Source organism: Lutra lutra, chromosome 1 (assembly GCF_902655055.1).
Source record: "Lutra lutra chromosome 1, mLutLut1.2, whole genome shotgun sequence".
NCBI lineage: Eukaryota > Metazoa > Chordata > Mammalia > Carnivora > Mustelidae > Lutra > Lutra lutra.
The window spans coordinates 218,587,149-218,648,096 of record NC_062278.1 but is presented as its reverse complement, the minus strand read 5'-3'; the positions used below and the strand labels follow the sequence as shown (position 1 = coordinate 218,648,096).

Sequence of the window (60,948 nt, the reverse complement as noted above, 5' to 3'; positions counted from 1 at the left end):
CTTGGAGCCAGAGGTTCCTGGATTCAAATCTTGACTCCAAGTAACCTTGGACAAGTCCTAGCCCCTCTCCGTGCCTCAGTTTCCTTTTTGACTTTATTATTATTATTTTTTGTAAAATAGGTGGGGGTCAGAATCCTTACTTGATGATGTTGATGTGATGTGATGAAATTAAATTTTATTGGCAATGTGTCTAACACAGCACCTGGTCCATGATGGCTGTGATGGTTATTTGTGTGGGGTGTGCTGGGAGACCTTTGAGTGGGCTTTGCTTCATTATAGACAAGTGATGGTAGTTTATTTATAGTTGGGGGCAATGAAAGGCGGTTGAGAGGTGGGTGCTGGTGAGGAAAGAAAAGCAGGAATGGAGGGAAGGAGAGTGATTGGAGAGAGAGAGAGAACACAGTGACACATCAGCCAGACCAACTTTTCTTCACCATGGTGGAAAGAAAAAATTAGGGGTTTGCCGTGCTGTCCTCATTCAGCAGCAATTCAGCAAAAAGTGCTGTCTTGCTCTGGTGGCATTGAGCAATTCTGACTCCACCTCTCCCTTCTTCCCACACGTTCTGTTTACTGAAAATCTCAAGACCATAGAAGAGGTTCCCTCTTCGAATGAGAGAAACACAGCACCATGGGGGGCTCCAGCTTGCTCCTCTTCTGGGGTAAGTGTGGGGCTGAATGGTGATGGGAGGGTTGAGGGAAGCCTGCACTGGATGTATACTGTAGGGAAAAGGGAAGGCCATGGGGTGTTCAGCCAGAGACCCCAATTCTAGGTTGGACACTGCCAACACCTTCACCGGGGGGACCTTGACAAAAATCACAGAGCACAGGGAATTCCCTTTGTCAGGGCAGACTTTCTTTATAGTCATTGATTTGACATGTATTTCCTGAGCAGCTACTATGTGCCCGGTCCCATTGTAGGCATGGAGGGGAGAGCAGTGATAAACAAGCGATTCTTGCTTTGCTGACACCCTCATGGGAGGGACAGGCAGAAAAGAAGCCACTGGCCATAACAGTAACCACCCACCTAGCAACATTTTAAGTTCCTCAAATAACTTCACAAAACACCTCCAAATACTGGGTGACTAGTAGCCCCATTTTATAAAGGAGGAAACTGAGGCAAAAGAGGTTAGACGACTTGCCCAAGACTACTTAGCTCACAAGGGGTAGAGCCGGAAATCTGGCTCCAGAGTCATATGCTTTATTGCTCCTTACTAGGCTATGCTGTCCCAAATAATAACTACACAAAAACATTTCAGGCAGTGGGAGTGCCACAAAAGAAGAGAGTAACTGGGAGTTATGTTGAAGGGGGAAGTCAGGGAAGACCTCTTGGAGGGGGTGACATTTGTGCTGAGGCCTGAGCCATGAGATGGAGACTTCCTGTCTGTTCTCTTATTTCCCTTTCTTCAGACATAAGTTTGTACTGGTCTTATTTATGGACTATGTTGTGGTTTTCTTCGTGTCTTTCAAGTTTTGGTCACTGTCCAAATCTATGAATGAGAGAGATGAGCACTGGGTGTTAAACACAACTAATGAATCACTGACCCACTACATCAAAAATTAACGATGTACTATATGTTGGCTAACTGAACATAATAATAAAAAAATCTATGAATGAGGGACAATGTTTTGAACAACAAATGTGGGCTTCCTTAGCTGTGGTCCAGTGCATCTATTTCTGAAGGAGAAAACATGGGTGCAAAGAGATTAAATAAGTCTTCCAAGGCCATGCAGTCAATAATTAGCAAAGCCAGATTTTTAAATCCAAGCGTTTGGGCTCCAGAGTTGGTATGCTTAAAAACAGTGCTCTGTTCCTTCTACAATGATGAAGTAGGGATGCCTGGGTGGCTCATTCGGTGGTGCATCTGCCTTTGGCTCAAGTCATGATCCCAGGGTTTTGGGATCGAGTCCCGCATTGGGCTCCTGCTTGGCAGAGAGTCTGCTTCTCCCTCTGCCTGCCGCTCCCCCCACCTGTGCTCTTTTCCTTATTCGTTCTCTCTCTGATAAATAAGTACATAAAACTTTAAAAAAAAATCTAAAATGATGAAGGAGCAAAACAATTTTGGTGATAATGAATGGGAATGTAAGGAGTTTCGGTCTGTGGGACTTGTGGACCGGCAGGCAACCTTAGAAGGAGCAGGTAACTCGTGGACCACAAATGCAGGAATGCCGAGTTGTTGCTTTGTGGTGTTAGCATTTTTATTAGCTACTAGTGCCCCTTATTCTGCCCTGGAGTTAATCATCAGAGTAGTGATGACGACACTGAGGGTAGGGATGGTGGGGGTGGGTACGAGAAGATGGGGAGGTGGAGGTCAGGTGGTGGGAGTGGTGGAGGTGGGGGTGGTCATGGGGGCAGTGCGGGTGGTGATGAGGTTGAAGGTGGGGGTGGTGGTCAAGGGAAGGGTGGGGTGGGGGCAAAGATGGGTGTGGTGGGGGTAAGGGTCACAGAGGTGGTAATAGCAAAGAAGAGCTAAATGCTGGTAGGCTGCACTGCCTCTTGGACACTTTTTTTCATCTCTCCCTAAGAACCAAGTTTTGCCTTCTTGAGGAAGATGTCATTTCTCTTGAGAATACATGTTTTAGTGTCTGTTTTTGAAAATCAGCTGGAACTCTTTTTTGTAAAAGAAAATTAAGATAATACAAACAAAATGAAAAACATGAAGTGCAGAAACACAGGAATGGCTGCTGTATTATGTGACATACTGTATGTCTGTCACTCTGTTGGACCTCTATGTGACATGCTGTATGTCTGTCACTCTGTTGGACCTCTATGTGACATGCTGTATGTCTGTCACTCTGTTGGACCTCTATGTGACATGCTGTATGTCTGTCACTCTGTTGGACCTCTATGTGACATGCTGTATGTCTGTCACTCTGTTGGACCTCTATGTGACATGCTGTATGTCTGTCACTCTGTTGGACCTCTATGTGACATGCTGTATGTCTGTCACTCTGTTGGACCTCTATGTGACATGCTGTATGTCTGTCACTCTGTTGGGCCTCTATGTGACATGCTGTATGTCTGTCACTCTGTTGGACCTCTATGTGACATGCTGTATGTCTGTCACTCTGTTGGACCTCTATGTGACATGCTGTATGTCTGTCACTCTGTTGGACCTCTATGTGACATGCTGTATGTCTGTCACTCTGTTGGACCTCTATGTGACATGCTGTATGTCTGTCACTCTGTTGGACCTCTATGTGACATGCTGTATGTCTGTCACTCTGTTGGACCTCTATGTGACATGCTGTATGTCTGTCACTCTGTTGGACCTCTATGTGACATGCTGTATGTCTGTCACTCTGTTGGACCTCTATGTGACATGCTGTATGTCTGTCACTCTGTTGGACCTCTATGTGACATGCTGTATGTCTGTCACTCTGTTGGACCTCTATGTGACATGCTGTATGTCTGTCACTCTGTTGGACCTCTATGTGACATGCTGTATGTCTGTCACTCTGTTGGACCTCTATGTGACATGCTGTATGTCTGTCACTCTGTTGGACCTCTATGTGACATGCTGTATGTCTGTCACTCTGTTGGGTCTCTATGTGACATGCTGTATGTCTGTCACTCTGTTGGGTCTCTATGTGACATGCTGTATGTCTGTCACTCTGTTGGGTCTCTATGTGACATGCTGTATGTCTGTCACTCTGTTGGGTCTCTATGTGACATGCTGTATGTCTGTCACTCTGTTGGGTCTCTATGTGACATACTGTATGTCTGTCACTCTGTTGGATCTCTCATCTACGTTCATCAAACCTACTTATATGAGGCCATTCCAGGAGCACTGTTTTCAGCTTGAGCACATTGCTTCTTGATGGCTCACGGTGTTTTTCTTTTCTTTCCCCATAGGGTATTGTGGTCTATTCTTCTGGGTCGTTTTCCCATTGGAATCAATGGCAGTTGGTAAGTTGGTCAAAGAAAATCCATATATTCAATGTGCGGGAAGATGCTTTTTGGGGAGGAGACCCTTCTGTCCCAGGAGGCTGAACTGCAGCTGAACACTTGTTGGGAGATACTTAGTGACAGAGCAAGGGATAAGTAACACCCAGGTCTCCTGGTTCCTCCTCCACGCACTTACCTTTGTGCCTTGGATTCACTGTGTGACCTCGGATGAGTCACACGAAACCTCTCTTGATGGTCACTCTCCTCAACCGTGAAATAGTTAACACAGATTCCCATCCCAGGGACATTGTGAAGCTTCAGTTGAAAGAGGTAACTTTGGTAACTACTTGGTACATGTTATAAGAGCATCATAAATGGTACTGGGAATGGGGATGGAATTTACTCAAACTACAACTCAATGTGGAAAAAACTGCATTTAAAAAACGTATTAATTGTTCTCATCTTCTACATAAGCTGCTGCTGGATGGAGAGGAAAAGCACTGCCAGTTCTTTGTGTTCTCAGTGTCTCCATTTCCTGGCTCACCCTTATTTGGGAAATTCAGTCTGTGTTGTGCAAAGAGTTAATCTTTCAAATTTCTTACGCTACTCTTGGTCCGCCCAAGATGGTGGCTGTGTGTTGTTGTAGGGGCAACTTATGGGATCTTATGGCTGTCAAGGGTGGACTGTGGGTAGGATGTTTTGTCCACTGGTAGAGCATGGCCCCACCTTGCTTGTCTGGTAGTCCTCTCAGAAGCTCTTTACCCCCCAGGGGTCCTTGCAGGAGCTTCTACTTTCCACGTTCAGGCTATAGGAACCCAGAAGATGTTTTTTTGACCTCCTACTAGCTACCTCCTTCTGTGGATTCTAATCCTTGGCTCTCATACCCTGTTGGATGTGACAGCAGCAGAAAGCAAACTTCTCTTTTAGACTGGGAAACTCTACTTGGTTTTTGCTGGGAGAAGTCAGCCCCTAGCCTTGATACCCCAATTCATCCATTCCTTCCAAAAGTTTCTGAGGTGATGTGGTGGAGGAGTAGGGCTTCTGGTGGGTCCCTCTCATCTCTCTTTATTAGCTTCCCACAATTTTTCTCTTCCCTTGTAAAAGGTATTTATTTCCCTTACACCATGGCTTAATGAAAACTCTACTTTCTAGTCCTTCAAGCCTGGCTACCCCAAAATCTTTTTATTGAGATATGACTGACATATAACATTGTGTAAGTTTAAGGTGTCTATGTGTTGATATGATACACATGTTGGGGTCCGTTATCAAAGGAGAGAGACTGATACAAAGCAAAGATCAAGCAAAGCTTTATTTCATGCCAGTATCGAGAATCAAACTGACTGGTTGGGGCCGTCTCTTACGGAGAGAGCGATGACCCCCAGCCTCACAGACTAGCTTTTACAGAGCAAAGGCCATGTGGTTGAGCCTGGCCACATACAGGTGGCCAATGAGATTGTTAACACACAGAGAAAGTTGCATAGTCATGTTAGGTCACACACGAGTGGCCAATTGAATTACAATTTACCTTATAGTAGCTGTTTGAACTAGCCTATCACTCTGGTCAGAATTGGCGCCCAAGTTTGACGCCCAAAAGGCGGGGTTTTCATTCTTTGGTGGTTAGGGTGATAGTATGTGTGCTTTACTGATTGGATGTCTCCACCTGGCCTGACTCATCCTTGCATTCTGGGCTCTGTTATCTCCATCTGACCTGACTCGTCCTTATATTTGGGCTCTGTTATCAGGGACTGGTTGACCATATTTACTGGTTTCCCAGATTTGCTTTTAAGTAAGTTCCTCGGGTGGGGGGGCAGGGTCAGTTTAAGTTTTACTGCACGAACAACAAAATGGCTGTTTAACCGAGATGGAGTCACTCTGGCTAAGTAGGCCCTTACACACACATATATTGAGAAAGATTATCACCATAGTGTTCACTAACATCTTCATCACCTTAAATAACTGCCATCTTTTTTTTCCTGGAATAAGGATATATAAGAACTACTTGTAGCAACTTCCAAGTACATAATGAGGTATTGTTCACCAGAGTAATTATGCTATACACTAGATCCCCAAACTTGTTCATCTTACAAGGCTTTGCTTTCAAGGCTACTGTTTTGCTGGGAACCCAAACATCCAGTTTGGTAATTAAAACTTGAATGTTACTGTTTCGCTTTCATGTGTGTCTACTGCTAAGACGTCCTAAAATCTCCTGAATGAGAGTAAATCCTTCAGCAGAATGTGTTGGGGAAGGGAGTTCACACCCATGTAAGTGGAAAAGAAAATCCTATCACTCTATTTCCAAAAAGATCACCTTGATAAAAAAAAATATCAATATTATCATTGATTCCAGAAAGTGAGGAAGTCATCGTATGACTCTCCACAGCTCTGGGACCCAGCTGGGGCCTGACACTATGCAGACAAGTTAGGTAGATAAATAAATAAATAAATAAATAAATAAATAAAAGAATCTGTGCCTCACATAGAGTGTGAGAGATGTTATAGTCAAGGCACATACTCGAAATTTGTAAGTGGAAATTCCAAAGACTTAACATTTGAGAAAACTGAGCACTATTGGGATTAAAAATGGAATTGGGATGTTAACTTTGTGATAGTTCACCAAAGTACGTACTTAAAATATTTGTGCTTGTCTCTCTATACCATACTTTATAAAATACTATGAAAATGCATATACACTTTGATACAGCAATTCCTAATCCAGAAATTTATTCCAAAGAGATGTTTGTATAAAGTACAGACATACCTCACCATACACTCAAGGATGTGTTCGTTATACTATTCTGGTAACAACTTGGAATAAACAATGTTTGTTTACATGACAGGACTGGTTGGATAAAACATTGTGTTTGTTAGAGTAACCCTAGCTACTGTAACAAACCCAAAACTGTCCATGGCTTACTAAAAATAAATTTAATTTTTGTTTGGTTTAGAGTCCAATGCAAATATTTCTGGCCAGTCAGTGGTTTTCCTCCAAATGCTAATTTGGAGACCCAGACACCTTCTGTCTTGTGGCTCAGCCATGCTAGGGTGTCAGAGTCTTCTGCAGACTGTGGCAGGAGGGAAAAGAAACAGTGGAGAAGGCATACCCACTTTCTAAAAACAGAGGTCTGGCAGTGAGGCATGTGGTATTTGCTTGGGGTCATAGGACCATACCTGGACACAAGGTGAGCTGGGAAATGCAGTCCAGGGTGGGTAAGCTGCCTGCTACTGACAGTTCCATACCGTGGAACTTTGGCTTCCAAGCCAGTCCCTGGCACAGTTAATGCCCATGGGCATTGTGGAAACTACATAGCTGTTCAAAAGCATGAGTTGGGTCTGTATGCACTGACTTGGAAAGTTGCCCCAAACATATCCTTCCCTTAACTTTTTATTATAGAAATACTTAAACATTCAAAAGTAGGGGAAACAGTACAACAGACTTCCATGTACCCATCACCCAGCTTCCACGCTTGACAAATTTTGCTGCTCTTGGTTTGCAAGACCTACTCTGAAGTGAAAAAACAAGAGGACAACAGAGTAGTCCTTTCCAGGTTGATGGAGCTGCTCTGAATCTGTAATAGCCACTAGCCACAAGTGGTTACTGAGCGCTTGAAATAAAGCCAATAGGACCAAATAATGGGATGTTTCATTTTATTTAATTTCATAGATTTATTTATTTTTTAAAGATTTTTTTTGTCCTTCTAGGTTACTCTTGGAGGTTTTTTTTTGTAATAATTATTATGTTATGTTAGTCACCATACAGTACATCACTAGTTTTTGATGTAGTGTTCTAGGATTCATTATTTACGTATAACACCCAGTACTCATTACAACACGTGCCCTCCTTAATTTCAGAAAGTGAGAGAGAGCATGTGTGTGTACTCTTGAGCAGGGGGGAGGGGCAGAGAGAGTGGGAGAAGCAGACTGCCTGGTACCAGGACCCTGAGATCATGACCTGAGCTGAAGGTAGATGCTTAACCAACTGAGCCACTGAGGCGCCCCAGTCTTCAGAGATTTAAAAGCAAACAGCTGTATATGATTAGTAGCTACTGTTTTGGAGAGCACAGTAGATTGTATATTGCATGATCTCACTTGTGTCAAGAAAATTGTGTGAATTTATAAATTTATTCATATTTAATAATACACTTGCATGACTGAGTCTATGAATAGGATTTAGCCTGGAGGGGATTCACTCTAAGCTTTCGACAGTGGTTGCCTCTGGGTGTAAAGATGGAGGACTGAGAGATCTTCACTTTGAATTTTATATACTTCTGCATTGTTTGTTTGAATTTTTTTTTACAAGCAATTATTACCTTTAAAAAAAAAAAAGACACAAACCAAAAAAAAAAAAAAATGCACCAAAATAAGAATGACCATCTGCTTTTGGTCATTTTCTGTAGAAGCAGAGCTGACAGGATTGTTGTGTACGTAATTCATCAAGGGAGGACTCTCAGGAAACACTTGCAGGAGGGTGAGGGGAGCAGGATAGGGAGGAGAGAGAAACTAGCCTCCCAGAAGGTGTTTTAGGAGAGTTTTAGCCACAACCTGGTCTCACAAGGAGCCCTGCAGTGTGCAATGCATCTCAGAGGTTCACCTGCTCAGGGGGAAAGCAGAGACTATGCTGTAACTCACCTGTACCTGTTCCACCAGTGTTTGCCTGGGGGATCGGCATGCCATCCCAGTAAAGCAGATGGGGGGTGGTGGGTACCAAGAATGGCCGCTCTCCCACCCCTTCTTACGGGGCAAGGACTCATGAACTGGTGTAGGATGAATCCCCAGGAGGAGACTGGGTTTTCCCCTTCGCATACCCGCTCCTGCTTTCGTAACTTGCTGCTGTAATCACTGATACTCGGGGAAATACGGAGACTGGCTGGCTCACGGCCACATTCAAAGGGATCCGATGGCTTCTCCTTGCTCTGCTGTGGGCTGGTGGCAGCTGCGGAGCACGTGTTCTGGGAACAGGCCTCCCAGACTGAAGGCAATTAGACCTTGGATGAGCACCTTCAGCGCTCGGTGTTGTCATCTGATTAATGGGTGTTGCAATGACCCTCCCCCTGACCTAATGGGTTAGTTGTGAGGATTTGACTCCATGTGCTATAGTTAAGAGATGGGCGCTGGAGTCATAGTTCCTGGGTTCAAATCTTGGTTCCAGTCCTCACATATTTCAGTAAATTCCCTAAAACTTCAATTTCTACAAAAATGAGAGTCAGACAGGTTAATTAATCCAACTGGTAGTGCTTCAAATGGTACCCGGAACATAGCAGGTGCACAACTGTGTCAATGCTCCCTCTTCTCAGAGAAACCGAAATTATCTGGTTCATACTGGCTGGGCCAAAGCCATAGTGAGTGGGCACAGTCAGGACAGTGACCAGGACCCCCAGAAGCCCTGCCAGCCTTCACCCATTCTACTTTAACTTCTCTTGCATTCTGACTGGTGGTGTGACCTGGGGGAATCTATGGAAACACTCTTGGACCTCTGTTTTCATATCTGTAAAATGGAGTTGTGGGAGGCTGCAATAAGGCTTGAGACGAGGACTAAATCAGGCCCTGACTTGTGTCTCCTTTAAAGTCCAAATAACCTAACAAAAGGTTTAGGACGGGAAAAGTTGAGTAGCACTGAGAAAGGGTCTGTGCTATGTGTTGTGCGCTTGCCTACGTGACTTCCCACACACTTGCTAAACAAATGAGAACAATTCAGTTGGGGTCATAAGTTCGTGGCTGGTCCTTGATGCCCTAGTACAGCCCATAAATTACTTTCAGGTTTGCTGTATCAATACAGAACATTTGTACTGGCATCAGCCATTTGGCATCACGAGGTCTGCTTATGGTTAATTGTGAAACTTATTATGGGAACTCGTGGTTGTTTAACTAGACAAAGATGTATTGCTTCTCCTATGGTAATATCACTATATATATGGCCTTAATGCTTTGAATAAACTTAGCACTGTTGGACATCCTCCTCAGTGCTTCTCCTGCCCCCATCTCTCTGCTTCTTGAGTTCTTTTCTTCATCCTCTTACCCTCACGTTCCTGGTCGATTTGTCGTGCCGGCTGCGACATGGAGTCCTTGTGTTTACCTTGAGGTAGGGTGACCAACTGTCCTGGCTTGTCTCTTACCAGAAGGGGACTTCCTGGGACTCTAGACTTCCAGTGCTAACACCAGGGAAGTCCTGGGAAAACTGGGGTTACTAGGTCCACCCATCTGGAAGCACTATTATAGGGCCCTGCAGACAAAGCACAGAAGGAGCCTGGAGCTTGGAGGCACCAGTGAAACGGAAGCTCTAGTTCTAACTTCAAAAGTCCTTTTGCCCCTTGGAGTCTCTTTATGCTTGGGTCAATTAGGTGATCATTCATTAAATTGTTTGGCTCATAGCTGAGGAGCATGTGTCTGTCTCAGGGGGATTGTTAAAGGGGTTTCCTGGCTTCTTGCCCTTGCAGTGGCCACCAGAGGGCACCAGGGAGCACCCAAGTCAAGTTCCACCTCCTCTGCCCACAACCCTCCAGGTATCCCACCACCCTCAGCTCAAAGCCCAAATCCTCCTGGAGACCTCTAAGGCCTGCTCCATCCCCTCCATGTCCTGCCCTCCTCCCTCTCTTTGCCTTGCTCTCTTTGTTCTGACCACACACCCCTCCTTGCTGTTCCTCTAATACCTCAGGCCCAGTCCTGCCCCAGGGCCTTTGCATGAACTATGTCCTCTGCTTGGGATGCTCTTGCCCTACATATACACTTGGCTCTCTCCCTCATCTTCTTTATGTTTCAGCTCATGAGTCATCTCAGTGACTACCCTATTTTTGACATTGTATCCCTTACCCTCAACTCTCCAGGTTATTAGCTCTGTAAAGATGGGGAATTTTGTGTGTCTTGAATCTGCAGTGCCTAGAATAGTGTCTAATGTATAGAAGGTATTTGTATTTATCAGAGTTATCCAGAGAAGCAGAACCAATAGGATGGATACATATAGATAAAAAAATTTGTCATAAGGAATTGGTTCATGCAATTTGGGAGGCTGGCAAGTCCTAAAATCTTTGCAGTGACATGCAAAGTTCTCGAGACCAGAAAGAATTTGGGGAACTGAGCAAAGGTGAGCATGGCTGGTGGGACAAGGTAGGAGATGAGCTGAGAGGTTGGTTGGTGCCAAGTCACACAGACCTGGGTTGAGATTCTGGTTTGGGGTGGGTTTGAGTTGTGAGCTATTGAGCCAGAGGAAGAGGGTGATGGGAAGCTCAGATGAAAGGCAGGAAGTTTGCAAAGAACAGCATTGCCTCTACAGATGAAAGAGGAAACTGTTAATGAGAAGAGATACAACTGAGATGTCCTGCAGGGAAAGGAAACAAGGCATGTTGTAAGAAGTTTTTGCAGCATTTTATGAAGTGCTTTCTTACTCTATCAGTCAACACTGGCCTTACCATTCACTCCTCTTTCTTTCACATCCCACACCCAGTCCATTGGCAAATACTGTTAACATCACCTTCGGAAGAAACCCCAAATCTTGTGTCTTCCACAGCTCCCAGCGGGATTGCAGCCACCATCCTGGCTTACCTGGTTGGGAGCAGGTGCCTCCTGCCTGGTCATTCTGCCCCTCTACAGTTCATCTACCAGCCAGGGGCCACAGGACCCTGTTAAAACCTCAGTCCAGCTCTGTCCTGTCTGTGCTCAGACACCTCATGGCTCCCAACACTCTCTGTAGAAAGCCGAGGCGTGCCAGCCCTCTAGCAGATCTAACATGATTTGTCTGTGTCCAGGCCTCCCATTTCCCCCTTCCCACTGTGTTCTAGCCACACTGACCTCCTTGTAATGCCACCAAACCTCTTGGCATGGTCTTGCCCCTTCATGCTGTTTCCTCTGCTCTAGGTACCTTCATGGCTCATTCACCTCCCTCTGGTCTTTGTTCTAATGTTAGCATCTCAGCAAGGTCTTCATTATTGAGCACCGACTGTGTACTGGGCACTATTGTATGCACTCAGCGCACAGCAGTGAATGACAGATACAAATCCTTGCCTTCCAGGAGCTCAAAGTCCATCAGGACAACAGACTTAATCAATCACAGAAGTTGTTTTGTTTTGTTTTTTAACAAAGAATTGTTTTAGAAATTATCTGAAAATTAACTTCACTTTCAGCCAGATTTACCTCTTCCTGGAGAGCAGTAGTAAAAATCACTCACTCCAATGAGTGGAGATGCCACTCACCGGCTGTGTGTCCTTGGACAAGTTATTTAACCTCCCTGAGCTTCAGTTGTCCACATCTGTGTAATGGGAATTGTATGAGTATACTAAGGCTGCTCTAGCCAATTAACAAACTTGGTAGTGTCACACAACAAAAACATTACCTTGTGGGTCTGGAGATCAGAGGTCCAAAGTAGGTCCCATTGGGCTAAAATCAATGTGTCCGCAGGGCTGCGTTCTTTTCTAGAGGTTCTGCAGGATAATCTTTTTGCCTTTTCCAGCCTCTAGAGGCCTCCTGGATTCTTTGCCTTGTGTCCCTCCTCCTCCACTTTCAAAGCTGGCAATGACTGGCCAGGTCTTTCTTACATTGTGTCACTTTTCCTCTGCTGGCTTCACCTTCTGTTTATAAGGACCTTTGTGATTACATTGGCCCCATCTGGTTAATCCAGAATAATCTCTTCATCTTGGGATCAGCTGATTGCCGATCTTTTTAAATTTTTTTTTAATTTTTTAAATTTCTTTTCAGTGTTCCAGAATTCATTGTTTATGCACCACACCCAGTGTTCCATGCAATATGTGCCCTCCTCAGTATCCACCACCAAGCTTACCCATCCCCACCCCCCAAAAAAACCCCCTCAGTTTGTTTCTCAGAGTCCACAGTCTCTCATGGTTCGTCTCCCCCTCTGGTTTCCCCCAACTCCCTTCTCCTCTCCATCTCCCCTTGTCCTCCATGTTATTTGTTATGCTCCACAAATAAGTGAAACCATATGATAATTGACTCTCTCTGCTTGACTTATTTCACTCAGCATAATCTCTTCCAGTCCCGTCCATGTTGCTACAAAAGTTGGGTATTCATCCTTTCTGATGGAGGCATAATACTCCATAGTGTATATGGACCACATCTTCCTTAACCATTTGTCCATTGAAGGTCATCTTGGTTCTTTCCGCAGTTTGGCAACTGTGGCCATTGCTGCTGTGGACATTGGGGTACAAATGGCCAGTTCATTGCCAATCTTAATTCCATCTGAAACCTTAGTGTTCCCTTGCCACGTACCATAGCATATTCATAGGTTCCGGGGATTAGGATGTGGTCGTCTACCAAGGGGCATTATTCTGATGACCACAGGAATGATAATATCAAATAAGTCTCTTCCCAGGCACCTAGAAGCCTGCCTCCACCTCTGGCTTTGTCTTTCTGGAGCTCACAGTGTGGCGGGGGAAATGATCATTAAAAAGCTAATCGTGGGGCGCCTGGGTGGCTCAGTGGGTTAAAGCCTCTGCCTTCAGCTCAGGTCATGATCTCAGGGTCCTGGGATCGAGCCCTGCATCAGACTCTCTGCTCTGTGGGGAGCCTGCTTCCTCTTCTCTCTTTCTGCCTGCCTCTCTGCCTACTTGTGATCTCTGTCTGTCAAATAAACAAAACAATAATAAAAAAAAGCTAATTGTATAAATAATAGGGCAACTGTAATTATGGTAGGTGTCATAGAGAAGGAGCTCAGGAAACCTTGGGAGCGTCAAGGGAGGCTTTTTGGAGAAAATGACAGTTAAGCAAGACCTAAGGAATGAATAGGAATGGGTCAGGCAAAGCAGAGGTCAAGGGAATAGCATATGCCAGGGCCCTGAGGTGGGAAGTCTGGAAATGGAACTACCATGAGATGAGAGGCTTAAAGATGTGGTTGGGTCTCGTCACTGGGGCCTCATGGGTCCTGTTAAGTGGTTTGGGTTTTAATTCTGAGTGTGACACTGTAGGCAGTACAGTGTAGGAGCACTGTAGGCAGGGGTGGGGGTAGATGATCAAATTTGTATTCAGAGATGACTACTATGTGGAGAAAAGATTGGAGGGGACAATGGAGGATTTAAGGATGTAGAATCCAGAGGAAGGTCTATGGGGATGGAGAAAAGCAAGTAGATGCCAAATGCTACTTGGACAGAGAACCAACAGGGCTTGGGGACCCATTGGATCTGAGGGTGAAGACTTAACAGGTAAACAGAGGTACAGAGAAGTGGAATCACTGGTCCCAGAGCTGGACTGGCTAGGATGTCATTTTGACTATTTCCACAGAAACAAAACAACTTGGAAATTTATTTCTTAGAAGTTCATCCTTTTTCTCCTCGTACATCTTCAACTTGTAGATGGAACAGGGTGACGGGGCTGCCCAGATCATCCCAGCTCCCAGGTGTCTCCAGGCTTGTTGCCTCTCCATTCCTCAGCACTGCGGTTTCCCAAACCATCATCCCCATGGTGAAGGATAGATCAGCCCTCTCTGTCCATGTTCCAGCCCAGGGAGAAGGGAATGAACGAACAGTATGCTTATCATTTCTTCATGTGCCCATTGGGCAGAACTTAGCTACGTGGTCATGTCTAGCTGCAGGAGATTCTGGGAATGCAGTTTTTGACTGGATGGTCATGTTACTAAAAGGAAGCTGGGGAGATGGGTCTGGGGGAATAGCTGCTCTTCTCTGTGTGGAGGTTTGCTGCTGGAGCTTTAACCCAGGTCTTCCGTGCTCCAAAGGCTGAAATGTTGAGTCTCAGACTCTTGTGTCTAGAGTTATGATGCTCATGATGTGGTCCTGGGACCACCATCCTCAGCATCATTCTGGGGCTTGGGAGACATGCAGAATGTCAGGCCCCTTCCTAGACCTGTAGACTCAGCATCTGCTTTTCCCAGATCTGGGACCCAGGTGAGGCAGATGCCGTGGATCTGAGGACCATGCTTGGATGAACAAATGTCCGTGTCAGTGCATCCCACACTTTCCTGGGTGCCCAGGTCACCCAAGGGTCTTGTTAAAATGCAGATTCTGGTTTATCAGTTCTGGGGTGGGGCCTGAGAAGTTGCGTCTCCCTCAAACTCCCAGGCCGTGCTGATGCTCCCCCTTGACAGCACTGAGCAGTTTCCCAGGGCTGTTGTAACCAGTTGCCAACCAACCAGGGGGCTTAGAAGAACAGAAATCTATTTTCTCACTGCTCTGGGGGCCAGAAGTCTGAATTCAAGGTGTCTGCTGGGCTATGCTTTCTCTGACGGCTCCAAGGGAGAGTTGGTTCTGGTGTGGCCGGCAATCCTTGGTTCTTTGGTTTGGAAGCACATCATTCCAGCCTCTGCCTCTGTCGCCCACGTGGGGGTCTCCCTGAGCCTGTCTCTGTGCCTCTTCTCCTCTTCTTATAAGGATGTCAATCATATCAGATTAAGGGACATCCTACTCCAGAAGGATCTCATCCTTGCTGAGGTCTTAACTACATTTACAAAGACCCTACTTCCAAATAAAGTTGCATTCTCAGGGGCCAGGGTTTAGGGCATCAGCATATTTTGGGGGGGGGCACAGTTCAGCCCAGAATAGTCCTCTTCATGCTCTCATGCTGCCTCCCCTTGAAGCCCACCCTGGGGCTCTAACCTGACCTCTTCCTTCTGTACTGTCCAGATGTGAATGAGTGTCTGGATACCACCACGTGCCCAGCCTACGCAACCTGCACCAACACTTTGGATAGTTACTACTGCACTTGCAAACGAGGCTTTCTGTCCAGCAACGGACTGACACAGTTCAGGGACCCAGGAGTGACATGCAAAGGTAAGTATGCACCCCCTCAAAACCCACCAGCATGTTACAGGGAAATCAGGTGGAAGCTGGCTGGGTAGTGGATGTGGATGTAGGTACTTTTTCCCAAATATTTTTTTCTCCCCCTCTCCCTCCCTTAACCTTTTTTTCTTCTCAAATTTTTAAAATTTAAATTCAATTATCCAACACACAGTCCATCATTGTCTTCTTTCTTTTTCTATAATGACAATGATTCCTGCTCACTCAACGTTCCAACAATTCAGAGCTAGCTTTAGGATGAAAATGAAAGTAAAAACCGTGTTGTTTGTCAATATCCAGAAATAACTGCTGATTTCCTTTTAGGTAACCTCCTTTTGGTTGTCTCTCCATGCAGAAAACAAGACTTTCTAACATTCACTGAGTGCCGGGTCACCTGTGAAGGGTTTTCTATACATTTTTACATTAAACTGAGTTCAGGCATCTCTACCATGATGATCTCTACCATACAGAGGAGGAAACTGCTTGGGGCATTGGAATGACTCATTCACGGTCGTGCGGTTGAACTGACCTCCTGACCCACATCTTTCCGACTTTAACAGCAGTTTCTGAATCACATCACCTAGTCGTGGGGTGTTGGGGAAACATATTTACCCTCTGTAAGCCTCAATGTTTCCATCTGTAGAATGAGTGTATAAGACTACCCACCTCAAAAGATAGTTGGGAAAAATAAATGCAGTCATGTGTATGCAGTGTGCTAGGCACAGTACAAGAGGTACTACTGATGTAAGTAGCATAATTTGAAATAATCCCCAGAATGAGCAAAGTTCTTTGTTTGCATTTTTATGCTTAGATCCCAGTTTTCCCCTTGATAGTCAAGATCTGACTGTGCCTCTGAATAAGACCAGGGGTTGGCAAACTCTTTTGTGCAAGGGGCCAAAGACTAAATGTTTTGGAGGTTGCAAGCAGAATGATCTCTCTCATGACTAGTTAATACTCCAGTTGTAGTGAGAAAGCAGCCATAGGCGATACACGAATGAATGGGTGTGGTTTTGTTCCAACAAAACTTTATTTATACAAACAGGTGGTAGACTGATTTGACCCCTGAGCTGTACTTTGCTGGGCTCTGAAAAAGAAAATTCATTTCTATTATTTTAGTACCCAGAGTGTTCCCAAATCTTTCTTTACCTTTGGGTTACAGTTTGTGGGTTATTTGGTAAGCTTCAATAGTCCTGATGGGCCCTGGTTTCAAAATTTGGGTCGAAACCAACATTCCCCATCTAGAAAATTATGACTACTGCAGCAAGGATTTCATCTCCTTTACATCTTTGATCCTCCTATGGGGCCTGATATCTTGTGAGTATCCAATAGATACTTGTTGAATGAAGGAACATGTTACCTCCTTCTTTATGTCAACTACAGATTTAATCAGCCTTAATTGGTTGTTTCTAATGTTTTACTGCATTAGATAAAGGCGTGATGAACATTCCTGTGGTCTGATCTTGATGTACAGGGGCAGCTCCAGATTTCTGTCTAGGAAGGGCACAATTTCTGGGAGGGGCTGTAAGAGACTTGCCTTGAAGCTGTATTTGCATGACAAGTATATAGCAAGGGTTTAGGATGACTTGGCAGATCAGGGCTGAAGGAAACTTGTGCTGGACCACACCATGGTACCACAACTGGACAATTTTATGGGTCCTCAAATGAGTAAATTGTTCTATGTGGCTTTGCAAATTATTCTTTTTTTAAAAAAAGACATTTATTTATTTATTTATTTATTTATTTGTCAGAGAGAGAGAGAGAGAGAATACACACAAGCAGGGGGCATGGCAACCAGACACAGAAATAGGCTCCCTGCTGAGCAGAGATCCCAATGTGGGACTCAATCCCAAGACTCTGGGATCATGACCTGAGCCAAAGGCAGCCAATTACTGACTGAGCCACCCAGGTGTCCTAAATTGTTATTTTACAGTCTACTGCTGGGTAGCAGAACACCTGCAAATTTTGTACATGAAAATAAGGGCAACCATTTATTCTGTTCATGAATGTCTCTGTCATCTGGGTTGAGTTTGGTGAGTGTGGCTTGTCTCTGTTCCATGCAGTGTCAGTTCAGTTGGCTCCAGTAGGGGCTAGAGGGTCCACTTTAAAGAGAGCACACTCACACGGCTGGTAGCTGGTGCTGGCCTCCAGCTGGCTGCTGCACCAGGGCTGTGGGCTGAGGGTCTTGGGTCTTCACCATGTGAGCTGCTTTTTTCATGGCTGCTTGGGCTTCCTCACAGTATGGTGGTCAAGTTCCAAGAGAACAAGGAGGGAATGCATGGTGTCTTTATGACTTAGAATCACCACCCTCACGGTCACAGCATGCTTAGATCCAAGGGGAGGGAATAGAGACCCTACTGCTTTCCAGAAGGAATACAAATTCACATAGAATGAAGTGCATATGGCATGGAAGACCTCATTTCTGCCATCTTTGAAAACACAATCTGCTACACAAGATGAGGCAAATTTGTAACTCCAACTCTTTCTGTGTCCAGATATAGATGAATGTTCTCAAAGCTCCTCAAGATGTGGTCCCCACTCAGTCTGCAGAAACCTTCTGGGGAGGTACAAGTGCAGCTGTATCCCTGGTTTCTCTTCTCCCACTGGAAATGACTGGATCCCAGGAAATCCAGATAATTTCTCCTGCAGAGGTAATGCTCTTGGGCATGACTTTTTGGTGAACAGTGATCACTTGAGTTGGATACATGTGTCCCTCACATTAGACACACCATCTTCGGTCTGCCCACTCTCCTCTACTGCTCCTCAGACATCAACGAGTGCCTCTCCAGTGGCATCTGCCCAGAGCATGCAGAGTGTGTCAACTCCTTGGGAAGCTATGAATGCAGCTGCCAGAGTGGATTCCTCTCTCACAACTCTGCCTGTGAAGGTATAGAGAATCTGCTGTACCCTAGACGCCCTCCTCCCCACACCTCCATATTAAATCAGTCATCATATCTTGGGGAATTTACCTGTTAAATATGTCTCAAATCTCTCCATTCTTCCCATCCTCGGTCTGGGTTTCCCTGCTATTTTACCAGCCTCCTCACTGGGCTTTCCCTTCCTCCAGTCTTGACCATCAAATCCATTCTCCAAACTGTAGCCAGAATGTTCTCACGAGATGCAAGGGCTCCATCTTCCTGAGTGTTGTGCAGTACTACTGTTCTCCATGCTCATTTGGAGGGAGAGTGACCCCATCAAGCAAGGCATGGAGTGATCAAGCCCTTATCACATCCCCTTGGCTTGGACTGAGAGATATTTGAAGTCCTCTCTGATTTTTCTGATCCACTTGTAGCAGTTAGCTAAGCTGAGTAACAAATCAGTCTGAAAGCCAGTGGCTAGAAACTAACACCATCTATTTGGCTTTCTATTTTGTGCATTGGAAGTTTAGGTTGGGCTCTGCCTGTCAGTTCCTTGGGTCTCTGTTGGGCTTCTTATGTATCTGTGGTCAGCTGAGGGTCAGCTTTGCTCATCTCAGCTGGGCTGCCTAGCATGCCAGGGGGATGATCTGGGATGTTTCATCTTTCTTCTACTTTGTCTCTCATTCTTGTTAGGTGAGTCTAGAGCTTGTTCATATGGAGGAAGCAAGGATCCCAAAGAATGAGCAGAAGCAAAGAACTTCTCTAGCAGTCTACATATGGAACTGACACCAAATCACTTCTGCCACATTCTTTTGGCCAGCAGAAGTCATACACCAGCTAGATTCAAGGAGTAGGGACACAAGCTCCACAGCTTAAAGAGGAGTGGCAAAAAGTCACATTGATTGGCACCATGGTGTAGGCAGTGGGAGAGTAAAGAAGGAAGGATGGCCATGTCTATGGTCATTACTCTTTGGAGCTATTTACCACTCTCCTCTTACATACATTGGGCCAGAATTAATTCTCACGGCCATGCCTAACTGCAAGGGAGATGAGGGGGAAGGGGAGAACATGCACGGCAAGTCTGTTTTCTGACTCCTGTTCTTATTTCTTTATCCATTTTGACTTGGGTTTTCATTTCCACTGATCAGATGTGGATGAATGTGCTGATCCCGGAATTTGCCCAGAGCATGCGACTTGCCACAACAGTCCTGGAAGCTACTCTTGTGTCTGCAACCTAGGGTTTGAATCTAGCAGTGGCAACAGGAACATCCAGGGCCCAGGAGAGACATGTGAAGGTAGGTGGGAGAGATCTGTTGGGGAACAAGATCCAAGTCCGTTGGCCAAGACAGCCCTGGTAGGGGAAGGGTCTGAATGAGTCTGGGCTGAGCTCAAAGCCCTCCCCTGCTAAGCTGAAGCCAATAATCACTCTTTCCTTCCTTCCTTCATTCATTCACTCCTTCACTCATCAGCAAATACTTCATGAGCACCTTCTGTATGCTGGGCACTATTCTAGGGATGGCGGATACAGCAGTAACTAACAGAGGCAAAATTATTTGCTCTCCTGGAACTCATCATCCAGCATTCAGGGAGATAGATAGCAATAGAAATCATGAACAGAGTGTGCCAGGAATAGTTGAAGGAGATAAAGATAAAGAAGGCAGGAATGTGGACAGGGAGTGCTGAGGATGGGGGTCTCCATCGAATAGGGTGGTAAGGAAAGGCTATGTTGAGAAGCTGATATTTGAGAAAAGATGTGAAGGGTGTGAGGGAGTGAGATATTGGGTATCTGGGGAAGGGTGTTCCAGGAGGAGGAAACAGCAGGTATGGAGGCCGGGAGTCAGAATCCCGGCCAAGGTGTTGTGCTTTTCCACTCACGTGCTCACTGTCTTCCCAATAACCTGATGGTGTCAGTATATTTTATACACATTGTACAGATGAGGAAACTGAACCTCCGTTGTGCTGGAACAGTCTCCCGCAGTCAGATAGGAAGCAGGGGAGTCCGGATCCGAATGCCGTCGAGTGTGACTGCACACCCTGTGCTCTAACCATCATGCTATTTGGCCTTCATGTGAGGCTGCCACCTCCAGCAACCCAGGGTGGGGGCTTGTCTAGGGCCGGCATCCACGTAACCCCCAAATTCCCAGACTCTGACTCAAGACAGCCTGGGAAGCGGTCCTCTAACAATTCCAGAACCAGACAGAGCCTGATTTTTAAATCCTGGGTGTGCCTTTCACAGGCTGTGCGATAACTGTGAAGCATCAGTTTCCTTATCTGGAAAACGGAAATAATGTTGGTGCGCACCTCTCGGGGGCTGCTGGCAGCATTCCTTGAGCAGGTGCATGTAGGATCTCCCTCAGCACCTGTCACAAAAGTCTCAACATGTCACCAGCTAATTTTTTATTTTAGTTAGCAAATACTTAGCTCAGATTTGCTATCCTCTGGGCTCTTTTCTGAGGCTTTCGCAGACATCACCTTATTTAATGCTCCAAACAACCCAGTGGGGTGAGTATTGTCCCTGTGCCCAACTGACAGGTGATGGTGCTGAGATGCACAGAGGCGAATTATCTTGTCCACGCATTAGTCAGCTCTGGGCCACCGGAACAAAATGCCGCAGATGGGGCAGGTTCAACAACTAGATTTATTTTGTCTCTCTTCTGGAGGCTGGAAGTCTGAGATCATGGTCAGTCAGAGAGGGCTTTCTTCCTGGCTTCTGGATGACCACCTTCATGCTGCATCCTCACTGAGCTCTGGTGTCTCTTCCTCTTCTTTGAAGGGCATCGATCCTATCTTAAGATCTCCTCTTAACCTCATCATCTTGCAAAGGCCCCATGTCCAAACACCACAGAGTGTTAGGGCTTTCACATATGAATCCGGTGTGTAGCGTGGTGAATCATTCAGTGCACAGCTCCCAGTAACACACAGACTGTAGGGACAGAGCCAGGCTGGGAGCCCAGGCTGTCTGCGCCCTCCAACCCCACTCAGACACCTCTTAATCATTGTTATTGATAACATAGTGATTCCTTGGAAAGGAATTGAGATTTATGAAAGAAAGAGTGAGGCCAGTGAGTTCCAGGCTGAGGGAGCAGAGAATAAGCCTTCACGAACCTACAGGTAACCAGTGAATCGGGATCAGGAATTACCAGGGGATTAGACATGAAAGATAAGCTCGGTGAGCTTCTGTGGGACCAGACTCTTGGGGTCTCCTGTGTTCTGATGAGGAGTTTGGATTTTTATGCCGTGCCACAGAGAGCCTCATCAGGAGTTCTGTGTGAGTCACAGACCTGCCTCTTTGCCGTTCCTTTCAGCAGAGTTTAGGAGGGTGCGAGAAGAGCCCAGGAGCTTCACTGGCTCCGGTCTGGGTGGGGTTGTGCTCTGCCAGGCCCTAGGCATCCTTCATCCTTTTGACTTAGACTGGTTTCCTGCCTAGATGTGGACGAATGTGCCAGGAACTCAACTCTTTGCGGCCTGGATTCCATCTGTGTCAACACCCTGGGAAAATACAATTGCTCCTGCCTGCCTGGGTTCTTTTCACCTGCTGTTTGGACCCCTGAGAATTCAGAGGATTTCAGATGTGTAGGTAATGCTCGAAGGTGTGTCAGGCGCTTTCCACCCATGGCAAACCACCCTGAAAAGTAGGGCTTACAAACAAGGCTCTGTGCTTGCTCGTGATTCTGTGGGCTGACCGAATGCTTTTTCTGGGTCACTAGGATGGCTGCCAGGTCCAAAACGGGCTCACTTACGTGGCTCGTAGTTGGTGCTGGTGTCTGGCTGGGAGCTCAGCTGAGCCCCTCAGTTTCCCTCGTGGGCCCATCCTCGTGGATTCTTGGGCTTCCTCAGAGCATGGCAGCTAGTTTCCAGGAAGGGAAGCTGCAAGGGGAAGGAAGCAGAAACTGGGATCTTGTAAGACCTGGGCTTGGAAGTCCCAGAACATTGCTTCTGCCACATTCTCCCAGCCAATGTCCCGGGGCAAGGCTAGATGCCAACGAAGGGGAAATTAACTCCCCATCTTGCTGGGGGAACAAGATCTGCACACAGGAAACGGAGGCACTGATGGCGGCCGTCTCTGGAGGATCTACTCTACTAAGGAACATGTCTTATGTTCTTTGAGCTTCCCCCCCTTCTCACGGCAAATACGTGCTTCTTTTCATTAAAAAGGTTCTTTTCATTCACTGATCTTCAACAGCTGCTGATGTTGCTGGAGGGAGAACAGCAGAGAGGCAAATCTGAGAGGGACCGTAGAGAGAAACTGGTACAGCATTCCAGGCTGCTAGGCATCTTCTCAGGACCCCTTGACACTCAGACTATCACCGCTCTTAATTGTTTTACCTACTCAGTAGTTTTCACTTTGCATGAAGGAAGGGTTCCCTAGCCAAAACAGTTTCGCAAACCACACAGCTAGTCCAGCTCCATATGCAAGATGTAAATTCTACTTGTGCTATTTGTTAAGGGCTATTTCTGATGATGATGATGATGTTCAGTTAGCCAACATGTAGTTTTTGATGTAGTGTTCAACGATTCATTAGTTGCACAGGGAGTTGCTGTGGGCACTATTTCCTTTTTTAAAAAAGATTTTATTTATTTGAGAGAGAGAGAGTACAAATGGAGGGGAAAGGTAGAGGGAGAAGCAGGCTCCCTCCTAAGCCTGGAGCTGGATGCAGGGCTCGATACCAAGACCCTGGGATCATGACCTGAGCTGAAGGCAGACACTTAACCAACTGAGCCACCCAGGTGCCCCCCATATGTGCTATTTCTGTTGAGTGTTCCACCTAGCAGACACTTAAATGTGTCTGTCAATGGGGAGCTCCCTATTAAAAGAAAGGCACTCTTTGGTTAGAGATACTTTCTGTGACATCAAGAGGAAAACCACTTCCCTGTACCTTCCAACTGTGGGTCATTCTCCTGTCCTTTGAGATCTCCAAATGAGTCTACATTCATATCATAAGGACTTCTCCCAATGCTCCATGGTAATGGCCGGTATAACACACCGTGTGCTTGCACAGGCCGCTAATGGATGTTGCCTGTTTATTCCTCCTGTTTTGTGAATTGACAGAGGAATATGAAAACTGTTGTCTTTACCTCCCTCCTGCTTATTTTTTCCCAGGACATTCTATTCCATATATCCCTTATGGCTCAGAAACCCCCAGAGGGAGAGGTAACCCCATAGTGCCACAGTGACCTGGCATTACCCTATATGGGCAGGCCAGGATTCCTCAATTCTGGTGCTACTGACATTTTGGGCTAGATAGTTCTTTGTGGTGGGAGGCGGTCCTGGGAAGTACAGGATGTTTGGCAGTATCTGCGGCTTCTACCTACCACATCACCCTCTACCCCTAGCCCAGTCACGACAACCAAAGATATCTCCAGACAATGCCCAATGTCCCCTGGCAGGGGGTAGAGGGGACACACTGCCCTCAGCGGAGAATCACCAGCTTAACACTAACAGAAATTTCTTACTCTCATTACTATCCAATGTAGACATACCTGGCCAGTGGTCAGCCTTTCTCCACACCATTTTCTTGCACCTGTTGGTTCTCATATCGCTTATAGCTTTGGAATCCCTGTTTCAGCCAGTGGTGGGAAAGAGAGAAAGCACACCCGCTTTGCAAACACCTTGGCCCAAAAGTGACAAATGTCATATCTGCTCCTATTCTGAACATGAAAACTGGTCACATGGCCCCACCTAGACGCAGAGGGTTCTGGGAAATGTAGTCCCTGCTTGGGCTACCATTTTTTAGGGATAACTCTATGCATTGGAAGCATGACTTTTGTAGGATTGCTATCCAACTCTGCCTCATGCCCATTCTCTACACTATAGATGTTGATGAGTGCCTCCATATGTGCCCTTCCAACGCAACGTGCACCAACACCCCTGGGAGCTACTTTTGCACCTGCTCTCCTGGCTTTGCACCAAGTAATGGACAGCCGAGCTTCACAGAACAAGGAGTCCATTGTAGAGGTGAGAAGAGGGTTTGCTGTACATCCCTGGAAAGAAGTATCTCCTGGTTCTTCTGGGTTGTTTGATATTCTCAAGTTCTTTGCAGATATTGATGAATGCTCCCAAGATCCATCACCATGTGGCCCCAATTCTGTCTGCACCAATGCCTTGGGCTCCTACAGCTGTAGCTGCATTGGAGGCTTTCAACGCAATCCTGAAGGCTCCTTGAACTTCAGCTGCAAAAGTAATCATCTCTTTGTGTCTCTTGGCAATGGAATCTGTCTTGGTTTGGTTGTGAAATCCTCAAGCTACTCAAACTCTGGATCTTCCTCTTACCTTTACCTCATCTACAATTCTCTCTTTTCCAAGGTATTCATTCACTCATTGATTAATTTACTCATTCAATAAATTATTCTTGGAACATCTATTAGTCAAACAGGCCCCTGCACTAGTCATTGATGATTCAGTCCTGGATGTGATGGGCATGATATTTGTCTTCATGTAATTTATAGTCTAGGGAAGGAAGTAGAGAGATCACACATTATTATTTAATAAGAACAATGAGTGTGACTCCCCCAAAAATCATAGTATGATTCAGAGTGAGTAATGAGATTTTATATACTCTGGGCAAGTGACATTTAAGTTGAAGTTTGATGGAAGGGTAGGAATTATCTAGATGAAAAGTGGAGAGCTCAGTGTGACGGGTTATGGCATGTGCAAAGGCCCTGAGGCTAACACAGAGTCAGGACCAGGGGAAATGGCATTAGGTGCACCTGAGGACGTGGGCAGAGGTCAGATCCTGCAGGAACTGGTGAGCCACATGAGGAATTTCGGAGATTTTTTTTTCCTCCTGAAAACGATAGGGAAGTGAATGGTTTAAATTTTTTGAAATTGTGGATGACTTGATACATTAAAAATAGAGGTAGCTTACCTGGAGGCAATGAAGTATAATAATAAAAGGAATACATTCAGGGTCCTCGCCAACATGAGAGCTAGTATATCATCAGTGCCATTGTGTTTTCTATATGCTCCTTCCCCATTAGATCTCCCTTAGTCCTCCCAGAGGGGACTATTTGGAAATTTGTGTTTATAATTCCCCTACTTTAAAAAAAATGCCTCCCATGTATGCATCCCTAAACAATATGTCCCTTAGTTTTGTTTGCTTTGGAGTATTATAAAAATGGCCTCATGCGCTGGGTGGTCTTTGCCAACCTGCTCTTTCTACTCAGTCTCCTGCTTCTCAGAGTCCCTGATGTTTCAATGTGTGGCTGTCATATAATCTGGTAATGGATGGATTTGAAGCAGGAGATCATGAAATCAGACTTGACTTTTAATCATAGCTTGCTGTGGTTGAGTTTTAACTTGGTTGCTTTTGTTTTCTTCCTAGGGACTCCCTTCAAGTGTAAAGAAGATGTGATACCCAACAATAAACAAGTCCAGCTCTGCCAAGTGGGAGCAGCAGTGGAGCCTGAATATGTAAGTATTTTTAAGGTTTCTAGCTCTTGAGTTTCCTAGAAGAACTTCTAGAAGTTCCTAGAAGGTCCCTAGAAGCCACTCAGGTGGGATGTTGTTTCGCAGTTTTAACAAAGGCCAGAATAATGGTGACCTAAGTTGTATAACAGTTTATTTCTCTCCTTGTAAACAATCTGAGGGTCAGCTGTGGAGAGTTGGTGGGATGGCTCCTTAAATGCTCTGCCATCATCAACACAAGCCTCCCACTCTGTGGCCCAAGATGGCTGCTCCAGCCCCTGCCATCATGTCTGCATTTCAGCTGGTGGGCAGCAGGGAGGGCAAAGTGAAAGGCATAGTTCTTCTCTTTAAGAGTATAACCCAGTATCACTTCTGTTTATATCTGGCTTTAAGGAAAGCTGAGAAGGGAGGATATTTGCCTATCTAAAACTTGAGAGTTCTTTCACTAAAAGAAGAAAGGATGTTGGAGTCTCATTACCCGTGAGGGTGCTGGTTCTGTGTCTGTATGATGTGGGAGGGGTGATGCACAGCCCCTGGGCCAGGCAAAGAGGAATTTGGATGTCCTAATTCTCCAATGAAGTTGTTCCAGAAACTTGAGCTTCCACGAGCATCTTTAGGAATTGATGTCACAATTTTCAAGATGAGCTTATAAATTAGCTTGGGAATTCCCATGCACTTGGGACCATTGCTGTTGTTTTTTGAAAAGAGTGTGGTGAGATACACCTAAAACGTCACCATTCCAACACTTTATTTTTTATTTAAAAAGTTTTTTAAGTGTTCATCTAGCCAGCATAGAGTACATCATAAATTTTGTTGCAGTGCAATTAATATACTACAATGGTGTGCAATCATCACTTCTAGCCCTCAAACATTTTCATCCCCTCAAAGGAAACTGTATCCCCAACAACATTGTCCTCCAGTGCCCCCTGGAGGAACTGGCCCCTGGTAGACACTGATATGCTCTCTGTGTCCATCCATTGGTCTATTCTGCATATTTCATACAAATGTAATCATACAGTACGTGGTTTTTGGTGTGTGCATGCTTCTCTCACTGAGTATGATGTTTCCAAGGCTCATCCACATTATAGCAGGTGTCAATGCTTTATTCCTCTTTGTGGCTGAATCATAATCGATTTGGACCACTGGATTTTTTTTTCATACATTCCCCCATCTTTGACCACCCCCCCAAGTAGTTTTGCTGTTTCTTTGCATTTGTTTCTTTTATTCATTGAAGAGAAAGCTTCCGTGGCTCCAGTTCTGCTCAAATGGTGAGTTTCTGTTTTCCTGAGAATTCTAGAGCCTCCTGACACCTTAGGAGTTTAGGACCACCCTTATGGTGGACTGGGTGGCCAGTGGGTGCTTCACATGCTGGGGCATCGACTGGTCAGTGCTCACTCATGCTCTTCCTCTGGGGCACAGGGTTCCTTCTGCACATTAATGAATGCCACCTTCAGTGTTCTGGACGATGCCTGCGAAAACAGGACAGCTGAGGTCTCTCTGAAGGTAACAAGAAAGTCTTCGTAATCGGGTTTGAGCTTCAGACAACTTGGGGGACACATGGGGTACAGAAAGTCCTCTTTATAATTAATGGGCCAAGTTATCCTGTAATTTATTACAGTTATAAGGTTTTAAAATGTAGCATGCAGTCAGGTTGCCCTTCTCTGTCCAGTTTTATGAGTTTTATTACGTAAATAGATCTGTGTAATCACCACCGCCATCAGAATATGGAGCAGTTCCTTTTCCTTCCCAAACTCTCCCTGGGGCTTCCCGCCCTTTTTTTTTTTTTTAAGATTTTATTTTTATTTATTTGACAGAGAGAGAGACACAGTGAGAGAGGGAACACACGCAGGGGGAGTGGGAGAGGGAGAAGCAGGTTTCCTGCTGAGCAGGAAGCCCGATGTGATACGGGGCTTGATCCTAGGACCCTGGGATCATGACCCGAGCAGGAGACAGACGCTTAGCGACTGAGTCACCCAGGCACCCCAGGGGCTTCCCCTTTATTGTCAGATCCTCCCTCCACCACCAGCCCCAGTAAATTTTCATCATTAGAGTCTTGTCTTTTCAAGAATAGTATATAAATAGAATCATACGAGATGTGGCCCCTTCCTTCCTTCCTCTTTCTTTCTTTCTTTCTTTCTTTCTTTCTTTCTTTCTTTCTTTCTTTCTTTCTTTCTTTCTCGCTCTCTGCCTCCCTCTTTCTTTCTTTCTTTTAGGGATTTTTATTTATTTATTTGGGGAGGGAGAGAGAAAGAGAGAGAGAGAAAGAGCATGAGCAGGGGAGAGAGGCAGAAGGAGAGGAAGAAGCAGAGGGAGAAGGAGAAGCAGTCTCCCTGCTGAGCAGGGAGGCCCAGGTGGGGCTTGATTCCAGGCCCCTGGATCATGACCTGAGCTGAAGGCAGGCGTCTCACTTTCTGAACCACCCAGGCGCCCCAGGATGTGGCTTCTATCACTCAGCATAATGCCTTTGAGATTCATCAAGGTTGTGATCAATAGTTCCAATTCTATTTTTTTTCCAATTCTTATTTTTGTATAACTGTTAGTGACATCGTCTACAGTCACAGCATTGTATAACCACCATCTCCATCCCCGCAAAAGGAAACTTGTACCCCCAAAGCAGCTGGTCCTCATCCCTCCCTCCCCCAGCCCCTGGCAACCACCAGTGTGGTTTCTGACTTGGTAGACGTACTTGTTCTGGGTATGTTGTAAAAAAGGAGTCCTACAAGATGTGGTCTTTTGTGTCTGGCTTCTTACTCTGAGGGTAACATTTTTTTTTTTTTTTGAGGGTAACATTTTCAAGGTTCACGCCCAGTGAAACACACATGGGTGCTTCATTCCTTTTTATGGCCGAGTACTAGCCTGCTTTATGGAGGTACCACGGTTTAGCCATTCATCTGGGAAGGACATCTGAGCTGTTTCCACGAGACCAACATCTTCTCCTTCCCCTGACCCCACCTCAGCTTTGGGCAATAATGAGGAGAGCTGCTGTAAACATTCACACACAGTTTGCATGTCTGTGTGTCTGTCCGGTGGGGACAGTGTGTGTCCCTGATTTTTCATTTCTCCAGGGTAAATACCTAGAGATGGGATTACAATGGTAGGTTTTAAAACCTAGTTTTTCTTAAGACTTCAAGTTGGACTCAAAGCTGTTGTTAGCTTATCAATAAATTTGGTTGGTTTTGTACCAAAATCAGAATAGTACTTGCATTTGTAATTTGATTTTAAATTTTTAATTTTAAATAATAACAAACTATTTAAATTAATTACTAATAAATTATTGATGTATTGGCAAAACATATTTATTCATCAAGTGTACATTCACTCATAGGGTTTTCAGATTAAATTTCCATAGATGAATCATTTTTTACAAATTTAATTAGGTTCCCTCCATTTTATTTATTTTTTAAAGATCTTACTTATTTATTTGACAGAGAGAGATCACAAGAAGGCAGAGAGGCAGGCAGAGGGAGAGGGGGAAGCAAGCTCCCCGCTGAGCAGAGAGCCCGATGTGGGGCTCTATCTCAGAACCCTAGGATCATGACCTGAGTTGAAGGCAGAGGCTTTAACCCACTGAGCCACCCAGGCGCCCCTGTTCCCTTCATTTTATACTATGCTTATGAATATTCTTATTTCCCTCCAAATTTCAAATACCTAATGAGGAAGATTTACTAACCTAGAAGGCAAAGTCATATGCTTTCAAGGGATTCATATATCCAATGTATCAAATACATAAATACATAAATCAAATGTATAAATGTACTAATTCAGATGTTTTAAATGTTCAAAACCATTTATCAACAGCTGTGTTCTCTTGCAGTGTTCATATTGAATACACATTTATCACACATCTAATCCCTTTGGGCAGTGAAATCCCGTGATCAATCAGTTAGCTTCTCTAACGTGTTGAATTGTTTCAAACCCTTTCAAAACCATTTTCTGGGGACACCTGGGTGACTCAGTGGATTAAGCCTCTACCTTCAGTTCAGGTCATGATCTCAGGGTCCTGGGATTGAGTTCCCCTTCGGGATCTCTGCTTGACAGGGAGCCTACTTTCTTTTCTCTGTCTCTCTGCCTGTCTCTCTGCCTGCTTGTGATCTCTGTCTGTCAAATAAATAAATAAAATCTTAAAAAAAAGAAGTTTTCCAGATTATGCCAAAGATCACAAAACTTTCTAAAGTGAACACAAGAGTATTAACCCCGTGGAGTCTAAGTTTGCCTACTGATTTTTTTTTTTTTACCTCCCCAAGGAAATAAAACAGTGTTCCCAGTTTAGAATAGATCTCACATTTCAAAGGGAGTTTAATGAGGTTTCCTCAGCCATAGAATTGAGGACCGCATTTTTTTTTAAACGGATTCAAAGCCCACAAAAACTTTTTATTTATAAGATTTTAAAAAATATTTTTATTAACATACAATGTATTATTAGCCCCAGGGGTACAGGTCTGTGAATCGCCAGGTTTACACACTTCACAGCGCTCACGATAGCACATACCCTCCCCAGGGTCCATTGAGGACCACATTTTTTCAGGATGATTCTACCTGAGATTTTTCTCTGCGTTGGTGGGGAGGATCCTTACGCTCATGCCTTGCAATTGGGATATGGTTACAGAACTCAGTGCGTCCTGTTTCTCCAGAAGGAACAACTTTCAAGTTGTACCGTCATCCAGGTTTTACTGAAATTCTTTTCATGTTTTTAAAAAAAGATTTATTTATTAATTTTAGAGATTGTGTGTGAGAGAGAGAGAGCTGGAGGAGGGCCAGGGGAGACAGACAGAATCTCAAGCAGACTCCCTACTGAGTGTGGAGCCCAATGCAGGGGTGGACCCCATGACCCTGAGGTCATGAACTGAGCCGTATCAAGAGTTGGATCCTTAACCGACAGAGCCACCCAGATGCCCCTCTTTTCATGTTTCTACTGCCCAGTTTGGATAAATAGAAATTGGTATTCCTACCAGGATTTCCGTTAATTTCCTTCCCCATCTGTCTGGAGTCAATTAATTTCTTCTTCGTATTTATTAAGTCGAGAGTCCTTTTTTTTTTTTTTTTAATTTTTTTATTTTTTCAGCATAACAGTATTCATTATTTTTGCACCACACCCAGTGCTCCATGCAATCCGTGCCCTCTACAATACCCACCACCTGGTGCCCCCAACCTCCCACCCCCCACCCCTTCAAAATTCTCAGATCGTTTTTCAGAGTCCATAGTCTCTCATGGTTCACCTCCCCTTCCAATTTCCCTCAACTCCCTTCTCCTCTCCATCTCCCCTTGTCCTCCATGCTATTTGTTATGCTCCAGAGAGTCCTTTTCATACTTTTGTTTTGTTGGGGTCAGAGTCACATTGTAGAAGTCAACTTACTGACAATCAGTAAATGGAATCGTATCAACATTAATATTAATATTGTTATTGCTATTCTTTCCTTTATTCCTCCATAGACATAATCGATGGAGGAACATTGATCATAGACATAATCGATGGAGGAACATCCAATGGTTAACATTTGGATGTGTATCTTTCCATACCCTTCCACTCTGTGAGTGCCCCCCCAACACACACACACTGAAGCCATTCAGTGAACACCTACTAGAAGGATTTAGCCTCTGATACCAGCCTGCCAAGGTTCAAGTCTTAGTTCTGCCACCTCCTAGATGTGTGTCCTGTCTCCCCATCCAAAAATGGACACAATAGTCTCCACTTCACAGATATCTTCCTAAAATGAACATACATAAGACACAATACCTGGGTTATAGTAAGTATTGATTACTTTTTATGTCTATGTGCCAGAAACAGTAATATCATAAGTACAACCATTTTAATGAAAGTACTTGTTTTCTCAGTGAAATGAGATACTATATACATTATATATATATATAATTTTTATGTATATATGTATGTATATACATGTATTTCAGTGTATGTATATATGTATATATATACAATCTATTTCAGTGTGTATATATATAGATACACATTGTATATATACAATGTGTGTATGTGTGTGTGTGTGTGTATATATATATATATATATATACAATTTTTAAGCATTTCTGGAAGGATTAATTCCAGGAAGAGAAATCGCTGGGTCAGAGCTATGTGCACGCGATGTTATTCCAGGCACTCATTTAAAGGCTACACCAGGGCACCCAGGTGGCTCAGTCAATTGAGCATCTGCCTTCAGCTCAGGTCATGATCCCGGGGTCCTGGGATCAAGTCCCATGTTGGGCTCCCTGCTCAGTGGGGAGACTTTTTCTCCCTCTTTTCCTGCTGCTCCCCCTGCTTGTGTTCACTCTCTAGCTGTCTCTCTCCCTGTCAAATAAATAAATAAAATCTTTAAAAAAAATAAAGGCTACACCACTTTGCATCCCAGGGAGGCCTTTGGGATCAGGAAAAAGAAGCTGAGTAGATGCCTTTTTAATTCTTCATTGGTCTAGACTGTCACACACTCTCTTGAGGAGAGAGAGAGAAGGGAAAGAGAGAGGCCAGAGAGAGAGGGAAAGAGGGAGAAGGAGGAAGAGAGAAAGGAAGGAGAGAGTGGAAGGGAGAGAGAGGGAGGGGGAGGGAGAGGGAACAGCTGCTGTTCCAGGGGTCTGGGAAGAGGGAGAGCGTGCACAGCATGCAAACACCTTTCCTTGCAGAATACAGCTGAGAGCCTTGCCTCTGTGCTCAAGCAAACATCCACATGGTCCAACTTCACCAAAGAAGAGACCTCTGCTCTGGCCACTGTGGTCCTGGAGAGTGTGAAAAGCAGCATGCTGGCAGCTTTCCTGAACCCCTCGGCCAATGTCAGTCAGACTGTTCGGACTGAACACTTAGGTAACAGGGCAAGGTTACACCTGGGCACTGGCTTGAAGCAGGGCTCTGGGCGATGTGATCCTCCACCACTTTCCTATATCCCATTTCTCCAGTGGTTTCAAACCTCTGAAGTCACAGAAGTCACAGAGCCAGTCCAAGGATATGAACAACATCTCCCATTTACGGAATGGCTGACATTGAGTTCAGAGTGTGGCCAGATAGGGTTTGGAGTGTGTTCTCTGTTTGACAACCGTGCTGAGTCCCACAGTAAATGCAGCCAGTATATGAGATGGGGAAAGTGCTATAAAGAAAAATACAGCCAGGCTAAGTTGGCTTGAGAGGGTCAGGCGTGGGAGGGACGAGCTGTGTTCGTATTTGGTGAGTTCAAGGAACAGTGGAGAGGCCAGCGTGGCCAAAGTGAAGTAGAGAATCATAGAGCCTGCAGGAGAAGGGGTCAGAAACGGAGGGGAGAGGTGGATTTCGCAGACGAATGTGGGGACTCAGGATTTCATCTGAAGGAAGATTGGGGGCGGGGCACAGAATTGGAGAGTCTGAGAACAGGCATGGCATGATCTGGCTTATATTTTAAAAAGAAAACCTCCGGTTCCTTTACCTATTTTGTTTTCATGAAGACTCCTGTAGTTATGGTCGTGCCGCAGGTGAGGGACCTGCGGCTCAGAGGGTAATTTAAGTCACTGTTCCGTTTGGCACAGCTGGTGAGTGACAGAGCCCTGGTCCGGTCTGCTGGGTTTGCCCCATCCCCTTCCTCTTCCCTTTGGCTTTAGAAAACTTGTCTAAATGCAGAGTAGCTAGAGGGTCGTGACCATTGCTTTCCATCACTGTTGACTTCAACCCCATCTTTCCCTGATGCACCCCTCTGGGGCAAGAGCTCACTCTCACAGCTCCCGCTGGGATTCTTAGTTGTCTGGGGCTCCCATCCTCCTGTCGCTCATCAAGGGCTCAAGATTGTCCAAGTGATGAACTGGCCTTTCTATTCATTGTTTACAATGAGGTATATATAACTTCTTTGGACAGAAATCAAATCCAGGACTCCCTTTCTGAGTGACCTCAGGCAAAGTCTCCCTATCTCCTTTTATCTCCTTTTAAAGATTTTTACTTACTTATTTGTCAGAGAAAGAGGCAGGGGGAGAGAGAGGGAGCACACGCACAAGCAGAGGGAACAGCAGGCCGAGGAAGAAGCAGGCTCCCCACTGAGCAGGGAGCCCAATGCTGGGTTTGATTCCAGGATGCTGGGATCATGACCTGAGCTGAAGGCAGACGCTTCACCGCAATTTCCTTTCACTTCATGTTCCTTTCACTTCGATTTCCTTTTAGAAATTGAAAGCAAAATTATCAAGGAAGGATGCACTGAAGAGAACATGACCTTTCACTTGAAAGCCAAAGGGGACAAGATGGAGATTGCATGTTCCACCATAGAAGAGTCTGACTCCGCAGGTACTGACTTGAACTGAGAATCAAGGAGGGTGGGTGTGGTGTAGTCAATCGGCAGACATCCATCAGTCAACTGGCAGGTGCCCAGACTGGTGAAGGGCTCAGTGAGGTGAGGGCCCTGTCCTCAGGGAGTTTTCCATCAGCTGGGGAAGTCAGATGTTAAATAAATGGATCCCCTCACAATTATGGGGCACCAAGACCTTCACTGTCCAGTTAAGCAGCCACTGGCCCCTTTTGCCAGCGAGCACTTGAAATGTGGCCAGTCTGTGAGTGTAAAACTACACACCAGATTCCAAAGGCTTGGTACAAAAAAAAATGAAGGATAGAAAAATCTCATTCATATTTTTTATATTGCTTATATGTTGAAATGATAATTGTTTGCATGTATTGAGTTAATACATCGTTAAAATCAATTTTTACTTGTTTTTGGCTTTTCTAAAAATTGTAGCTACTAGAAAACTTTAAATTACCTGGGCGATTCATGTTGTATAGCTGGTGGAGAGCGCTGGTCTATAGCAGGGATTGGCAAACTTGTCCTGTAGAGGGTGGGTTGGTAGATATTTTAGGCATTGAGGGCAATACAGTCCCTCACGGTGCAAAGGTGTTCATGCATGGATGGGCGTGGCCATGTTGTAGCCACATTTTTATTTATACAAGAGAGGCAATGGCCAGATTAGCTGGTGGACTGCTGTTGGCCACTTCCCCACCCATTTGCAGTCTGGAGGGCTCAGGGAGCAGGCCTGGGACATCCCTGAAGATCACCAACATTGACGGGGGAAGCCTACCTAAAAGGGGGAGCCAGAATAACCTTGAAAGTAGGAGGCAAACTTATTTCCACTGCTCAGTTTGACTGTCTCTTAAAAATACAAATTTAAATTTATTTTTAAATGTAGCCAACATTTCTCCAGGTGGGAGCAGCTCGGGATTTTTTTTTTAATGGTTTCCATGAGGGTCACCAATCTTGAAGTCCACTGGTTGTACTGGGGTTGCCATCCTCAGAGAGGGTGAGTGGGGTACAGAGTGCATGGGATATTAAAGTGTGTGTGTGTGTGTGTGTTTGTGTGTGTGTGTGTGTGTTGGGTCATCTATAATCACTACTGAGCAAATGATTTTTTTTTTTTTTTGCCTTTGGGGGAATCACAGGCCCCACTGGGGTGGCTTTTGTCTCCTTTTTGGGGATGGAGTCTTTTTTAGACGAGAGCTTCTTCCAAGACCCCCAGACCCCTTTGGCCAACTTCCAGAGTAAGTTGAAGGTGAAGATGAATTCTCGCATTGTACAGGGCATCATGACTGGGGAGAAGAAAGATGGCTTCTCTGACCCAGTCATTTACATGCTGGAGAACATTGAGGTTTGTGAAGAGGTTCCTGCTGAAACCCCTCTACTTATGGAGAATGTCCCATCCCCCAGTGGGCTCAACTTTCCTTTCTGATAGGGACCCGTGAAGGCGGCAAGCTCCTACAGTTTCTTGCAACTCAAGCTGACCCCCCAAATCTATCTTCCGAGGAGAGGGCTTCCCTATTTCTATGTCTTATTCTTCCATCCATCATTGTGCAAGATTGGGCTCAGATTAAGTGATGTTCACGCAGGAACATTTAGAGAAATGTTATTCACATGAGCTATGACCAAGTCAGCGCTAGAGGCAGATCTGATATCTGAGAACTTTCCCTCCCTCCTTGCACGCCAAACATACACCTGCATCTTCTTGCCCCAAATGACTCTTGAATCCGTTTGAAAGAGCATTTCAGGTGACCAGAGCCTTACCATTTTCAGCCGAAGCAGGAATTTGAGAGACCTATCTGTGTTTCCTGGGACACCAACTTGGAGGGTGGTAGGTGGATGTCCTCTGGCTGTGTGGTCCTTGAAGCTTCCAAGACACATACTGTCTGCAGCTGTAATCAAATGATGAACCTGGCCATCATCATGGCTTCTGGGGAGCTCACGGTCAGTACTGATTCTCTGTGTTCTGGCTCCCCAAACCCAAGGGGAAAATATTGAGTAAATATCCATTGTGCATTTCTCATGGCTTTGGGTGTTGTGGGAGTCATGGGCGACAGATGGGGTGTGCAATAACTCTGCCCTTGGAGAATTCAGGGCCTGGCTGGGAAGCTGTGACATGCACTTATAAAATGAGAAGTAACCCTAAGCAGATGCTGAGACAATTACAATCACAGATCTCATTTACAGAGTGCCTACTGTGTTGGACCCTTTATTTTATTTTTTTTTAAAGATTTTTTTTTGTATTTTTTTATTTTTTTTATTTTTTTTTAAATTTTTTTAAATTTTTTTATTTTTTCAGCATAACAGTATTCATTATTTTTGCACCACACCCAGTGCTCCATGCAATCTGTGCCCTCTACAATACCCACCACCTGGTGCCCCCAACCTCCCACCCCCCACCCCTTCAAAATTCTCAGATCATTTTTCAGAGTCCATAGTCTCTCATGGTTTTATTTATTTATTTGACAGAGACAGATCACAAGTAGCCAGAAAGGCAGGCAGAGAGAGAGAGAGAGGGAAGCAGGCTCCCTGCTGAGCAGAGAGCCCGATGCGGGACTCGATCCCAGGACCCTGAGATCATGACCTGAGCCGAAGGCAGCGGCTTAACCCACTGAGCCACTCAGGTGCCCCTGGACCCTTTATTTTAAGTTAAGTGTTTTCAAGCCCTTTTACAGGTTGGGGGCTGAGGCCCCATAGCCCACCTGCTTAGGAAACTCGAGACAAGCCTCGAACCCAGGATAGTCTAGCTCCAGATGTCTCTTTCCACAAAACCATGTATATGGTACAAGCAGTAGTGCTATGGGAATTCAGAAGTGTGTTGGTGAGAGCCAGCAAGTAGTCAGGGAGGGGATGGGATGTGAAGTGAGCCTTGGTGAGTGGGTAGATTCAGTGGAGAGGAAAGACATACAGAACACGCAGTGCATTTCCTGCACAGCTGTGAGCACTTCAAGTATTTTCATTGAATCCTCCTGCAACAACCCTAAAGGGTTACTGTTTGTATCCTCTTTTAACAGATGAGGAAACAGAGGCACAGAGCTGTTAAGTGTCTTGCCCAAGCTCATAAAACTAGGAACTGGCAGAACTGTAGTCTGTTCTCTTAGCCACCACATCGCAAAATCATAGAGAGTAGCTGGTGAGATATTGCCTTGTCACATCTTTAATACACAGAAGGAACTCAAAAATGTAAGATTAATTGTGAATAGGGGAAGTACTCCGCTTGCCATTTCCACTCCCAGAAGTTGGGGCATCTCCGAACGCCTGTGTAGCATCCTGGATCAGGGCAGGAAATAGTAACCACTCTAGGTATTTTGAGCAGGGAATGGGATGCTCACAAAATCACGAGAAGGGATGGAGGAATTGAAGTCAGGGCCTGCCAGTTGGGGTTTGGCTTCAAGATCACCCTTCTGCAGCTGCAATCCAGAGGTCAGAAATTGCTACTGTCAGATCACTCCATATCTGTGCAATCAAAGAAAGGACAGCTGGAATGTGGAGCCCAGCCATAACTTGCTCCTGCCTGCAGAAAGAAAGCTGGTATCTGCCTCCATTCTGCCTTCTAGAACTTCTGTGCATACCTCTCATTGGAGAACCTAAATGACATCCAGGACCCTAGCCCCAGAAGATTCTGGGAAATGTAGTTTATAGGCATCCTGCTCTAGTACGACATGAGGTGGGGCACAGGATAGGGCAGGGGGAGGCAAGGGGATGGGTGCTGATGGATTCCAAAGGATGATGATAGACGATATCTGGTTCACTCTGAGTGTCAAAGGGAGAAAAGTTCCCTGAACCCTTTTTGCCCCAGTCAGGAGTCTGGATAATTATTTTTTTCTGCCTGGAGGAATGTCAGTCCCTCTCTGAGTACTGTATCTCCTTCCTGACAGATGGAGTTCTCCTTGTACCTCATTAGCCACGTGGGGATAATCATCTCCCTGGTGTGTCTCGTCTTGGCCATCGCCACCTTCCTACTGTGCCGTGCCATTCGCAACCACAACACCTACCTCCACCTGCACCTCTGCATCTGCCTCTTCTTGGCCAAGACTCTCTTCATCATCGGTGTAGACAAGACTGGCAACCAGGTCTCACATCCCTTAGACTGTGTCCTCACTCAGCCTCACCATGTCGACATCTGCCCCTGCTCATCCACCCAACAACTTCTATGCTAGTTCCCACCTCAGGACCTTTATATGTGCTATGCCCTCCTTTGATGATACTTGTTCCCAGCTCTTCACCTGGTGGGCTCCTTCTTGTGATAGGTTTCAGTTTAAAATCATTTCCCTGGTCATCTTATATACTGTGGTGGTCTCCCCATTACTGTTTAAACCATTGGTTCTTATTTTTGAGGATTCCGCCCTCTAGAGGACACTCGGTGATATCTAGAGACAGTATTGGTAGGGGAGTTGCTGGCACCCAGTGGAGACTAAGTATGCTGCCAAGCACCCTACAAGACACAGAACAGCTCTCAAGACAGAAAATAACCTGGCAATAATGTTACAAATATCAATAATGTTACAGCTGAGAAACTCTATGCCTTATCAGTCTATTTTGCTTTCTTTCTGAGCATTTATTTGAAACCATTATGATTATTAGTTGTTTTACTTGTGCATCTACACCCCTAAACTAGACTATGAGCAAGAACTTTGGCCAATCTACTCCCTATAACTATACCAGAAACATGGTAGGCTCTCAGGATTTTTACAGAAGGAACACTAGCGACATTTTGCCTGGAGTGATCTTTCTTTATGTGGAATCAACCCTCTCATTGTGGAATGTTTAGCTTCCCAGAACTCAATGCTAGTAGTTCGTGTCACTCCCACCATTTGACCAGGAGTGAGCAAACACTTTCTGCAAAGAGGCAGATATCAATATTTTTGGCTTTGCAGATCCTAGGGTCTCTGCTGTAACCGCTTAACTTTGCTGTTTTAGTGAAAACAGCCATAGAAAATATAGAAATAGATGTGACCATGTGCCCATGAGATGTTATTTACAAAACAGACAGCCAGTCCAATGGCTATGGTTTCCTCATCCCCACACTCAATATCTTCACACATCCTCTGAGGTAGGGTGATCAACTATCCCTTCTTCTCAAAACTCTCTAAGTTTTAACACTGAAAGTCGCATGTCCTGGGAAAAACTAGTCCCAGGCAAACCAGGACAATGGGTCCCCCAACCAAAGGGATGATAGCACCTGCAGGAAGAATATCTCTATAAAGGTTTGTGGAAAGAAGGAATGGGCTGTGTTTGGGGAACTCCAATCAAAGTGTACCCCCACTGTTGTCTGGATCTGCTTCTTGGGCGGTGGGGGGAGGGTGAAATGATCCTGAATGTGCATGCTTCTCCTCTCCAGATGGGCTGTGCCATCATTGCAGGCTTCCTGCACTACCTTTTCCTGGCCTGCTTCTTCTGGATGCTGGTGGAGGCTGTGATGCTCTTCCTTATGGTCAGGAACCTGAAAGTGGTGAATTACTTCAGCTCTCGCAACATCAAGATGTGGTACCTCTGTGCCTTTGGCTATGGGCTCCCAGTGGTGGTGGTGGCTGTCTCTGCCAGTGTGCAACCACAAGGTTATGGGATGCATAATCGGTAAGTGATCTCCTTCTCTCTCCCTGAGGAGCCTACTGCCAGGGTTCATGATGATATTTACAGGAACACCAAGAAGAGCTATAACAGTAGTGGTAATTGAGTCTACCATTTATTGAGCTCTTTATGTTTTGTCAGTCTCAGGCCTGCCATGTACAGTAGCACAGGTTATACACTACACAAATCTAAGAGTCACTATTTGCATTATAATAAAGATAAATGGTGGTGGTATAAACAATGAACTTGGTTGTAAATTTTAAAATCACGGTTTCTGGAGCCAACCTGCTTGGGCTTGAATCCTTGCTCTACCACCTTTTAGCTGTGCTACCTTGGGCAAGTCACTTAACCTCTTTCATACCATTTCCATTTCCTCATCCGTACAATAGGGGCTGACAGCAATGCCTACATCATAGTATTGTGAAGGTTAAATGAGATATTATCTGCAAAACATTTAGAAGAGTGTCTGGCACAGTGTAAAGCATTATACACGCCATCATCATCATCATCATCATCATCATCACAATGGTCAGTTTTAAAGCAGGGTTTGTTTATCACATGGTTCATATGAGAGGATTTTAGGTAGTGCGTTGGTGAGTATCATTTATTTATTTTTAAGACATTTGTTTATTTTTTTATTATGTTTTGTTAGTCACCAAACAGTAATGCATTAGTTTTTGATGTTATGTTCCATGATGCATTGTTTGCATACAACACCCACCCAGTGCTCCATGCAATACGTACCCTCCTTAATACACATCACCGGGCTTGCCCATCTCCCCCAACCCCTTCCCCTCTAAAACCCTATTTGTTTCCTGTAGTCCAGGGTCTTTCATGGTTCTTCTCCCCATCTGATTCCCACCCCCCTTTATTTTGGTGAGGGAACTGAATATCCAGGTTTCCTCCCTGCCTACTACTGATGGTTTATATTTCAGGTGAGGTCATGAGATAAGATGTGATGGAAAGGAATCCATAGTTAGTGGGGACTCATCAAACCTAAATCCTGCAAGCTTTACGAACATGTATTACCTCTGGTACTTCTCAACTGAAATCTTATGTGCGAGGACTGAGTCTCCATTGTGTACAGTGTGAAGAGTGTCCCTTGGATTTCTGCAGTGTACAACCTGTGTTGCTGCACATGGTGGTACCTAAAGTAACAGCTTAATGAATGGTAGTAGCTTCAGAGGAAATGAGGCTCAGCACAGTTAGCTAGGAAGCTAGGAATTGTCCAAACTGAATTCGGATTTGACTTATCAGGAGATGGAAGTGACAATGTAAGGCCACCACGATGAAGTGTCCAATGTTGGTATGGGTAATAGAAGCACTGACACAGACCAGAGAAGGATGATAATACATGGGAGTTGGAAAGTTCATGGAAGGCTTCCTGAAGGAGGTGGTATTTGAATGAGTCTTGAAAGCTCCACTGAAATGTACACAGGCAAAGAGGAAAGGGGGTGCAACAGAGATGAAAGCAATAGCTTCCCAAGGGAGGGCTCAAGGTGTGTTTGGAGAATGGATGGATTGGGCTGAGAGAATGGGAAACTGGGGAAGGGGCATGGAATTTGGAGAATACCTTCCAGGTGGTAAGAACCACAGAAAGTTTTGGAAGAGAGGAGTACTGACAAGGATTTGAGATGACCTTCAGAAGAAGCACTAGGCATGGGGAAGAGAAGGAGAAACATGGTGCATTTCTGAGCAGGTGTGGTTGCAGGTAATGGGCTCCAGCCCAGTGGGCACCTCTGGGAAACTATGTAGGGCATGCACCTCTGATATCTCACCCAGGGGGCATACTTGTTGACAGCTCCTCCCAGCAGCCATTGGTTGAGGGCTGCTCCCAGACAGCTAATTCTCAGAGCTTTCAATCTGATGCCTTCAGCCAGAGATGCAGAAACTGATAAGGAAGTTGGCCAGTATTTACTGAAGTAAATTTACTTCAGTAGTAAGTAAGTAACTACTGAAAGTACTACTTTCAGAAGTAAATTTACTGAAAGAACAGGGACAGCATCTTCTGTGCATTTTACGCCTTTTTATTACTACTACTTGGAGATTCATGTTCCAGGGAGAGAATGCCTGCTTGGCCAAACTTGATTATTTTCCTTCTCTTGTGTAGAGAGGGGGGCACACTTTTGCTAAAGGAATATTGGGGTGCTGTTCCTGAACATGGTAGAATGCTTGTGAAATGGTGAAAACAACAAATTACCAGAGACATGCTGGAAAGAGGCAATGAATTCTCTCTTCCTTCTCTCTCTCCATTCCCCCCCTCACCTTCCCTCCATTTCTTTTAAGAAATAATCATAGAATGTCTCATCCATGCCAGGACTTGCACTGAGGGCTGGGTATTCAGAGATGAACAAAAGTCCAAAGTCCAAATTCTCATACAGCTCACAATCTTGTAGGGAGAGGACAATTTGCAAGGAAACAAACACCACCATAATTGATACCAATAGATTCTATAAGAAAGAAACAAGGGGTGCCTGGGTGGCTCAGTGGGTTAAGCCTCTGCCTTCAGCTCAGGTCATGATCTCAGGGTCCTGGGATCGAGCCCCGCATCAGGCTCTCCACTCAGCGGGGAGCCTACTTCCCCCTCTCTCTCTCTGCATGCCTACTTGTGATCTCTCTCTCTCTCTCTCTCTCTCTTTCTCTCTCTCTGTGTCAAATAAATAAATAAAATCTTTAAAAAAGAAAAGAAAGAAACCAGCAAACCCTGCCAGAGATGGACCAGGAGTAGTGATGGTCAGAAGTGGCTTTTCAAAGGAGATGACATCTGAGCTGAGATTTGAAGGAGCAGGTGTACCAGTAAAGAGGTCTGAATAGGGGGGAAGAGGTTACAAAGATTATGAATTGAAGATGAGCTCTACTCATGGCACCTAGTGAATACTTCAGGAATATTTACCCAAGAGGAAAGTCTGAAAGAAGACTTGCTGTGTCCCAAAGGAAACTGAACTGTAACCTGCCACATCATGAGAATTTTCATCTCAGGGCCATCTCCCTATACTCTCCTCCATTAGTGCATTTGCTGGGGTATGAGTAACAGTAGGGTCAAGACTGAGACTAGCACTGACTCCTCTTTCTTTCCATAGCTGCTGGCTGAATATAGACAGAGGGTTCATCTGGAGTTTCCTGGGGCCAGTCTGTGCCATCATCATGGTAAGAAAATCGCTTGATGCCGTATGTTTTGGTGCAGGAACAAGGAGACCCAAGGGATCAGGGAGTGCCAGTGGAATTTGCATAACTGAGGTCACTTATTTTTCTCAAACATTCTCCCTTCTGATCCCTGGTTCTTGAAATTTCCAAATTAGAGTGTAATTTCTTTGACATGTGATTTTTTTTTTCTCTGCCAACATGCAAATCCCCTGGAGGGGATAGATCCCTGGAAGGACAGATAATCTTATCTGTCCTTTCTGTTTCAGTGAGAACGAGTCTGTTGATGTCTTCTGAGGTTAGACATTGAATGAGAAAAAAAAAGGGAGAAAGAAATTAAGAGTATTTGATGGTCAGGGAGGAGAAGAAAACTGAGGGTTGAAAGCAAAGGAAAGCCTAGAGTTGGTTTTTCCCCCCAGCTTTATTGTGGTGTAACTGACAAATAAAAATTGTATATATTTAAGATGTGAAACTTGATGTTTTGACATATATATATACATCATGAAATAATCACAATCAAGCTAATGAACATATCTATCACCTCACATAGTTACTGTTTTTCTTTCTTTTTTTTTTCTTTTTTTGTGGTGAGATCACTTAAGATCTGCCATTTTTTCCTTTTTCTTTATTATTATTATTATTTTATTTTATTTTTATTATGTTATGTTAGTCATCATACAATATGTCATTAGTTTTTGATATAGTATTCCAAGATTCATTGTTTATGTATAACACCCAGTGCTCCACGCAATACGTGACTTCCTTGACACTCATCATGAAGCCAACCCACCCTCCACCCCTGCCCTTCTAAAACCCTCAGTTTGTTTCTCAGAGTCCACAGTCTCTCATGGTTCGTCTTCCCCTCCAATTTCCCCCACTTCATTTTTCCCTTCCTTCTCCTAATGCCCTCTATGTTATTCCTTACGTTCCATAAGTAAGTGAAACCATATGATAATTGACTTTCTCTGTTTGACTTATTTCACTCAGCATAATCTCCCCCAGTCCCATTCATGTTGATACAAAAGTTGGGTATTCATCCTTTCTTATGGCTCAGTAATATTCCATTGTGTATATGGACCATATCTTTATATATTCATCTGTTGAAGGGCATCTCAGCTCTTTCCATAGTTTGGCTATTGTGGACATTGTTGCTATGAACACTGGGATGCTAAGATCTGCCCTTTTAGTAAATTTCAAGTGTATAATATAGTATTGTTAACTGTAGTCACCCCACTATACATAAGATCTCTAGAACTTATTCACCTTGTATAACTGTGGACCAACATCTTCCCCTGTCCACTCCCCAGCCCTAGCACCCACTCTTCTACTCTCTGGGAACCTAGGGGTGTTATCCACCATCTTCTTGCCTTCTTACCTCCAACCCAGATTCCACAGTCCTACAAGTTGATGTTTCTTCTGACTCTCACTCATGGTGGCTTTTTTCCTTGTGTCACTTATAATTGTTCATTGTGAGCTCCTATCCCACTGATATAAATCTTGGGAATTCTTGAGACTGTATTCCTCCAGATGGGTTTTGCTCTAACTTCTGTAAGACCTGGGTGTGGGGGGGTACGTATTAGTTTCCTAGGGCTACCATAACAAAGCATCACAAACAAAGTGGCTTAGAACAACAGAGTTCTATTGTCTCACAGCTCTGGAGGCCAGAAGTATAAAATCAAGAGGTCATCAGGGCCATGTCCTCTCTGAAGTCTCAAGGGAAGGATCCATTCCAGTTTTCTATCCAAGAAGACTGGTAACCTCAGGAGTTTCTTGGCTTGTAGAAGTTGGTCTTCTCTCTGTGCTTGACTGTGTCTGTGTCCAAATTTCCCTGTGTTATAAGGTCATGTGGGACTAGGGCCCAACCTATGACTCATTTTAATTTGTTCACCTCTGGTAAAGACCCTAACCCCAAATAAGATCACGTTCTGAGGTCCTGGGGGTTAGGGCTTCAACAATTCAACTGAAACAGGGTGCCAATCTTGATTCTCACTTTCCGTATGCATACAGTGAAATTTAGTGGTGATCACCCAGATGAGAACCAGAAAAGGCTATTTATTGCTATAGTGAGGGAGTCAGTCACCATCACTTACACTTTGCAGAGATTCAAAAGCAGGCAGAGGAGTGGGAAAGGGGTAAAAAGGGAAGGCTTCAAGTGTGCCCTGAGCAGAGGCTATAGGCTTTAGGACCTTAAAGGCAAGCTAACTCAAAGCAGGGCATCCTCTGTGAATGCTTAGGGGAGCATATTGGCTTTCTCCTTTTGGTTCTAAATTGGAAGTGAGGGCAGAAATTAGGGAGGCTGTCAGTTACCAATCAAGAGCTGGTTGTTTAGGGTTGACTGCTTCCTGGAGTGTTTACTGCAGACTATGAGTCTTTCACAGGTAGGTGGTCTGGCCATTGTCCATTTGTATACCCAATCTCTCAGTCCTTTCTGCTTGACTTTGTAGATCAATTCCATCCTCCTGACTTGGACGCTGTGTGTCCTGAGACAGAAGCTTTCCAGTGTCAATGCTGAAGTCTCAACACTCAAAGACACCAGGTACAGACCCTCCTTTCTTTCCTCTCCTTTTCCAATCTCCCTCATTTTCCCCACAAACATTCACTGAGTACCTTTCATATGCCTGGTCCTGTGCACAGGACAGAAGAGGACAGTGTCTAGATTTGGGGTCTCAAATGTCAGATCTGCCACTTATAAGCTGTATGACCTTAGGCAAGTTACATAACCTCTCTCAAACTGTCTCCTCATCTGTACACTAGGGATGCTAACATTGTCCACTTTACCTGGCTTATGAAACAGTAACACAGTTACCAAGAAGAGTGTTTCCTATGTTGAAACTATTAATATATTTTCTAACTCATCTACTGTGCACAATGATATGTGCATATTTGCAAAAACAGAATCTTGCCATCTACCTTTTATTTGTAATGATTTTTTTCTCTTAATAATGTCATGAATATTTTTCAATTTAACTAGACATCCTTTGACAATATCTTTTTTTTGGTAAAACATTTCAGTGTAAGAATACAGCACAGCTTACTTAAATCATGCCTTATTCATGGAACATTCATGTTGTTTCTGATTTCTTGGGGCGAGTTGGGCTATTATAAACAATGCAGTCTTGAATACCCTTGTAGATAGATCCTTTTCCATGTCGGTGGTTGTTGGATCATAACAGTAGGCATAAAACTGCCTGAGTCAGATGGCAGGTTCGATTGTCACACTTTCAATATATATTGCAAATTGTTTTCCAGAAAATTTGTTTCCATTTGCAAGAGTGCTTGTTTACCTACAGCTTTGCCAACACCAGAATGTATCATTTTTGTTGTGTCTTTTTGCTGATTTAATAGGTGAAAGATTCTATCATATTATGTTAGTTTTGTATATATTATTTTATCTTACAGATATGGGACATTTTCATACTTTTATAGGCCATTTGTGTTTCTTAACTCTATCACTCAACTAATCTTAAAAAAAAAAGATTTTATTTATTTGAGAGAGCACAAGCAGTGGGGGGGGGGGCATGGGGGGAGAGAGAAGCAGACTCCCTGAGCAGGGAGTCTGATGAGAAAGGCTCCATCTCAGCACCCTAAGATCATGACCTGAGCCAAAGGCAGCCACTTAACTGATTGAGCCACCCAGGCACCCCTCAACTCATCTTCATCTTAAGAACCTACCAAAGTCAGACATGGTCTAGGTTTTATTGTTGGGAACCATATGATGTCCTTTGCTTATTTTCCTATCAGTATCTAATCCCTCATCTATCTTAAATAATTTTTAGAAAAAAAATTTTTTTCTAAAAATTATTTTTAAAAAGTTGATGCAAAAATTATAAAACAAAGTTAATACATGCAATGCTAAGAAAAATCAAGCACTGAAAAGGGGAACACATGAAAAGCAATTCCTTCTCTCTTCCCTGACCCCCAGTTCCCCAGATCTCTCCCACCTTAAGCAACCATTATCACATGAATTGGGCTTCCTTCCAGGATACTCTATACACACTCACCTTCTATTATATAAATAATTAGATACTATACATATTCTGAACTTTGGGATTTTTCCACATAATAGGTAGCTGATTTCATATGAATACTTATGTCTAAAAACAACTAACAAAAATGTTTTTGTGCCAGGCACTACTGTAAGCACTCTTAGAATTTTGTTATCTCATTTAATCTGTAGAACAAGTAATATCACCCTGTAGGAATTGCATTATTGTCCCTATATCAATTTGAGGAAACTGAGGCAGTTTCCACAGGTACCCAGAGCCTGTGCCTTTACCCCCATAGTATATGGTCACTCTCATCTCATTTTAAAAAATGGTTTTATGGGGCAACTTGGTCTGGCTCAATCAGTAGAGCAGGCAGCTCTTGATCTCAGGGCTGTGAATTAGACCTCCATGTGGGTATAGAGTTTACTTAAAAATAAAATCTTCAAAAAATGTTTTTATTGGAGCACCTGGGTAGCTCAGTGGGTTAAAGCCTCTGCCTTCAGCTTGGGTCATAATCCTAGGATCCTGGGATCGAGCCCCGCATCGGACTCTCTGCTTGGTGGGGAGCCTGCTTCCCCTCTCCTTCTGCCTGCCTCTCTGCCTACTTGTGATCTCTCTCTCTCTGTCAAATAAATAAATAAAAATTTAAAAATGTTTTTATTATTTGCTTTTATTTATTTTTTTTGAAAGCAAGAGTACTGAAAATCAGTTTTTTTTAAAGATTTATTTTTATTTTTATTTATTTGACAGAGAGATCACAAGCAGGCAGAGAGGCAGGCAGAGAGAGAGGAGGAAGCAGGCTCCCCACTGAGCAGAGAGCCCGATGCGGGGCTCGATCCCAGGACTCTGAGATCATGACCTGAGCCGAAGGCAGCGGCTTAACCCACTGAGCCACCCAGGCGCCCATGAAAATCAGTTTTTAACGCACATTTATCTCCACTTTGGTGTTCCACTGCATCTGTGAATCAGCTTAGGTTTTAGTCTCTATAGATGTGCGTAATTCTGGACATTTCCAATAAATGGAATCATATACTCCGTGTCCTTCTGTGACTGGCTTCTCTCACTGACATAATGTCTTCTGAGTTCATCCGCATTATAGCTGGTATCAGAATTTCATTCCCTCTTAAGGCTGAGTAATATCCCAGGGTATGGATGGGCCAAATATTGTTTATCTCCTCTCAAGTAGATGGACACTGGGGTTGTTTTAGTTGGGGAGGGGATGGGGAATGAATGCTTCATAGGTGTGGGGTTTCTTTTTGGGGTGATAAAAATGTCTTAGAAGTGGCTGGGAATGATTGTACAGCATCAGGAATGTGCTAAATGCCACTGAATTACGTACTTCAAGTGGGTAAAATGGTGAGTTTTATATTATGCAAGTTTTTATTCGATTAGAAAAAAATGTCCTTGTATTTCATCCTACAACATTACCATTCATTTAACATGTCCTCAGTTCTTGACCTGTAGGTCCTTGGAGCATTTTCATCACTATCAACACTATTACAATCATATAAAAAAAATGGGCAGAAGACATGAACAGACACTTCTCCAGTGAAGACATACAAATGGCTAACAGACACATGAAAAAATGTTCATCATCACTAGCCATCAGGGAGATTCAAATTAAAACCACATTGAGATATCACCTTACACCACTTAGAATGGCCAGAATTAGCAAGACAGGAAACAACATGTGTTGGAGAGGATGTGGAGAAAGGGGAACCCTCTTCCACTGTTGGTGGGAATGCAAGTTGGCACAGCCACTTTGGAGAACAGTATGGAGATTCCTCAAGAAATTAAAAATAGGGCTTCCCTATGACCTTGCAATTGCACTACTGGGTATTTACCCCAAAGACACAGATGTAGTGAAAAGAAGGGCCATCTGTACCCCAATGTTTATAGCAGCAATGGCCACGGTCGCCAAACTGTGGAAAGAACCAAGATGCCCTTCAATGGACGAATGGATAAGGAAGATGTGGTCCATATACACTATGGAGTATTATGCCTCCATCAGAAAGGATGAATCCCCAACTTTTGTAGCAACATGGACAGGACTGGAAGAGATTATGCTGAGTGAAATAAGTCAAGCAGAGAGAGTCAATTATCAGATGGTTTCACTTATTTGTGGAGCATAACAAATAGCATGGAGGACAAGGGGAGTTAGAGAGGAGAAGGGAGTTGGGGGAAACTGGAAGGGGAGGTGAACCATGAGAGACTATGGACTCTGAAAAGCAATCTGAGGGTTTTGAAGGGGCGGGGGGTGGGAGGTTGGGGGAACCAGGTGGTGGGTATTGGGGAGGGCACAGATTGCATGGGGCACTGGGTATGGTGCAAAAACAATGAATACTGTTACGCTGAAAAGAAATAAAAAATAAATAAATAAAAATAAAAGTTTTAGAACATTAAAAAAAAAACAAAAAATCCACTATTACATTAAATATATGTATCCACACGTCATTGTGGCATGTGTATCTGTAGGCCAACTGCCTTTCAAGTGCCAGTGGGACTCAATTTCCCTGATTCTGGGCTTGGAGACGCCACTGCACCTTTATTTCCACCCAGGTGGCGGGCGAGTGGTGGGGGCACAGTCCATGAGGACAACAGCCATTGCCCAAAACTTTACTGTCTCCAAATCTTCTCCCCTAGGTTACTGACACTCAAGGCCTTTGCCCAGCTCTTCATCTTGGGGTGCTCCTGGGTGTTAGGCCTCTTCCAGATTGGACCCATGGCTAGTATCATGGCCTACCTCTTCACTATCATCAACAGCCTGCAGGGGGCCTTCATCTTCGTCATTCACTGTCTGCTCAACCGCCAGGTACACAGCATTTGCCCTTCCCAGCCCCAGTCTTCAGGGGAACATGCCTGTGTCAGCCCACATCCCTGCATCTGGGGAATAATTCATCTTCTTGTGATGTGTTTTTCCCTCCAGGTACGGGAAGAATACAGGAGATTGATTACCAGCAAGATCAAACCCAGCTCTGAGACCCAGAGCTCAGGGATATTACTGTCTTCCGTCCCCTCCACTTCTAAAACGGTGAGAGACCGTGTGTTTTATGTGGGTTCTGTTCAGATGGAAACACTGCTTCTTAGCAACACGAGATGCCACTGTGCACTGAGTACCTACTGTGAGCTAAGTGTGTCCATGTATATTAGCACATTTGCTAAAGTGTCGTATTCAAGAGTTGGGGTTCAGGAACCAGGCTTCTGGGGCTAAATCCCAGCTTTGCCCCTTAGTAGCTGTGTGAGCTAAACAAGATAGAATCATGACTCATACAGATAGAACGTGAGCATACATTAAATATTTTATTCTACTCATTAATCAGTGCGGGAGTGAGGCAGATGTTAACCTGGCTCAAAAGAGAATGTGCACAGGTGGTGGGTATTGTAGAGGGCACGGATTGCATGGAGCACTGGGTGTGGTGCAAAAATAATGAATACTGTTATGCTGAAAAAAAAATAAAAAAATTAAAAAAAAAAAAAAAAAAAAGAGAATGTGCAGAACAGATACATATATTATGTAATATATATAATATGTTATGTAACATGTATCATAGATATCTTATATATTGCATACATTATATACAAATCATGTAATGTTTTATATATTTTGTATAAATTATATATAGTATATATTATATATGTATTATGTAATATACACATGTCTATACTTTGCATTCTTTCTGAGCCAGTTAAAACATCTGCCAGGTTCTCTTGTTGATAATTTTATATAGAGATAGATAGATATAGATATATAGATATTAGAATTACATATATAATTATAAAGTTATATAATTAGTACATAATTATATATAATACATAAAATTTCATATTATGTATTTAACATGAATTAAATATATATTAACATATGAATTACATGAATTATACTAAACATATATAGTTTCACAGACATTGAAACAAATGTGCAAATGGAGGCAAAACATATTTTTCCACCTCATTCCACGTAATTTTGCATTGCTATCATCTCTATTCAAAATTTACAGTTGTATTTAAATTCAGTTAGCCAAGCTATAGTACATAATTAGATTTGATATAATGTTCAACGATTCATTAGTTGAGTATAACAACCAGTGCTCATTGTATTTAAATTAAAAAATAAATGAATGAACAAAAATTAAATAAATAAAATTTGCAGAGTTGTAAAACTTTGCTCTATACAATGGCTCCTCCATCCCTGATTAGGATTTTTTATACTTTCACTGATTTATTCCAAACACAAGTAACTAAGATTCAGTGGTTTAATTAAATAGGAAATTCTTGTTCTTCTCCTTCTTTTTTTCCTGCAAGAATAGAAGCTCAGAGTTAGCTGTTGCTGCTATTGGTTCTGTTGCTCAGGAGTGTTGTAAAGGATCTAGGTTTTCCCTACTTTTCAGTTTTCATGGTTGCAAGATGGCTGCCATAGCTCCTGACATCACAACCATGTTGAAGGCAAGAGGGATGGTGCAGAAGTGGTGAAGCTTTCTCCCTTTCCCAGGAAACAAAAGCTTTCCCAGAAACCCCCTCAGTGGATTCCCCATTCACTTAGTTTGTCAGAACTGTATCATGTGATGACACATTGTTACAAAGGAATTTGACAAACAAGTATTTGGCTTTTTTGCTTCTAGAGTGGACACTATCCACAGTGAAGAGGTCGAGAACAGCTTTCAAGTTTGCAGTTAGTGCCTGCGGCACTACAGACAAACACACTGCTCACTAGAGACCATCACTGTTAACATTTTAGTGTTTATCCTTCTGGTGTTTGTTGATATATTTCTCTCTCTGTATTTATAAGACCCATGGAATCTCATTTGTAATAATCCTGTTGGTTCTAATTCTGATTTCTCTCTCACAGGGTTAAAGTTCTTTCTTACTTTCAAATGTGCCATGAAGCAACATTTGAGGAAAGCAGGTGCCTACAGGAGCCTACTCTGAAAGGCACAGCTTAAGGCACAGAAGCAGGATCTTCCAGCCCCAGAATGCTCTGGAAAACAAGAACTTCTGTCCCAGATGATCAGTTCATCTTCCATGTTCTGCTCTTTGAGTTTCTAGAATTTTGTGGAAGTAACAGATCCCAGTGCAATGGCAAGACCAAGCTTACCTGGTTGCCATTTTGGTTTCTCCTAAGTTTGTTGGTGCATGGCCACAAGCGTGCCTTTCCGGCACCTGTTGTGAGCCTGACACAGAGCAGCCCTCAATAAATGATTTGTCATATGACTGACTGACTTACTCTTTGACAAAGCCTCCTCTTGCTTTTAAAGAAATGGTCAGTAAAACATTAATGATGGCCCTAGGGGATGAATAAAACACATGGACTTTTTTTTTTTGGTGCAAACACTTTTGTGCAAACACTTAAAACAGTTATGTGGGGGATGCCTGGATGGCTCAGTTGGTTAAGCTGCCTTCGGCTCAGGTCATGATCCTGGGGTCCTGGGATCAAGTCCCGCATTGGGCTCCTTGCTCAGCGGGGAGCCTTCTTCTCTCTCTGCCTCTGCCTGCCACTCTGCTTGCTTGTGCTCTCTCTCTCTCTCTCTCTCTCTCTCTGACAAATAAAAAAATAATAGTAAAAAAACAGTTATGTGGATGAGTAGGAGTGCTGGATGGAGCAGAATCCCAGCATTTCATGGAGACTGGCAATGCTTGACAACTACACCCTTTGGAAAGTGTTTTGGTTTCCTGGGACCTTTCAGGGAAACAACATCTCTCTTCCTTCCAGAAACTCTCTTAGGACTTGGCTAAGATTCACACTGCTCACAAAGTTATCACCATCCCACCTGGCCCTCCATCCTGCATAAAATCTTGATTGCCAGGGAGAGTAGAGGGAGATGAAACTTTAAAATGAAGATATGCTCTGTGCTGGCTTTGGCAGCACATATACTAAAATTGGAACAATAAAATATATATATCTTCCCTTCTATCTTCCTACTCAAAGTGTGGTCCGTAGACCAGAAGTATCAGCATCACCTTGTTAGGAAAGTAGGATCTCAGGCCCCACCCCATAATGGCTGAACCAGAACTTGAATTTTTATGAGAGCCCCAGGAGATTTGTGCTGTACACAGGAATGAATGTTCTAGAATCTTCTGGAATATTCTTCTGTTTGCCATGCTGGTAGCAGAACTTGTCTTTATTTTGGTTGTTTGTTTTGTTTTGTTTTTGTTTTTGTTTTTGTTTTGAGACATAATTTTTAATTTTTTAAATTAATTTTTTAATTTTAATTTAATTTTTTTAAAAATATTTTTTTCTAGTCTGCTATGGTCACAAAGGATCTCTTAACATTCCTAGGACTGTGACAGAATAAGAGGAATACAATTAATATAGTTTGTGGGAGCCTTCCAGGTTCTTGCTCCGTTCTTGCTGTATCCTGTAGAGATTATACTTTGTCTCTGCCCAGTATATTGTCACATTAAACAAAATCTCTCCATGTGATTTTGCTCCATATCCTGGCAGAAATGTCTAACAGAGAGAAGTTCAATTCAGATTTCTCTTTGGCCAGCTTCTTCCTCCTTCACTCCATCAGGTCCAGTTACCCTCACCAAGGTAGGACAGACCCAGCCTATTCACTGCCCAACCACACAGCCCAAGGTGATCACAAGTATTACAACTGATCACGTCTTTCAAATAGAAGATTGGCCGATCATTAATGGACTCCTTAGTAAATTGAAGTGCAATTTTAAAAGGATAGAATGGTGGCCAAAATATAAAGCACAGTCTTGCTAGGACAGTTCAACTTAGTGAAATACTTGCCCCACTTGTTATCAAATTCTAGAGAGAATTAAAGTCTAAAATGTATCCTCCTGCTGGTTATAATCCAAATATCTTGGCATGCAAAAGAATTAAAGTCAATAAATAAAGTCTCTTGCTTCCTTGTGTTAAAATTAAAAAAAGAAACTCAGGAACAAAATTTATCTTGCCTTTCTTATTTGAATCAGAACTTGTCTTTAACCCAGTGAGCCACCCAGGTGCCCCCAGAGTTTGTCTTTAAAACCAGAAAGGAAATATCTTCTTGACTTTTGGACATTCCCTCCTCCTAGGATACCTTCCTCAAAAGCCAACTAATTTTTACCTTTTCTTGAGTACCAGTCATCACTTCCACCAGGAAGCATTCCTTGAATCTCCTGAAGTAGCATTAGATGTCCCTGTGTGTGTCCCTAGGGCTTCATGCTTTCTAACCCTGTATTATAACTTCTCTTTTTCTTAGGCATCTTCAGTGTAGACTGTGAGCTCTACAAGTACAGGTAATTGTATCTAGGAAATTCTCCATAAATATGTTGAATGAATGAGTAAATGAAAGATTACTCTCCATTTTGAGGATGAGGAAACTGAGGCTCAGAGAGGTTAGGTAACTTTCCCAGCATCACACAGCCATCGGTGACTGAGCTAGGCTGTGAGTTTTTGACCACAGAGCTCCTCTTCGAGACCCTGTGATCTCTTTCTCCTTTTCTTCCTTTGACCCCAGGAATTCTTAGTTTGGGGATACAGAGGAAAGACAAAATATTTACTATGAGTCAGCTTACCACCTAAGATGGATTCAGTTAGCTCAGTAATGATCCTGGGTTAGACAGGAGTTGGAGGACTACATTACACTTGGTTGATGGAGGCTCAGTCTGTTATTTGTGGCAGCCACAGCTTGAGAGGGAAGCTGACCCACGAGTTCACTTATGATAGCTTGGTTCTCAGTGTTTTGCTTGTGCAGAGAGTTCAGTACAAAGCCACAGTTCTAAGGAATGGTGACAAGAGATGGCATGGCTCCTACCCGTCACAAGTTGTGGTAGATTGATTGCATCGATGGCCTCAAGAGGGGACTTCCATCTCTCTACACCCCTTCCCTGACACTTTGTGACCTCTTATTGTTCTCACTCAGGCTTGGCCTTGAGACGTGCTTTGGTTAGTAGAATGACTCAAAGACAGGATTTCACAACTGGGTGTGCAGGCCTTCTTGCCCTTTACAAGGTTAATTTTACTTGCCCTCACATCCCTGCCTCCACCCTGAGACCCTACCCAGCTAACCTGCCGGAGGGGTGTGAGAAACATGGAGGACAGCTATGTCACCCCATTGTACCAGCTGAGGCTATCCTCTGTCGGCAACCTGTTGGACCTACAGCTGACCGCAGTCAGGTGAGCAAGCCCAGCTAGTATGGCCCACCTGCCCAGCCCAGCCAACTCAGAGACCCAGGAGCAGCAATCAAGTATCCCTGTTTTAAGGTAGCGAGTTTCAAGAGTGGTTTACTCTGAAGTATTCTTTGCAGTGGTTACTAATTGATAGAGTAACCAATGGATTATCAACATCTTGTATTTAATTGCAACAATTTGGAACATACGAAAAGAAGGATGGGGGTCTTCATTTGCTCTTAGCTATCAGGATCTATAAATTTGTGATGCTTAAACTTCTTCATGATAGAAGACTTACACAAAGGCTTGTCTTTATGTTACCTGTGGGTCATTAAGTCGCCTTAAGGAACCATATAATTATATCTATATCTATATCTCTTTCTATATATATTTAAGGGGACATGTGCTCTCATTTTTAATTTGTTTTTTATTTTTTTAGAGAGAGACAAAGTAGGGGGAGGGGCAGAGAAAGACAGAATCTTAAGCCAGCTCCACACTCACCACAGAGCCTGACTTGGGGCTCAATCTCACAACCCTGAGATCATGACTTGAGCTGAAACCAAGAGTCAGATGATTTTTTTTTTTTTTAGATTTTATTTATTAATTTGACAGACAGAGATCACAAGTAGGTAGAGAGGCAGGCAGAGAGAGAGGGGGAAGCAGGGTCCCTGCTGAGCAGAGAGCCCGATGTGGGGCTTGATTCCAGGACCCCAAGATCATGACCTGAGCTGAAGGCAGAGGCTTAGCCCACTGAGTCACCCAGACGCCCCAGGAACTCTATATTTCTAGGTAAGTAAAGGCTGTAGCCTCCACAACAAGAATTTTTCTTATTCTAAACATCAAGCTGCCTTTGGTATGGTCCTTTCCCCTGCCACCTCCAGTGCCTCTACTAGAGGGAGAAAAGGGACTCAAAATAAAAACTCCATCATTCTCCAATCCTATAAAGATCCATTCATTCAAGGAATATTTCTTGACTACCTACAATGTGCTTTCCCCAGAACATTAAAATAATTGAAAGAACGTTGAAAATTTGAAGTTAAGGATATTAGAACTGAAAACATTTCAAGTTTAAATATCTTATTTTTTCCCCAAACCAGAATTTATTAAAATTTTACTTTCTTGGTTTTGATGGCAGTAAACTCAATAATATTTTCAAAATCGGGTTCTAGAAAAAAATTCAGTCTTAAAAAGTACATTAATGGATAAATTAGAGAAATGGATAAATTAATGGATAAAATGGATAAATTGTCCATATACACAATGGAGTATTATGCCTTCATTAGAAAGGATGAATACCCAACTTTTGTATCAACATGGACGGGACTGGAGGAGATTATGCTGAGTGAAATAAGTCAAGCAGAGAGAGTCAATTATGGTATGCTTTCGTTTATTTGTGGAGCATAAGGAATAACACAGAGAACATTGGGAGAAGGAAAGAAAAGTGAATTGGAGGAAATTGGAGGGGGAGAGAAGCATGAGAGACCAGACTCTGAGAAACAATCTGAGGGTTTGGAGGGGAGGGGATGGGGGGATGGGAGAGCCTAGTGGTGGGTATTAAGGAGGGCACGTATTGCATGGAGCACTGGGAGTGGTGCATAAACAATGAATCTTGGAACACTGAAAAAATAAAATTAAATTTAAAAAATAATAAAAAAAATAAAAAGTACATTAAGAAAATATATATAAGGGTACACATTTTTCTTTTTTGCCACAGGGAAAAAATGATGACCTGGCATAGTACCGGGTATTTTGGATGTTTGGTTTATCATGCATCTTCTTGCATTGATTTTTGATGTTTTGAAATGTTGAATTGACATAGTATTTATCTTGATTACTCAAGGGATTGCCTCTTTTTCTATTGTGTCTGAGGTGGGCGCTTTCTTCTCCCTACCCTTGTGCTGGCCCTGATCATGACCTTTTGGGGGCAGATTTACAGCTAGTTCTTCAGGAAGTAGGACAATCTCCTTGGCACCCTTTGCCTAAAAACAATTATTAGTAACACTGTGTTAGTTACACCTGCTTACATGTAAAGCGAAAACTAGAGTGTGACAATGACAGATGTCTCATGTCACCTGAAGATGACCTAGAGCAGGTATACCTATACTATTCCGAGATCTCTATTTTTTTTTGTTGTTCTTGTCACATGAACATTTTTTCAACTTATCAAACCTTTTGAAACTAGTTTTGTTTTGTTTTCATGGCTTCAAGGTGGTCTGTGGTATACATGGGTTATAATGTATTTAATCTGAGTTATGTCATCTCCAACTTTTCAGTGTAAACAATGCTGTAAGGGACACTGTGAGCTAAATTTCAAACACTCTACAATTTAAATACTTTTCAGACCAGTGATAGGTTGTGAATGGGGAGAAGCTTGTATGTCTTGTTTAATGTCTGGTTGCAGAAACACGTAATTACCAAAGCTGTCAAAACTTTCTAAACTTCAAATTACTCAAGAGTAATGTATACTCAAGAGAAGCTTTCCATTATCGGTTCTGAGTCATCTGGTCACCTCCTTGCCTTAACTTTCCATTCCATTGTGTCTAAAGCTATCAACCTTTTATTTGTAATACTCAGCATGTTGAATTATAATCAGATGTTCTTGTGTTTTGTCTTCATTTGTCTCTGTACGCCTATGACCAGCAGAAGACTGGGCTCACACATGGAATCTATAACGTTTGTGGAATGAATGCATCAAGAAAGTGTTGTGCCAGTCTGCTGCACAGTAATAGGATAGGGTTCTGATATTCTTCCCTCTGAAGGACATGTTCTCCTCGTTTTCCAAATCATCTCCTGCTCTTGCCCAGCGACTGAAACAGGGTCCTTTCCCATTTCCAAGCACAACTCCATGATAATTCTATTACAAATACTACTATTTCCAAAATGAAAATGGGTGACTTAGGGCAGGTTCCCTAAAGGCAGAGCCTGAGACAGGGATTTTGGTGTTCATGATTTATTGAGGGAATTTTCTGAGCAAAGAGAAGGTAAGGGAAGCAGGATGTGGTAGGAGAAGGATGTGGGTTCAACCAGATCCCACGGTGAGCTCTGGATTGTACCTCAGTGTCTGTCCCCCTTTGAGGCGGATTGAGCAGACTTTCATAACCCATGTCAATCGGTTACTGACACGGCACTGCCCTCGTGGTGTGGGGGTGGTGTGCTGCAGCTCCTATTCAGCTGAGGCCAATCTGCTGAGTGGACAGCTGGACCGAAAAGAGCTTTAACAGCAGACATCAACAATATTGACTACTTCTCCCCATACCCATGACCATTAAATATGAAAAAGAAAGTTGTGTTAATCACTTCTATACTTGCTTACCTGCTCACTGTAATGAGATTTTGCACTGCATTTTAAAAAGTTTGTTTCAAATGAATGCTTCTTAGACATTAGGATAAGAATTTCCTCTTGACGATTTTAGGGATTGTTTACCATTATTATTTGGCTTTATTGAGTCTAGGATGTAATGGTGTTTGTATTTCCAAATATACCTTTAATCAACTGCTTTCATCTTTTAAAAAGAAAATGAAAAGCTTCAGAAGGAGACATTTCTAATGCTTATCCCGGGATAGGAACGTCTTTTCTTTGAAATCCTATCATGTACAACGCATGAGAGGACTTGCCACTTTTCTCCCTGAATGTTGAATCCCTTTAAAATCGTTATTAATCTTTGTAATGTCTCATTTCTATGGCCTTACCTCATGAATAATTCCTAAGTTTAATGAAATTATCCACTGTGTGTGATTTGAAACCCTCAAGCTGCATCTGTCTTTGCTACAAATGTGGGCTTACTCAATTTACGTATCTAGTTTTTGACCATAGGATCTCAGATGGTGTTTTTTCCTCTTTCTTACTTCTCAGGAAACCCCTTCTCAGGAATTTGTGAGTGCTGATGAAGTAGACTCCGGTCTCTGCTCCGAATGTGTTTCTCCCATCTTGACTTTGATCTCTTTGTCTAAGTTCCTCATAGGCTTTCCCCAAGCATCTGTTCCATCCAGCACAGTGATCCTTACCCATGGCCGGGTCCATTCCACAGAATGCCAAGGCTCCTCCTGACTTGTGCTGTAGGAAATAGGTTCTGTCTCCAGCATGGAACTGCCATTGTGTCCTGGTCCCTGGAGCTGCTGTACTTGGGCACAGAGTCACTTCTGACTCCTAAATGTGGCACCATCTCTCATCTATCCCTTCACTTAAGGGACCTCCATGTAGCCACACAGGTCTGCTTGCTGGACACACAAACACTCTCTACCTTTTTGTCTTCTCTCTTTTTTCTTCCATGGTTTCTTCCCAAAACCTCCATGAATATCAACTCATGCAGGTAGGTGTTTTAGAGGTGTTGTAAGGGTACATCCTGATCGTTTGCCAAAAGCATCTAAATTCTACCTCTTGCCCAGCCAAAACACCCAGCAACAAGTAGATAAGAAAACTCAGGAGTTTTGGAGATGTTAAAGAATTTGTACAAAGTCATTTATCTATCTTATGAATATTTATTAAGTCTCTACTGTCCAGAAACTGGGGCTGGGTTACAAAGAAAGACATACACTGTCTTTCCTTTCATGGGACTTACGTTCTAATGGTAGGGGGAGACTCAATAAACAAGAAAGTGAAATATTTGAAATCTTTATTTTTGCTCTTGTCACAGTGAATATCTTTTCAGTGCATCAAACTTTTGAGATTTATTTTTTTAACTTGTTGTTTTTCTGAGTGGGCTGGCTGCCTTCTGTTGACTCCTTCAAATGCATCAATTTGTCTGTCTGGAATGCTGACATCTTTGGAGTATAACAATAAACTTCCTTGGCCTCTGGCTTTCTGTTGGTTTTAGCCAATGGGAAACACCAATAGGATATCAGAAAAAGGGAGGAGAGTGAGGTCAAAGTATTTGCTCTGTTAGCTCCTTTCCTGTAGGTCACCACAGGCTGTCTGTCCCTTGAATGAAGACCACAGCTCCATGAGCTAGTACACCAACCCTTAACAATTACAGTTTCTTACTCCTAGTCCATGCTGAAATTTTCTCAAGAACATCACATGTAATTCTGAGACCTCCTCAGCTTATCCTGTGATTTTATTTCTACATAAAAGGCAAAGAAAATTTAGAAAGCTTCAGTTATAAAATTTGGGATATTGATATTTATAATTTTTTACATGAATTTCAACACATCCTCCTCTCCTACACATTGTGATCACTACATGATCACTGTAAAGATAAAACAAAAGGCCAAAGTTGTCTGGATTTCACAGAAAATATTTTTTTTTTTAGTATATGTGCTGCCAAAGTGAGCACATGGATTTCACAGAAAATAAGTTCCAACAAAATCCACAGGGTAAGGAATATGAGTTTGCCAACATCCAAGCAGGTCAACCATGCACCCTGTTTAAACTTGAATGAGACCAGTAGTTTCTTTATTTCTTTATATTTTATTGAGATTAAAGTCATATAACATAAAATTCACCATTTCAACCACTTTAAAAGTGTACAGTTCGAAGGATCTTAGAACACTGAGAATGATGGGGCACCTGGGTAGCTCAGTTGGTTGAGCGTCTGGCTTTTGATTTTGGCTCAGGGGGTTAGAGGCACTGATGCGCCACACAGTCAAAAATCCATTCCTATCTTTTGACTCCAAAAACTTAACTATTAACAGCCTATTGTTGACTGGAAGCTTTACTGAGAAAATAAACAATTACTACATATTTTGTATATTATATATATCATAGACTGCATTCTTGTTTGTAGTAAAGTAAGCTAGAGAAAAGAAAATGTTAAGAAAATCATAAGGAAAATACATTTACAGTACTGGACAGTATATATATATATATATATATCCATGTGCAAGTTGACCCGTAACTGTGGGTCAACTGTATGTTCCAAGGGCAAGGTTCAGTTGATTTCCAGGGAACCAGATGCTGACTCGTACTGTGTTAGTATTAAGTCTAGACTGCCGTTCTGATAGGGCATAAACACTGGGCTCTGCTTGGTTCTTGCATCGTTTCTTTCTTTCTTTTTTTTTTTAATTTTATTTTTTATAAACATATATTTTTATCCCCAGGGGT

General features: G+C 43.6%; 1 protein-coding gene across 2 annotated transcripts; it reads left to right on the top strand.

Moving 5' to 3' along the window:
- Window positions 1-587: 587 nt before the first annotated feature.
- On the top strand, window positions 588-52,138 carry ADGRE1 (adhesion G protein-coupled receptor E1). 2 transcript variants are annotated; one of them, XM_047705308.1, is made up of 22 exons: window positions 588-659; window positions 3,854-3,907; window positions 15,460-15,606; window positions 18,105-18,260; window positions 18,377-18,496; window positions 19,616-19,762; window positions 21,895-22,044; window positions 24,283-24,423; window positions 24,509-24,646; window positions 25,790-25,878; window positions 27,292-27,375; window positions 32,503-32,680; window positions 33,995-34,114; window positions 35,255-35,460; window positions 35,883-36,053; window positions 37,988-38,182; window positions 39,451-39,686; window positions 42,761-42,827; window positions 45,266-45,357; window positions 49,451-49,619; window positions 49,734-49,838; window positions 51,654-52,138. In XM_047705308.1, the coding sequence occupies exons 1-22, from the start codon at window positions 629-631 to the stop codon at window positions 51,657-51,659; spliced, it is 2,802 nt and encodes a 933-aa protein (XP_047561264.1). In that variant the 5' UTR covers window positions 588-628; the 3' UTR covers window positions 51,660-52,138. The 2 variants fall into 2 exon arrangements, with proteins under 2 accessions (XP_047561264.1, XP_047561272.1); XM_047705316.1 differs by lacking the exon at window positions 18,377-18,496 and having other exon boundaries at window positions 590-659.
- Window positions 52,139-60,948: the final 8,810 nt, after the last annotated feature.

What these genes read in the sequence shown, in the direction of transcription:
- ADGRE1 (XM_047705308.1), top strand. Translation starts at nt 629, where the DNA reads ATGGGGGGCTCCAGCTTGCTCCTCTTCTGGG. An exon ending in TCACAACTCTGCCTGTGAAG is followed by an intron (nt 18,497 to 19,615) that starts GTATAGAGAATC and finishes TCCACTGATCAG; the next exon opens with ATGTGGATGAATGTGCTGAT. An exon ending in TGGCTTCTGGGGAGCTCACG is followed by an intron (nt 36,054 to 37,987) that starts GTCAGTACTGAT and finishes CCTTCCTGACAG; the next exon opens with ATGGAGTTCTCCTTGTACCT.